Source organism: Rhinoraja longicauda, chromosome 5 (genome assembly GCF_053455715.1).
Source record: "Rhinoraja longicauda isolate Sanriku21f chromosome 5, sRhiLon1.1, whole genome shotgun sequence".
Classification (NCBI taxonomy): Eukaryota; Metazoa; Chordata; class Chondrichthyes; order Rajiformes; family Arhynchobatidae; genus Rhinoraja; species Rhinoraja longicauda.
In genome coordinates, this window is record NC_135957.1 from 21,325,345 (window position 1) to 21,397,433 (window position 72,089).

General features: G+C 45.2%; 3 protein-coding genes across 16 annotated transcripts in view; 1 reads left to right on the forward strand and 2 right to left on the reverse strand.

The window, feature by feature from the left end:
- Positions 1–746, reverse strand: part of bag2 (BCL2 associated athanogene 2) — a 12,555-nt gene extending 11,809 nt beyond the window's left edge. The window contains exon 1 of the mRNA XM_078400015.1: positions 625–746. Within this exon, the coding sequence (XP_078256141.1) occupies positions 625–746 (122 nt within the window). The remainder of the gene's footprint in view (positions 1–624) is intronic.
- A 2,751-nt stretch (positions 747–3,497) lies between these two features.
- znf451 (zinc finger protein 451) lies at positions 3,498–38,791 on the reverse strand. 5 transcript variants are annotated; one of them, XM_078399027.1, is made up of 17 exons: positions 38,570–38,791; positions 36,747–36,830; positions 34,616–34,699; positions 32,462–32,578; positions 27,210–27,321; positions 25,516–25,663; positions 23,249–23,375; positions 22,376–22,535; positions 21,641–21,788; positions 18,182–19,845; positions 16,775–16,945; positions 13,232–13,362; positions 11,822–12,008; positions 10,356–10,442; positions 9,683–9,766; positions 8,044–8,127; positions 3,498–4,191 (listed from the first exon to the last, which is right to left on the reverse strand). In XM_078399027.1, the coding sequence occupies exons 2-17, from the start codon at positions 36,813–36,815 to the stop codon at positions 4,145–4,147; spliced, it is 3,420 nt and encodes a 1,139-aa protein (XP_078255153.1). In that variant the 5' UTR covers positions 36,816–36,830; positions 38,570–38,791; the 3' UTR covers positions 3,498–4,144. The 5 variants fall into 5 exon arrangements, with proteins under 5 accessions (XP_078255153.1, XP_078255151.1, XP_078255154.1 ...); XM_078399025.1 differs by having other exon boundaries at positions 36,738–36,830; XM_078399028.1 differs by having other exon boundaries at positions 38,531–38,791.
- A 19,169-nt stretch (positions 38,792–57,960) lies between these two features.
- Positions 57,961–72,089, forward strand: part of dst (dystonin) — a 471,716-nt gene continuing 457,587 nt past the window's right edge. For 4 of the 10 annotated variants that reach the window (XM_078399035.1, XM_078399034.1, XM_078399037.1 and 1 more), the window contains exons 1-5: positions 58,377–58,459; positions 59,063–59,292; positions 60,250–60,281; positions 65,869–66,057; positions 69,843–70,050. In XM_078399035.1, the coding sequence (XP_078255161.1) occupies positions 59,112–59,292; positions 60,250–60,281; positions 65,869–66,057; positions 69,843–70,050 (610 nt within the window). In that variant the 5' untranslated portion in view covers positions 58,377–58,459; positions 59,063–59,111. Of the gene's footprint in view, positions 57,989–58,375; positions 58,460–59,062; positions 59,293–60,249; positions 60,282–65,868; positions 66,058–69,842; positions 70,051–71,906; positions 72,046–72,089 lie in introns of those variants that run through there. The other 6 variants (XM_078399030.1, XM_078399031.1, XM_078399033.1 and 3 more) reach the window with 4 other exon arrangements.

The following is a 72,089-nucleotide window of genomic DNA, read 5'->3' on the forward strand; positions in this document are numbered from 1 at the left end:
GCTGAGTTACTCCAGCATTTTGTGAATAAATACACTGGATCAGTAAACATTTGCAGCAGAGAAGCCTGTGCTATATATAAATATGCAGCCTCTGTGGCCGGGCGGTGCTGGGGGTCTTTCGGGGGTTGTCTCTGGGTTCCTCCCCGGGACACAGAGAGTGCATGGGCAGCCTGCCAAGTCAAGTCAAGTTTATTTGTCACATACACATACACGATGGGCAGCGAAATGAAAGTGGCAATGCCTGCGGATTGTGCACAAAAAATAATTACAGTTACAGCATATAAATAAAGTTAATAAGTTACTATAGTGTAGACAAAATTTAGTCTCTGGAGTTATAAACTCCAGATGGCCTGTGGGAAGAAACTGATACACACACACACACTCTCACACACACACACACACACACACACACACATATATATATATACACACACACACACACACACATATATATATATACACACTCACACACACATATATATATATACACACATATATATATACACACACACTCTCACACACTCACTCACACACACACTCACACACCAAACTGAATGCAATCCGCACACGAGGGCGAGGGTGGCTCGTTTGCCAGAGACTGTGCAGGGACAGGGATCTCCGTACCTCTGCTCCAGCTCATCCAGCGTCTCCAGCAAGCGGCCCGACCGGTCTGCCATGGACATGGAGCGCTGGAACTTGTTGTCCAAGTCGCCGCTCTTCAGCTGGTTGATCTTGGCTTGGGCCATGGCCGGGGGGACTTGGCTTCGCACTGTCGCCGGCTCGCCCTCCTTCCTAAACCTCCTCCCCCTCCTCCTCTCGGAGGAGACGCCAGCATTTCCAAAAATGGAAAAAACTGCCCCTCGCCGGCACCGAACTTGCAGCTCAGGGGAGAAGGGGGCGGAGCGTCTCTCACACATACACATATACACACACACACACACACACACACACACACACACACATACTCACATATATACACACACACATACACACATACACATATACACACACATACACATACACACACACTCTCACTCACACACTCTCACTCACACACTCACTCTCACACAACTCTCACACACACTCTCTCTACACACACACACACACACAGCTTCAGCACAACTCCCAGCACCAGCCTCTTAAAACTAGAGCCACCGCCAGACTTGGTGCATATGCAGGTTGCAACCGGTCCAGTGCAACCTGCTGCTGGAACTTAGTGCAGGTTTCAGAAAGAGTGGTTGCAACAAATCTTTGACTCCATATTTGACTCATCTCTGGAGACAAGAGACTGCAACTGTTGCTGCAAGCAACTTGAAGCAGCAAACTCACCCAGAGACTCACGGGACTGCAGATGTGGAATCCTGACCACACAGAGTGCATGAGGTGGGCCAGGCAGTATTTCTAGGGCGACGTTTCGGGTTGGGTTCCTTCTTCAGATAATTGCAGACCCCAGTCCAAATGAAGGGTCCCGATGTCGACGGTCCATTCCCTCCGCAGATGCTGCCCGTGTCGCGTTTATTGGAATGCGCACAAGTAGGAAGAGGAGCAGGTGCAATGAAAATCTTGCTTGCAGCAGTATCACAGGTAAACCGACTGCTCTATGCCTTCCCAATAGCCGTGTTTGTCCTGTCCACCTGCGGAGACTTACTCTGGGTGGTGACAGTGCACAGGCAGGAGGTGCTGAACATCGACACCAGATTATAAGGAATAGTAGAATTAGGCCATTCGGCCAATCAAGTCTACTCCGCCATTCAATCATGGCTGATCTATCTCTCCCTCCTAAACCAATTCTCCTGCCTTCTCCCCTTAACCTCTGACACCTGTACTAATCAATAATCTATCTCTGCCTCAAATATATCCACTGACTTGGCCTTTGCAGCCTTCTTTGGCAAAGAAGTCCACAGATTCACCACCTTCTGACTAAAGAAATTTCTCATCTCCTTCCTAAAATAATTCTCCTTTAATTCTGAGGCTATGACCTCTAGTCCTACTCTCCCACTAGTGGAAACATCCTCTGTACATCCACATCCCACAAAGCGTCATGGCATCAAGACAAACATAGGTAAGAAAAGCTGATTGAGGCTTGTGGTAAGTGTTGCTGGACAATTAAAGGAGAAGATTCCAAGAATGCCCCACCTCTGACATTGGCGGGGCCCAGCTCAGAATTGCTCGGCTGAAGATCCCTACCGACGATCTAGAAGTGATGAAGCGATGATCATAGAAACATAGAAAATAGGTGCAGGAGTAGGCCATTCGGCCCTTCGAGCCTGCACTGCCATTCAATATGATCATGGCTGATCATCCAGCTCAGTATCCCGTACCTGCCTTCTCTCGATACCCCGATCCCTTTAGCCACAAGGGCCACATCTAACTCCATCTTAAATATAGCCAATTAACTGTCCTCAACTACCCCGTGGCAGAGAATTCCAGACTCACCACTCTGTGTGAAGAAATGTTTTCTCATCTCGGTCCTAAAAGACTTCCCCCTTATCCTTAAGCTGTGATCCCCTCACCTTCCTCCTGTTCTCTCAATCTCAGAAACTGGTCTTCAGCCTCTGAAACCAGATAGCCTCCCAGCTACAGTACCAAAAGCCCGAGTTCAAAAATTAGCTGCCCCTCTAGCCCAGCTGGTCCAGAAGTTAGTGAGGGCATCGACCAAACAACGCGGAGAATTATCTGTGTATTCGTACTTTCAGGAATCAGTTTTAGAGATACAGCACAGAAACAGGCACTTTGGCCCACCGAATCCGTGCCGCGCAGTGATCTCCGTACACTGGCACGATCTTACACACCAAGGGAAATTTACGATCTTTACAGAAGCCAATTAACCTACAAACCTTTGGAGTGCGGGAGGAAACTGGAGGACTCGGGAGAAACCCACACAGTCATGTGGAGAACGTACAAACTCCATACAGACAGCTTCCGTAGTCAGGATAGAATCTGGGTCTCTGGCGCTGTAAGGCAACAACTCTACTGCTGCGCCATCAGGGGAAATACAATTGGCTGATCATTGCCCAGTCCACTTCCAATTGGCAGCTCTGATGGAAAACAATACCAACAGTGCTGTCATATTTACCAATAACATACTCCTCAGAAACAGACAATGTCGAGGAGAGGGGGGTAGGATCCTCTCCTTGGCATTTAAGTGCACCCACTTAAGATGCCTACTCCCATCTGCTCTGTGCTTCCCAATCATACTCATTCCAATGCAAGTTATTATTCAGTTTCTACTTTATCTGGCTTTCCTCACAACGCAACATCACCTCCTCAACTACCTAACTGACTGGCACTGTCCACGTGACATGGACGCTGTCAGTGGACATCAGCCGCCAAAGTTCACGAGGTTCCACACGCACATTTTGTGCACCAAGGCTGGGTGATTAGACAGGATCTGGTTTTTGATTTGCACCAGACTTTGAATGTGAAATGTGAATGCCATGGCCACAAACCACCAACCGACTCAAAATGGAGAACAAAAACAAATTTTATTTTTCAAGCTATCAACCAGATAACACACTGATAGAGTTTCAATTATGTACAGCAGTGGCAAAATATATATAAAAACACACTTTAAAAAAAACCTACTCTTAACTCCCACAGGAGTATGTTGGGAAATGAAGACAGACAGGCAAAGGGGAACATTGTTGATTTGAAATGTTACCACTGCAATTTTCAGCAGAATGGATCACTCCATTTTTTTTTTCAGACCTGTCCTTTCAATGAGGAAAACAAAATTGGGAAAAAGAATCTCTCTTATCTGTGACGAAGTCAGAAGAGTTTTGCAGTCAGCATCCTGCTGTAAATGAATGGTAAGGGACTGCTCCAACCAGCAGAGTTCCTCAGCTTCCCATCATTAAGAACACATGGTAACCACACACTTTAATCTAATGCATGTTTAACACGCACATTATGGTAGATAATTTTCTAGGTTTCCTGTTTTTTCTTAAATCTTACTTTCATCTGCAGCAAAAAAACTCTGCTTGACAAGCCAAAAAGATCCTTAATTCTTTCCAGCACAGATGATCTAACTTGGAAGGAAGGTGTACTCTTTAATTCCTTCTTGGGTTGGGGTTCGGTTATCTTGTTCAAGTGTTTGGCTATCTGATCTGTCGCGAGTTTTGCTTAACTTTCCATCAGACCAGGGTTATCTTTCTTCCAGGCTTTGCAAAATGGCTTCATCAATTTTGGCATCTAGAGATAAAAGATAGTAATTTTATGCATAATCACAAGCACCCCCACTCCGTCCAAAGGACCGTACAATATAGAAGGAAGTTGCATGGCCCACTGTGTCAGCTTTGACAGGACAAGCTAATTAGTCCCAATTCCACAAGCAGACTCTCCCACTGATGGGATGGAAGCACCAGGAGGGAGGAGGGATTGAAGTTGGTTGGTTTAATCCTTCCCTGCTTACACTGAGTATCTGCATTGTCTTGATGCATGGTCCTATCGTGATTCCCTTAATAATGATTTCTAGTTTGTCATGTTTTAGTTTCCTAATATAATTTCTGCAGCCACCCCCCCCCCCCCCCCCCCCCATCTTTTCTTAAAAATTAATAACCCTCTGAAAAGTTGGCAGTCAGAATTGCTCATTCCCTCTGAAGAGCTAGTTATTAGAGTATGCTGGATTTTGTAGATGCCAGATGACTATGTTTTTTCTGTGGTAATTTACAAATCTGCTACGTTACACCACATGAAAATTTCCTCAATAGTCATAGAATTTTGCCTAGCAAGTCTCTAAACTAAACTACTTATTTTAACTTGTGTATAAAATGATTTGAAGTGCAAGCTAATGCAGCTTGCTACCCTGCCTCTAACTAATGCTCTCAATCAATAACCATTTAACCATATAACAACTACAGCACGGAAACAGGCCCGTTCGGCCCCACCAGTCCACGCCGACCACTCTCTCTGACCTAGTCTCATCTACCTGCTCTCAGACCATAACCCTCTAATCCCCTCTTATCCATATACCTATCCAATTTACTCTTAAATAATAAAATCGAGCCTGCCTCCACCACTTCCACCGGAAGCCCATTCCATACAGCCACCACCCTCCGAGTAAAGAAGTTACCCCTCATGTTACCCCTAAACTTTTGTCCCTCAATTCTAAAGCTATGTCCCCTTGTTGGAATCTTCCCCACTCTCAAAGGGAAAAGCCACGTCAACTCTGTCCGTCCCTCTTAAAATTTTAAAAACCTCTATCAAGTCCCCCCTCAACCTTCTACGCTCCAAAGAATAAAGACCCAACCTGTTCAACCTCTCTCTGTAGCTTAAGTGTTGAAACCCAGGCAACATTCTAGTAAATCTCCTCTGTACCCTCTCCATTTTGTCGACATCCTTCCTATAATTTGGCGACCAGAACTGCACACCATACTCCAGATTCGGCCTCACCAATGCCCTATACAATTTTAACATTACATCCCAACTTCTATACTCGATGCTCTGATTTATAAAGGCAAGCATACCAAACGCCTTCTTCACCACCCTATCCACATGAGATTCCACCTTCAGGGAACAATGCAGTTATTCCCAGATCCCTCTGTTCCACTGCATTCCTCAATTCCCTACCATTTACCCTGTACGTCCTATTTTGATTTGTCCTACCAAAATGCAGCACCTCACACTTATCAGCATTAAACTCCATCTGCCATCTTTCAGCCCACCCTTCCAAAAGGCCCAAATCTCTCTGTAGACTTTGAAACTCTACTTCATTATTAACTACACCACCTATCTTAGTATCATCTGCATATTTACTAATCCAATTTGCCACACCATCATCCAGATCATTAATGTAAATGACAAACAACAGTGGACCCAACACAGATCCTTGGGGTACTCCACTAGACACTGGCCTCCAACCTGACATACAATTGTCAACCATTACCCTCTGGTATCTCCCATTCAGTCATTGTTGAATCCATCTTGCAACCTCACTATTAATACCCAACGATTTAACCTTCTTAATCAACCTTCCATGTGGAACCTTGTCAAATGCCTTACTGAAGTCCATATAGACAACATCCACAGCCTTGCCCTTATCAATTTCCCTGGTAACCTCTTCAAAAAATTCAAGAAGATTAGTCAAACATGACCTTCCAGGCACAAATCCATGTTGACTGTTTCTAATCAGGCCTTGTTTATCCAAATAATTATATATATTGTCCCTAAGTATCTTTTCCATTAATTTTCCCACCACAGACGTCAAACTAACAGGTCTATAATTGCTAGGTTTACTTTTAGAACCTTTTTTAAACAAAGGCACAACATGCACAATGCGCCAATCTTCCGGCACCATCCCCGTTTCTAATGACGTTTGAAATATTTCCGTCATAGCCCCTGCTATTTCTGCACTAACTTCCCTCAATGTCCTAGGGAATATCCTATCAGGACCTGGAGACTTATCCACTTTTATATTTTTCAAAAGTGTCCGTACCTCCTCTTCTTTAATCCTCATAATTTCCATCACTACTCTCCTTGTTTCGCTTACCTCACATAATTCAATATCCTTCTCCTCGGTGAATACCGAAGAAAAGAAATTGTTTAATATCTCCCCCATTTCTTCCGGCTCAGCACATAGCTGTCCACTCTGACTCTCTAATGGACCAATTTTATCCCTCGCTATCCTTTTGCTATTGACATATCTGTAGAACCCCTTGGGGTTTACTTTTACATTACTTGCCAAAGCAGCCTCATATCTTTTTTTCGCTTTTCTAATTTCCTTCTTAAGATTCCTTTTACATTCTTTATATTCCTCAAGAACCTCATTTACTCCCTGCCGCTTATATTTATTGTATATCTCCCTCTTTTTCCGAACCAAGTGTCCAATTTCCCTGGAAAACCACGGCTCTTTCAAATTATTATTCTTTCCTTTCCACCGAACAGGGACATAAAGACTCTGTACTCTCAAAATTTCACCTTTAAATATCCTCCATTTCTCTATTATATCCTTTTCATAAAACAAAAAGTCCCATTTCACTCCTTTTAAATCCTTTCTCATCTCCTCAAAATTAGCCTTTCTCCAATCCAAAATCTCAACCCTTGGTCCAGATTTGACCTTCTCCATAATTATATTGAAACTAATGGCATTGTGATCACTAGACCCAAAGTGCTCCTCAACACATACCTCCGTCACCTGACCCGTCTCATTTCCCAACAGGAGGTCCAACACTGCCCCTTCTCTGGTAGGTACCTCTACGTATTGCTGCAAAAAACTATCCTGCACACATTTTACAAACTCCAAACCATCCAGTCCTTTAACAGAATGTGATTCCCAGTCTATGTACGGAAAATTGAAATCACCCACAATCACTACTCTGTGCTTACTACTAATATCTGCTATCTCCTTACATATTTGCTCTTCCAATTCTCGTTCCCTATTTGGCGGTCTATAATACACCCCTATAAGTGTTGCTAAACCTTTCTCATTTCTGAGTTCCACCCAAACAGCCTCCCTAATCGAGCCTTCTGGTCTGTCCTGCCAAATTTCCTCACACATCCTAAGTTATTGCTGGATACAACCAAATCTTACTCTCTGCATTTCTAGACATCCTTTTTGTTACACATCCTTTCCATCTACAAGTCACTAGAGCATTGCATGTCGTAATTTTCTTTCCACATCAGTACGCCGAGTTTGTAGCTGATCTTGCCCTTTCTAAAATGTCATGTATTGTTTTGTAACCACTTTCCCCTGCACCCTGTATGCAAGTCTCATAGAAACATAGAAAATAGGTGCAGGAGTAGGCCATTTGGCCCTTTGAGCCAGCACCGCCAATCAATATGATCATGGCTGATCATTGAGAATCAGTACCCTGTTCCTGCTTTCTCCCCGTATCCTTTTATTCCATTAGCCCTATGAGCTAAATCTAACTCTCTCTTGAATACATCTCTTTTGAAATAATAAAATAAAATGATCTCCCATCCATTGGAATAAGTATTAATGGTTATCTTAAATCAAATTGAGTTGTGACCACTGTTGGCTAGATAATCGTGACTAAGATATACATTTACTAAACATGTATCATAAATTAAGTGGAGCATGTGTACCTTCTTCGGCAACATCCTGCTTCATCGTGGTCTCCTGCAGGCTCAGTGCCAGTGTTTTCTGAAGAGCTTCATCTTCATCGCTGCCTAGAGTCCAAATAAATGGGAGAAAATGTTTGAAAGTTCTGCTTGCTGAAAACATGTGCATCTGTCACACTAATAAACACGAGTAGGCCACTCCGATCCTCACATCTGCCCCATCATTTAGTAAGATCTGGTTGTAATCCCTCTTTTTTCTAAGATACAAAGTGCTGGAGTAACTCAGTGGGTCAGGCAGCATCTGTGGAGAAAGAGGGTGGGTGACCATTGGGTTCAGGTTGGAACCCATCTTCAGAATGAAAGTAGAGGGGGCAGAACTGGAGGTATGAAACGGCCAGATCAAAATCAGGGCCAGCAACAGACGACCAAGGGAGGCTGGAGCCCACAATGGCCCATTGTTGGCTGGGGAAGAGATAGCTTTATTTTATTTCCTTCCCATTGACATTTGAACAGCTGAAGTTGAGAAGAGGAGCCACAATCCCAGAAGATATTGAGTTGCCTGACTTGGACCTGCTTCGTACAATGACACACCTTGACTTCATGGATTTGGATAACAGGGCAGGCTTCTTCAACCATTTACCCAGACAACCAAGGCACTTTTTTTCTAGGGCTTTCAAGGTCAGTTTTGCATTTGAGAAACTGACCTTGAAAGTCCCAATACACTGAAAATGCTTAGGTTTATCCAGCCCGGGTGCTGATGTTGGCTCTTCATGAAGGCATGCCAACCCTCCTGGTATCCCTTCACATCTATTACCTTCTCTCACCTACAGAATGTAATCTTGAACAAATTTCTCCAAGTACAAACCCTGCAGATGGATTTCATAGCCTCGTAACTCTTAAAATGTTTCTCCAGCCTCCTGTTCGGGATTAATGTTGTGCTAAAAGCACAATGCTGAAGGAACTCAACAGGTCAGGCAGCAGCTGCGGAGGGAAATGCACTATGACGATTTGGGTCGGGACGCTGCTTCAGATTGATGGTCCATTTCAGTGTAGGTTTATTATCATCACCTGTACCAAGGTCGTGAAAAGTTTTGCCTTGCATGCTATCCAAAGAGATCAGATATACAATACAAAAATACAATCAAATCAAACTCCAGCACAATAAATAAAGGGGAAGGTACGGACTGCAGAATATAGTTCTCAACATTGCAACATATCGGTTCCATAGACAAAGTCTAATGACCACAAAGGGGTGGAGGTGAATTGGACAGCCCCCTCGCTTATGGAAGGACAATTCAGAATGCCTGACAACAGAGGGGAAGAATCTGCTCGAGTTTGGTGGCACGAGCTTTTAAGCTTCTGCACCTTCCACTGGATGGGAACTGGGAGGAAGAATGACCAGAAAGGGACAACTCTATATTGGCTGCTTTTTCAAGACAGCATGAAGTGTAGATAGGGTCCATGGTGGGAGAGAGGTCTGGTTTGTGCTAGACTGGGCTATGTCTACAAATCTCTACACTCTCTTGTAGTCTTGGGCAAAGCTGTCCCAAATCATGATGTGTTGCAACCAGACAGAATGCTTTTCATTCGTGAATAACATACTTTTAAAAAAATCACAAAAAAAGGCTCTATTAAAATTTAAAATTAAGTAAAACGTGTGTACCTTCTGCAGTAACATCCTGCTTCATCGTGGTCTCCTGCAGGCTCAGTGCCAGTGTTTCCTGAAGAGCTTCATCTTCATCACTGCCTGGAGTCCAAATAAATGGGAGAAAATGTTTGAAAGTTCTGCTTGCTGAAAACACGTGCATCTGTCACACTAATAAACACGAGAAGGCCACTCCGATCCTCACACCTGCTCCATCATTTAGTAAGATCTGGTTGTAATCCCTCTTTTGTCCTTAGATAGACACAAAGTGCCGGAGTAACTCAGTGGGTCAGGCAGCATCTGCGGAGAAAGGGGATGGGTGACCGTTGGGTTCAGGTTGGAACCCGTCTTCAGACTGAAAGTAGAGGGGGCAGAACTGGAAGTATGAAACAGCCAGATCAAATCAGGGCCAGCAACAGATGACCAAGGGAGGCTGGAGCCCACAATGGCCCATTGTTGGCTGGGGAAGGCAGCATGAAGTGTAGATAGGGTCCATGGTGGGAGGTCTTGTTTGTGCTGGACTGGGCTATGTCTACAACTCTCTACACACTCTTGTAGTCTTGGGCAAAGCTGTCCCAAATCATGATGTGTTGCAACCAGACAGAATGCTTTTCATTCGTGAATAATACTTTTAAAAAAATCACAGAAAAAAGGCTGTATTAAAATTTAAAATTAAGTGAAACGTGTGTACCTTCATCAGTAACATCCTGTTTTATCTTGGTCTCTTGCAGGCTCAGTGCCAGTGTTTTCTGAAGAGCTTCATCTTCATCATCACTGTCTGGAGTCCAAAACAAAAAAGAAACCCAACAGTGAAATTTACTGCAGTGCCTTGGTCAAATGGAAACCAGATCTTACCACAACCTTCCATCTCTGGTCCCGTCTGCTCATAAACACTTGCATTCACACAACCTGTCACTCGTGTGAAAGACATTTAAGCCCAATTGGTCTAATCAGCCATCTCCATACACATCACACTCTAGACAGATAGATAGATGCCACGGTCTTACTTGAGAACAAGTGACAGACAACAGCAGCACTTCACTACACCTCTAAGATGCTGCCCGATCTGCTGAGTTCCTTCTGCACTTTGTGTTTTGCTCAGGATTCCAGCATCTATAGCTGCTTGTGTCTGCGTTACCATGCAGTTGGTTTGATTACCTCTATTTGCATTAACTGAAAGATTCCCAGGTAGATCCTCAGTTTGGCTCTTACCACAGCACAACCACACACCATCCCAACCCCAATGCCCCTACTTCATATGCCTGTTACAATCTGTAGTGCAGCAACTCAAGAAAGATGATGTTGTGCCACTGCTAAAATGCAAACGCGAAAAATGCAACATCGCCATGCTCTCTGAATGAGGCCTTTGTGTGGTGAAGTTTTAAGATTAACAATGCTTCATCTGCTAGCTCCCTTGATCTGAAACTAGGAATTTCAGTTACACGGGAAGATTAGAAAATCTGGACCTATTCTGCTGGAGGTTAAGATCATGGGAATTCTGGACAGGGTTGTTCAACACAACAAAGTGGTTTAACAAGAACAAGCGTGATGTTAAAATGTTCTCATCATTCCTCAGATTTATTGGCAAAAGAAATGGGATGGGAAAGACCTTGATTATTTTTTCAACTTCAAGTTACAGGTTGTACAGATTTTCATACTTAATTCTGCACTTAAATAGTCATCTTGTTTAGATTAATTTAGACACACAGCATGGCAACAGTCCCTGTGGCCCATCATGTCTGCAGCATCCATTGATCACCCACTCTCACTCGTTCAATATTGTCTCACTTTCTCATTCACACCCTAAATACCAGGGGCAATTTACAGAAGCCAATTAACCGCACATCCTGGGATGTGGGTGGAAACCAGAGCACCCGGAGGAAGCCCATGCAGTGACGGGGAGAACGTGCAAACTCCTCACAAAGCATAGCCAAAGTCAGAATCAAACCCGGGTCTCTGGCGCTAAGGCAGCAGCACTACCAGCTGCACCATTATGCCCCAGAACTTAAACCAAATAATTAAAAGTTCAAATACATTCAGAAAGACTTATCATTAGGCATAATCAAGAAAGTACATCCAATGGCAGTGTAAAATCATAGATTTATTCCAGTTAAGCAGTAGCACGGGTTTTAATTCTTCTATCGTTTTTTGCCCCACCTTTTCCAATATCAGATATACTATTCAATAAAGCACACATCAGCTCCCCTTCCATCTGGTGAGGATTCAAAACATGGCCTGGCCGCATAGTCTTCATCAACTGGTTCTTCAATTCCTCGAAGCCCTTGTCTCCAGAGAGAACGGTGAAGGGGATGTGCTTTGGCAACTGCTCGTCCATTCGCCCGGCCTGCAGATGGCGGCAAGAACAAGGCAGATGATGGCATGGTGCAAAAATGAGGGAGTAGAGAATAAAGCAGTAGAGAATAAAGTAAAAAAGCTCACCAGCGATTAAAAATCACACTTTTCAGCAAAGTACTTTAAATGGCACAATTCCAAGGGGGCACTTCAATGACAAAACTATTCCTAGAATGGGCAACACACCTTGGGTAATATCACAACAGCTAAAGGATATTTGGACAGGTACATGGACAGGTTACGTTTAGGGGATATGGGCCAAATGCAGGCAGGTGGAACTAGTATTGAGGGGACATTTTGATCGGCATGGGCAAGTTAGGCCGAAGGGCTTGTGTCCCTGCTGTATGACTCTATGACACTTCAAGGGTAGCAAAATGGACTTCCTGGCATAGGACCCATGATGTGGGATTTCAGCTCGATGGAACAATTGGAGAAGCTGGTTTGCTTGGAACAGAGCAAGTTGGAACATTTAACAAGTTTGAACATTCAAAGTTACAAATGCTTTTGAGAGCACATAGGGAGAAAACTGGCAGAAAGCCGACACACGGGAAATGTTGTGACTTCCAGAAAAGTTTCACTTCCCATTCCTGTGCTCCAGCAACATCCTGTGAAGACTGGGTATAGTCCTCCGAAGGATAGAAAAGTCCCACTGTTCTCATCAAAGAAGAGTGGAGTTCCCAACATCTAAACCTCCCTTTAAGCTGACTCATTATCATTGCTGTACATAGAAGCTTAGTGTGGACAAAACTGGTTGCAATGTTTCATTGCAGTCAGTTATCATTGGCAAGTAGAATTAATGAAAGGTGTCATGCACCAAAGATAGATACAAAGTGCTGGAGTAACTCAGCGGTTCAGGCAGCATCTCTGGAGAAAAAGGATTTGTGACGATTTGGGTCAGGACCCTTCTTCAGTAGAGCGGGGGGGGAACTGGAGGCCAAAACAAAGCATGGCTGGCCACAGATGACCAGGGTGGAGCCCATAATGGCCCACTGTTACCAGGGTGCCATATACCAAATTCCTTTCACTTCCCACAGTTCTGCCATATATTTATATACATACACACACAGCTTCTAAATTGCTTCCTGCGTTTCAATCCGTTATCAATACAAATTGGAAAAATGCTGAAGTCCCATGAATTGTCCGTTTCTCTTAACTCCTAGTTTTTTTAAAATCAGCATTGATACACATTAAAGGAAGAATGTTTAAAATACTAACATGCATGCAGATGGCAAAATCAGCAGCATCCTTCCTCGCACTACACCGCGGATGAAGGAAAAAGCATCCAGTATTGACAAGATAATTGTAGATGGGACAGTTTTCCGGTGCTTTCCAGTTTGTCTTCCCACCTGATTGCAAAACAAATTGAGATAGAAAGACGAATACAAGGATAAGAATAGTATTTGCTCAGAGATTCAGCCCCTCAATCCAATACTCCCAAAGAACACATCTCATTTGCTCATTCTCCATTACATAAACATTATAACTACTCCACACTTAGAGTCATAGAGTGATACAGTGTGGAAACAGGCCTTTCAGCCCAACCTGCCAACATGGCCCAGCTACACTAGTCCCTCCTGCCAGCATTTGGTCCATATCCCTCCAATCATGTCCCAAATTGGTTGGAAGCAATAAACAGAGCTGACGTGTACCTGTCTAACTGCTTCTTAAATGTTGGGATAGTCCCTGCCTCAACTACCTCCTCTGGCTGCTTGTTCCATGTACCCACCATCCTCCGTGTGAAAAGGCTACTCCTCAGATTCCCATTGCCCGTGTCACATTGTAAAATGATTGGTTTAGTTAAACATTCCCTCTCGTATCCCCATCAGTTTACTGTAAGCATTAGGATATTGTATTCGTTTTCTCCTGGGTGTTCCAATTTCCTCCCACAACCCAAAGATGTGCTGGTTGGTAGTTTAACGGTGACAGGACAATGGCATAATTAGCAGAGTTGCTGCATCATAGTTCCAGCAATCCAAGTTCAATCCGGACCTTGGCTGTAGTCTGCCTGGAGTCTGCATGTCCTCCCCGTGACCACCAGGTGCTCTGGCCTCCTCCCAACACGCAAAGTCACGAGGTGAACACTTCAGAAAGTGAAGTGACTTCTCCTGTGGCGGTGAGTGGTGCAATTCGGAGGAAGTTGTCAGGAATGTCAGGTGAACATGGCATTAATGTAAATGGACGTGTGATTGTCGGCACGGACCTGGTGGGACATGGAGATATACAGCGTGGAAACAGGCCGTTTGGCCCAACTTTCCCACGCCGACCAACATGTCCCATCTACAATAGCCCCATCTGCCTGTATTTGGCCCATCTCTTTCAACCTGCCCTATCTGTGTATGTTGAGATAGTAGCTGCAAAGGCCATACAGCCTGTTTAGGTGTTGTATTTGATCATGATTTTTATGATTAATGACAAACAGGATTAAAATTGGTTGGAAGCAATAAACAGGGTGGTTAGAGGTTGAGGTCACCTTCGTCAAGTTGTTTGATAAAGCTACCAAGGACATTGGGCGGCACGGTAGCGCAGCGGTAGAGTTGCTGCTTTACAGCGAATGCAGCGCCGGAGACTCAGGTTCGATCCTGACTACGGGTGCTGCACTGTAAGGAGTTTGTACGTTCTCCCCGTGACCTGCGTGGGTTTTCTCCGAGATCTTCGGTTTCCTTCCACACTCCAAAGACGTACAGGTATGTAGGTTAATTGGATGGGTAAAATGTAAAAATTGTCCCTAGTGGGTGTAGGATAGTGTTAATGTACGGGGATCGCTGGGCGGCACGGACTTGGAGGGCCGAAAAGGCCTGTTTCCGGCTGTATATATATGATATGATATGATATGATAAATGAAGTTAAAAAATGCAAGTGGTGATACTTCCATTGTGCATCATTTCTGGGATCGGCAGGGATGCAATGAGCAAAGATTAGGTTTGTATTCGTTGGAGTTAAGAATAAGAAAGGATCTTATCGAAGCTTAGCGATGTCTGTTAGAACCAGACTCTGGGGTTGAAGGGGGATATCTAGAACAAGGTCATAATCTCAGTATCCAGGGCTAGACGTAGCAAGGATGACCAGATTTCAGATAATCTAAGTTGTACAAGTGCTATCTTTAGACCATTAAACAGGCCTTCTCAGTTAGATGCTATACTATTCATTTTTGATGACAATAGGTGTCCTTCCTTGGCACCAAGGGCATATTTTTTGGAAAGGTATTTGAAAAGAATATATTGCAATATTCTGAGATGAAACAGAGTGCAGAAGTAATTTGGGACATCAGTCAAGACTGACAACGGCACAACAGGCCAAAAGAGCATCTATTTCTTGCCATCCTCTCCATGCCTTCCTCTGGCTTCACAATTCACAACTCTGATCCTTTTGTCTCACACCTTCTGTTTTTTCCTCTCTGGCCTTTGTCAAACCACCTGTCTATCAGCTGCCCCCCCCCCCTCACTTGTGTTCACCTATTACCTGCTGAGCTTTGTCCTGGCTCTCCTCTCTCCCAGCTTTTTCTCCACCATCCATCCCCGACAATCAGACTGCAGAAGTGTCCCAACCCAAAACGTCATCTATCCATACTTCGGCGAGACCAAGCACAGGCTCAGCAATCATTTCGCTGAACACCTCCGCTCAGTCCGCCTAAACCTACCTGATCTCCCGGTTGTTAAAGACTTTAACACCCTCTCCCATTTCCATACTGACCTTTCTGTTCTGGGCCTCCATCATTGTCGGAGTGAGGCCCAGCACAAATAGGAGAAATAGCACCTCATATTTCACTTGGGCAGCTTACACCCCAGCAGCATGAAACATTGGCCTCTTTAACTTCAAGTAACCCTTGCTTTCCCTCCCTCTCCATCCCTCCCCCCTTCCCAGTTCTCCATCCCTCCCCTTTCCCAGTTACTGTCTCCGACTACATTTTATCACTGTTTGCTTTGTTATCTTCTCCTAGCTAACAATGATTCTACATTTTCCTTGATCTCCATTCCCTTTGTCTTATTTTCAGACCTTACACTTCCTTATCTATGTATCTTCCTCTCCCCTGACATCAATCTGAAGAAGGGTCTCGACCCGAAACGTCGCCCATTCCTTCTCTCCAGATATGCTGCCAGTCCCGCTGAGTTACTCCAGCATTTTGTGTCATACTTCTGACCCGTTGAGTTACTCCAGCACTGTCTTTTTACTTATGCCACAAGATGCCATAATTCTCAATGGTTAAAATAATGCAAGGATAGAACAGGATAGGTGGAAGCTTACTAAGCAAGAATGTGCATTCAGAAACAGCTTAGAAACCAGACACAGGAGACCGAAAATGCTGTGCTCAACTACTGCAGGAACACAGCTGGCTAGCAGGCACCGGGTCGGTAAGTGAAGTCGTAAATCTTTCCTAGGGAATGAACAGACAACATTTTGGGTGGAGGGAAAATGAACCAACAGACTGAAGGAAGATCCTGACCCAAAACATCATGTGCTTTTCCCTCCACAGATGCTGCCTGGCCTGCTGAGTTTATACAGCAGTTGGTTTAGAGCACAAAATTAAACCCAGCAGACCTAGAACAGGGAACAGGAGAAACATGTTCAAAGAGTTGTGGCTATGGAATCCATCTGCTGGGTCAGTACTTGGAGAAAATTGTTCAAGATTACATTGGATAGACGAGACAAATTGGTGGGTGAGAAGGAAAACCCAAGGGCACATGAAGAGTTAGTGCCAGCATAGGCTGGATACAATTAATCACTTTTAATATATTTTTCGGTCTCCACTGCAAAACTGACCTTGAAAGCCCCAGAAAAAAGTGCCCTGGTTAAGCTGTCCTGGTAAATGGTTGAAGAAGCCTGCCCAATTATCCAAATCAATGAAGACAAGGTGTGTCATTGTGCGGAGCAGGTCCAAGTCAGGCAAGTCAATATCTTCTTCCTGGTTTGCGGCTTCCTTCTCAACTTCAACTGTTCAAATGTCAATGGAAGAGGAAAAAATAAATATAAGGTTGGTACTGGTGCAGTGACAACTTCACAAAACTACTTCAATCAACAAATGTAGAACAGTCCATCCGTTAATTTAGGAAGACTGCTGGCCCCACCATTCAGATAGATCCCATGTACGCCCACTGCTCTTGCAACACCGCCCACAGCTCCCACTTCCAGCAAGTTGTGGCCTAAAGATACTTGAGCAGGGACAAGCGTGCTCCAAATCAGGAGGAGCAAGGACAAGACAAGTTAACCCCAAAATAGACACAAAGTGCTGGAGCAACTCAGCGGGCCAAGCAGTTTCTCTGGAGACACTCAGCGGGCCAGGCAGAAAAGGAATAGGCGACATTTCTGGGCCGAGACCCTTCTTTAATGTTCGTGGTGCCAGAGGGTTCCAAACCGAAACATCACCCATTTCGTTTTCTCCAGAGATGCTCATGACCCACTTGGTTGGTCCAGCATTTTGTGTCTATCTTTGGTATAAACCAGCATCTGCAGTTCCTACACAAATTAACCTGAGGGTGGTCATATATTCAGTAGGCAGTGTAATGGTCTGCTTTCAACGCACTGGGCTGCTTTAAAGCAGGAAAGCCATGGCACAGCTTGTTCTAGGGCTTTGATGTAAAGAATTTTAGGTTTGGATCATTGGCACTCCTGGTGAAGCCTGCTGTCCACCTGCCTCCAAATCTCTCACAGCTCTGAATACGTGCATCAGCACTGAGCATCAGCAGCTTTATTGAAGAGCCTTCATGGGATGGGTAGTAACACAACCCACCTTCAGGAAACTAATGCATGGATATGGTTTCTCTGCAATCATGACTGCTGAGTGAAGAAATCTACTTGTGCTGAATTTTGTAAAAGCAGTACACGCTATGAACATTGCGAAATAGCAACAGCTGCAATACAAAAAGGCTAATTGATGCATCTCTACCCAAAGAAATATTAATATATCTAACTGAAAATGGAAAGATGGAGGTGGGGGGGGGGAGAGATGTGGAGAAAGATAGAAGAAGAGGGCACATTATGCTATTCTTGTCTATAGAGGTTGTAGAACAGGTTACAACATCGGTACTTATCAGCATGAGCGAGCTCCCCAAGTTCAAGCCTTTGGCTCGCTACCTTTTCTGAACCGTCTGCCTGCACAATAGCTGACTGCCCTGCGTTTCTGAGGAAGAGTTGCCGGCAAGGGCTGGACGAGTGTAAAACGAAGGCTACCTTTGGTCGCTGTGGAAGTGCTCTGACTGGTCGAGGCACCGGCGTCGTAGTCTTGCGTTGTCTGCTTGCCGTCGTGGCACTCGGCCCCCGCTGGGGGAATGCTGGCCTCGTCACTGGCCAAGGAGGAGCTCGGCGGCAGCGGCGGAGGCTGCTGCAGGGTGCAGTGCTTGCTGTGGTAGTGCATCTGGGCAGATTCACAGTGGTTAAAAGACTTGCCGCAGATGCATCTGACGACCGCCCCGGTCTCCGCGCCCCCGTGGACATCTATCAGGTGTGCCTGGATGTCCTCGTGCGACTGGGACGTCACCTGACAGGACGGGCAGCGGAACCACAGCTTCCCCTGGCTCAGCAGGTTTCTCCTGCACCTGCGTCGGTCCTCCTCCCTCTGGGCCCTGGAGCTGGAGTGCAGCCGACACCCGCAGGAGTAGCGGGAGAGCCCCTCCGCTGCCTCCATCTCCACCACCTTGTCGGTAGCAGCGTCCGCCTGCTCCACAAAAACGTAATCCGTGCTGTGGAAGGCTTTGTAGTGGTCCAGAAACTCTCCTTCGGCGTTGAAGTCCATGTCGTTGCAGAGCCCGCAGAAGTACTTGAGGCTGATCTCGCAGTCGTGCTGGTCTCGGCTGTGTCGGTACAGCGTCTCCACCCGGTGGAAGCGCTTCTTACAGAGGCCGCAGCTGTACTTGTGGAACTGGTGGCTGGCTAGGCAGCCGCAGTGCTCTGCCGCACTCTCCTCCGACTCGAACATCTCCTCGCACAACCTGCACTGCCAGGAGCCGCCAACGCGGGCCTCGGCACCCTCCAGCTGGGGGCCATCGGGGGCCGGATCCGGATCCGGATCATCTGCCTCGCCGCCCGTGCCGTCCACGCCAGCCGGGCACCACTCCGAGGACGTGGACGAGGAGGGCTGGCGGGGGGTGGGCAGCTCACCGGCCTCCACCTCCTCCTCGTAGTAGTAGGTGTGTCCGCGGTGGAGCTCGGTGATGTGGGCCATCAAGTCTGCCCTCTGCAGCATCTCGGCCCGGCACAGCTCGCACCAGAACAGGTAGTGGGTGAGGTGGGCGCCGCCGTGGCTGCGGCTCATGTGCAGGCCGATGATGCCGGCGTCCAGGGCCAGCTTGCCGCACACCAGGCACTTGTGGCGGATCCCGTTGGCCGTCATGATGTGCTTCTCCACGGCCTTCTCGCTGTCGAACCACTGACGGCACTCGCAAAACCACAGGCTGTCGTTGCCGTTACCGTTGCCGTTGCCGTTACCGCTGGCGCCACCCTCCTCTTTCTCCTCCTTCACACGCACTTGGCTGCAGTCTCGCCGGCTCCTCTTGGAGGAGCTGGGAGCAGAGAGCTCCTCGGTGCCAGGGCCCGGATCAGCCAGGGCTCTTTTGAAAGGAGATTTCTTCTTCCCTTTGGACTTCTCCAGGGTCATGCGGAGGTCGGAGGGGATCTTGCTCTTCTGGTTGAAGCGGCAGAACTCCATGATGGCCTTCTCCATGGTGTCGATGCAGTGGACGTTGTGCCCGTCCTGCTGGGTGTGCTGACTGATCTGACAGTCTTCCACAAAGAGCCTGCTGCATTGCAGGCAGCGCCCCCTCACTCGGAAAATGCCAGCAACTTGGCCGATATCTTTCGCAGACACAGCGACAGGGCCAGCCCTTCTGCACCGCGTCCTGCAAACAAAACATTCCCGTCAATAGGCCGTAGGTGGAGGTGTCCGTCTCATCGCAAACGCGGCAACCGCTAGTACCAGCAACCGGTAGCAACCTGCAGGTCACGGTCCAACCCCAAAACCAGCTTCCTCAGTACAAACCCACTCCAACACTCAGCTCACGTCATAACAATAGCCAAATTCACTCTTAACCATGGCCCATCAGCTGCCCAAACTCTCAAACCACTTGTCCACGAGTGCTAGCCTCCATAAACCTCATCAAAACATCAATTATCCACGTGCTACTTTTCATTCAGTCTGCCCATTGCCCCCATGCACACACTGCACAACAGCTACTCTCAATGGACCAGGCTTGATCAGAGTGAACACGCAAAACCATGTGCGCAACGTGCAGTCTTAGTCCCAGTTGCCTATTAACTGTGTCACACAAGGAAATCTGAAGCAGGGTCAAGAACAATGGTATGGCTCCTATGTACCACATGACCTGTGTGGGGGATAGGAACATGAAACCATTTGTCTCATACATTGCCATGCTTTCAATAAAGTTAGAACATTCAATAATAATCACAGCTTTCAAATCAATATGTTAAAGATGCTGTGTCCTTAGCTGAAACTAAATACTCCCTAATCATTCTTCTCAAAAGGTACAGTAGTGCATGGAAAATATTCAACGGGTCAGTTTTAGTTCAAGTTAACAACCTTTTGTACAGTCAGAGATGTTATGGATTTTAAGCAGAAACAGGAACTATTCTTAACTTTTTCCTTTTGGTTTTAATTTAGTTTTCCATCATCTTTAGTACTTTGTTTACCCGATTAAAGCTTATTTCTTAATCAAATAATGTGAAAGATATTATCTCAGTGATATAAACTGTTTTTTCAATTTCAAGTAACCTGCCAAAAATCACTTTTCACAAACAGTAACAGAATGCACCAGTTAGCCAATATCTGACATGTATTCAAGCTACCCCTGCCCAACAAAAGTTTAAATGACTCCAGCTTCAATACTTTCACAATGCACAAGTTAATTGTTATAACCCGCCAACTGCAGCTCATTACCAAGTAACGTCTAAAGTGGAGATAACCCTTTGGAGATTATCTACGGCTGCAAGAAAACTAGACTCTTGGGACTTCCCTTCAAAGCTCTGAGATTATACACATTCAGTGAGCATCATAGAGGAGGGATGTTAGGTACCATAGCCGCATGGGCAAGGTCTGGAAAAATCTGGCTTTTTTCACATCCCTGAAGAATGATGCAATAAAACACTTGCCTGCTGAGGTCAGGCAGCGACACAATTAGACCAAACCACATTTATTCCAATCGTCAAAAAGCCAGCAGCGATGAAGTGTTAGATACTCGAGATTCCAGCAGCTATGCCACTGTAAACCAACCAGGGATCATAATAATAATAACAGTTAAAGTCTGGGAATACACAGCAATGAAGTGGAGAGGAAAAGTTAACTCAAGTTAATGCTGTGAATCAAAGCAGATACATAAGGAAAACAGGCCCTTCGGCCTACAGAGTCCACAACGACCATCGATCACCCGGTCACACTAATTCTAGGTTATCCCACATTCTCTCCACTTCCAAAACACAAGCAGCATCTTACAGTGACCAATTAACCTATAAACCCACAGTCAAAGGGAAAACGTGCAAACTCCACACAGATACAAGCTGCTATTCAAGGGTCAATGGGCGGACAGATGTCACGTGAGGTAATTCCAGGTCTTAATACCCGTTGACTGAGTAGGTGGGTGAAGAATACAAGAGACAATTACACAGACAAAACGAACTCACCTGAAATGTACTGTCAATTCTATGTAGGTCCGCAGCATGTGTTGACAAGTTGTGCATTTAACCTGGAACGGAACTTCCTTACATAGAGAGATCAACAAGTTCTTTGCATAGTTAGGAAAAGGAAGAGGACTAGGAGTTCCCTGATCACCTGTTGGAAGGAAAACAGGAAAACAAATATTAGGATTCAGATGATTATAATTCAGAGTTTCACATTAAGTTCAGTTTCAAATGAATTGCAGAAACCTCTGGAGAGGTTGTAACAGCTAAAATCCAAAAGTTTCAGCCAAAATTAATGAAAGGATTCCAGCCAAAACTTTCAACTTCCAACACTGAAAACATCAATGAATGAAGCATTCACCTTCTTTCTCTTTCTCTCTCTCTCTCTCTCTCTCTCTCTCTCTCTCTCTCTAGAGGTGATGTTTCCAGTATTTGCTTTTTCAGACTCATCCCTGTCAGTAGATGCCAGCAGGACACCTTATTTCACATCAAGCAAAACAATCGAGACTGCAGTTCCTTTCTACACATTAATTAAAATACTGATGTCCCACGAGCCAATCTCTTGTAACGTTCTACTTCATTGAATTAACTTAATTTTAATGTACAATTTAATTGTTCAAAGAAAGTCCTGTTCTTGTTAAGAACAGCATCTGTTTCAAGCAGCATTAGTTTAGTTTTACACTTGCAGGTAAAAACATCCATGCACAATCTTTTCATTTGACACACACCAAAACTTACCACTTAGTCTGTACCGCTGAAGAAAGTGGTTTGCTTTGGTCATATGCTGCAAGCATTCGTCCCTCACGTTAAACAGTAAATAGCAGCTTGGGCAAGCAAAGCACTGACATATCTGTGGTTCAAGGCCACTCTGATGGCCCTCAGGGTTGCCAGAATCAACCTGCAAAATAAAATGCGCAATCCTTTCATTAATTTGAGATTATTATAACACATTCCTCCAGTCCATCACAGGTACTGACCTCACGTCCAGGAACAGCGATCTAGAGACTGTCTTGATCGATGGCCGGCACAGACTCGGTGGGCCGAAGGGCCTGTTTCCGCACTGTACCTCTAAAGTCTAGAGTGGTCTAGTCATGTTCCCATACCCCTGCTGCCCTTTTTGAAGGTAGTTTATAGGAATGGCAAGCCATATCAGAGTAACTGGGCAAATTTGCAGATAGTGCACACGTCAGCTAATGAACATCAGGTGGGGATGGAATGAATGTGTATGGCAACTGATGGGGTGCCAATCAAGTGGGCTGCTTCATTTAGGTTGCTGTCAGGAGTCCTGGAAATACAACCTTGTGTGCACTTTTGGATTTAAGACAAGTATTAATTTTATTTTATAAGCTTCAACCTTTGGAAGAAGTACAAGGAACAAAGACTCTCTCAAAAGGTTACAAGGTTAAGAGCACTGACATAGTACGTGGGCATGGAGGTGGGCAAGTGAGGGCAGAGTTTTAATTTAAGAAAAAGAACTGCTTGGAAAACATACAATATTTTATGCAACAATTACACATATATTCAAGCAACAACTGCACGGTTAAAACAAAGGGACTAATGATTGCACATTATTACAATAACGATGATTCATTAATAAGGCATTTATTGTACCTTCAGAGCCAAATGTTCTTCATATTTCTTCAGGTTTACAAATCGTTGACAGCACGCAATACAAATATACGAAGTGGTCGGAGACCCGTGTAGTGTAATAGTTGGATCACAAGGGGAATGGTCAAACCTTTTGTTTAAAAAAAAAAAAGGAAAACATTTAACATTACCATTGAGCCTGACATGCACTTCAAGACTGACTAGAATCAGGGGAGCAGGACACCAAATAAAAACATTAGAACGCGAACACTGCTCTTTCAGTTTGCGTTCCCAGCACATGAAGCATAAAAACTAGAGTCCTCTCAGTGTATCCTGTCATTACAGATGTGCATTTGAACCCATCATGTAGTCTTCGGCCCATCTCAGACAAGTGATGGCATCCCACATGCACCCCTCCAACATCAGTTAGAGGTCATAAGGAATAAGGGTAGAATTAGACCATTGGGCCCAACAAGTCTACTCCGCCATTCAATCATGGCAGATCTATCTCTCCCTCCTAACTCCATTCTCCTGCCTTCCCCCCATAACCTCTGACACCAATACTAATCAAGAATCTGTCTACCTCTGGTCATTCTTTCACTTGGTAGCTATCAGCATGGTGGCGCAGTGGTAAAGCTGTTGCCTTACAGCGCCAGAGAACCGGGTTCAATTCTGACTACAGGTGCTGTCTGTACAAAGTTTGTACGTTCTCTCTGTGACCGCATGGGTTTTCTCCGGGTGCTCCGGTTTCCTCCCACCCTCCAAAGACGTGCAGATTTGTAGGTTAATTTGGCTTTGGCAAAAATTGTAAATTGTCCCTAGTGTGTAGGACAGTGCTAGTGTACGGGGATCACTGGTCGGCGCGGACTTGATGCTGTATGTCTAAAAACTATCACTTAATGGCCTTCATCCCAGCTGAATCCAGATTCTGCACCTTATCTGTATTTCCTCACAAGAGATAAAAATTAAACTCCCGTAATCACATGTTCCCCAAGGACTAGCAGAGGGTGATTCAGCCCTTCATTCTTCAATTAGATTGTGCCTGACCTGCATCTGACCTCCACTGTAAACCCTCAACTTTGGTTAACAAAAATCTATCAAAGTGTTAAAATGTACAATTGACGTCAAGCATTAAAAGCTTTTGGCAGAAGTTGTAAATGTTCAGGTCTGCTGGGCATGACGGTTTTTTCTGACACATCACTTAATACCCTAGCTCAATGTTTAAAGTTAAGAATAAGCCATACACCTTCAAGCCCATCTCCATCATTAAATAAATCATTGGCTCTACAACCAAACTCCTTGCCTGACAGTGTTCCATAGCTCTTCTGTGAATTCCCTCCTTACCCCAATCCAAATCCATTATCAGCTCGATCCTTTAATCTGTTTCTAAGGGAAACAAATCTGGCTTATGCAACTTGCCCTCAAACTTGACAAATTTACACTAGCACTCAAATTTGGTGAACTACTTACTGAGATGCATAGTTAATGCATTTACTCAGGGAGATAGGAAAAACAGGCTGCGCATTGGCATTGCAACATCAAATAGTCAAAACCAATAATCCCAGCAGTGATACATTACATTTAACAAGTCTATAAGTTTTGGGCAGCCCAGTGGTAGAGTTGCTGCCTTACAGCGCCAGAGACCCTAGTTCGATCCTGGCTACGGGTGCCGTCTGTACGGAGTTTGTACGTTCTCCCCGTGAACTGCATGGGTTTTCTCTGAGAACTTTGGTTTCCTCCCACAGTCCAAAGACGTACAAGTTTGTAAAAATTGTCTCTAGAATAGGATATTGATAGTGTGCGGGGATTGCTGGTCGGTGCTGACTCGGTGGGCCGAAGGGCCTGTTTCCACGCTGTATCTCCAACAATAAACTAAACGCACTGGAAATTATTCTCGGTAAATATCCAGTTGGTTCTCACTACTTAGTTTAGTTTAAAGATACAGCACAGAAACAGGCTCTTCGGCCCACCAAATCCACGTCGACCAGCAACCCCTGCATATTAACACTATCCTACACACACGAGGGACAAACAACTTACAATTATACTAAGCAAATTAACCTACAAACCTGTACGTCTTTGGAGTGTGGGAGGAAACCGGAGATCCTGGAGAAAACCCATGCAGATCACAGGGAGAATGTACATACAAGCACCCGTAGTCAGGATCAAACCTGGGTCGCTGTCGTTGCAAGGCAGTAACTCTACTGCAGAGCCACTCTACAATATTTAGGCCATTATATAGCTGTATCCCAATGGTACTTTCACTGCTAAAAAATGTTTTAAAAGCATACCTTTTCAGGTGTCCTAAAAGTAGATGTCTATTATCAAATTTCCTGTTACAGTTCATTATTGGGCAGTCAATGGGATCAGGAGTCACTGATGCATTCGTGCGCCATTTAACTAGAGGTCGGCCAAAGTTGACAACACCAGGCTTCGGTCCTGTGTAACAGATACATTAAGAAGTAATGGTGGAGGAGGACAGAGGGAGAGGGGAGAGGGTGGGAAGGGCAAGGATATAAAGAGCACAAGTTGGGGAAGTTTAAAAAGCAGAAATCAACTATAGATCTGACCAGCGAAGAGAACAAAACTGAATTTTCCATAACAGATTGCTGCAAAATTCAAATGTTCAAATCTTGACATTGTTTTTGTTCTTACGGCACTAATTTACACTTAAATGCAGAAGTTGCATTTATCAAAAGATTGTGATATTGTCAGGTCAGATCCTAGTAGAAGATTACCTTTGCTGTGGCATGTCCCAATCGGCTTCATCCTCTCGCAGTACTGAACACTGGCACCCATGCAACCACACAGCAATGACCATCAATGGCAGGGAATCATATGTTCCCAGCTCCAATCCTCATGCACATCCAGTCAACCTTGTTATAATTAAGACCTGACCCACAGTGTGGCATGAACTTCAAAAATGACTGAAACAATAAAAGCAGTAACTACTTTTGAGGTAGCCCCAATTACTCAGTGAGGATGTTCATTTCTGCAGCTAAATATCCTCAACTACAGATACATTACACAGTGGAATATTTAACTTGTGCATTACATCATATTGATAGAGGTTTACCGCAAACTCTTTCTCAGTGCACATCCCTTAGTGCACTGCAGTTCATTGTTCTAATCCAGAGGGGCTGGTTTGGTTCATGGGCCTCCTGCAGGCAAGCGGAGGGTCTGAGATTAGGTGAGCCGTCAGCTAACCTCTGGAGCATTCAAGATGGTCATAAACTGCGGGGGTGGGTCAGACAATCAGGCCCACTGCGGTCGAGGCCAGATTGCAGAATCTAAGGTGCATCATTGCACAGAGACGTTAGGAGGAGATAGGCTTATTAATATAAATGAAGGAAGGCTTTGTCAAGAAAGTACATTTTATGAAAGGTTAGGGAGGGATTCTCAACAATGCAACTGCAACGTTGACCTCTTTCCCCTCCCCCCCCCCCCAGCCCACTTGGGCTCTAGGGGTCTTTCCACTCACCCAGCCCCTCCTGTTCACCTCATGACCTTTCTAAAGCCAATGCAATTTGGAACAGAGCAAAGAAAGCCTCCCCATTGTGTGTTTACACACTCCAAACACTTCGGGTACTCCATTCCCATCAAATAAGGTCCAATTTGCTATTTGAAAAAGCAATAAAAATAATATATATTTTTTTTTAAATTTTAAAATAAGGTCCAATTGTACCCACCATTGAGTTCAGTCAAATAACAAAAGTCTTGCAGGTGGGTTGGGCTCTCAGACTATCTTCAAGCAGAGAACATGGAAAGCAATTCCATTAGAGTTTGAGATGGATCTCCCATAATAGGTACTCAGTTACTGCACCTCTCTTTTAGCACTCCCACAGCATACAAATTATTCAGGCCGCTCACATTTGCACTTCTGCACATGATCCCAATCTTACACCGATATTCCTTTGACTCGGCCACAAACACCGAGATCAGCTAAAATCGTACATTGAGGAGAGGAAAGCGGGAGAAGGCGTACCTGGCACTCTCAGCCACCCGTCAACACACCTTCTTGCTTCTTCAGTTGCAGCTTGTCCCCGATGGAATTCCAGCTCCTGCATGGCGTGAGCATACTGCGAATGTACCATTTCCTGCGGAGATAGTAACGTACACAGCTGAGACGCAAACTCTTGAAAGGGGCAAACAACTCCAGCATTGGGACAGGTATTTTCAGGAAGAAAACAAAAGGGTAAAGTATTAAAGTGACAGCTCACAAAAGGCTAAAACTCATACACACACACAAGAACATAATACATTCAAGAGAGAGCTAGATAGAGCTCTTAAGGATAGCGGAGTCAGGGGGTAAGGGGAGAAAGCAGGAACGGGGTACTGATTGAGAATGATCAGCCATGATCACATTGAATGGCGGTGCTGGCTCGAAGGGCCGAATGGCCTACTCCTGCACCTATTGTCTACAAGGATTAGAGGAGGCGACCATTCGGCCCCTTTGACATTGAAAAGAGACTCAACAGGTACACGAATAGGAGGATGTGGACCAAGCACAGGTAAGTGGGACTAGCTCAGTTGGGCAACTTGGTTGGCATTGATGCGTTGGGCCAAAGGGCCTGTATTCATGCTGCATAGCGCAATATCTTATGTTTTTGTTCATTCAACTGATGCTCACTACAATAAACACCATCCAGATAAAATGTGCTTACAAAACAGCACAATTAATCATGTGCTGTTGTTAGCAAGAAAATGCACTTCAGTTGCGGAGATACTTGGTTGGACCATGTGGAGTTCTGGCCACTGTATCCTATGTTCACCTTAATAATGTTCACCTTAATAATCATGTTAATAATGTTCACCTCACGATGTTCACCTTAATAATGGTGGAATAAAGGTTACATAATAAAGGTTCAATGAACTGAAACTTCAGAAAAAAAAATAAGGGAAGTTCTTAAAACAATTCATAAATTCAACAGTGAAGTCAGAAACCTACATCAAGAAAAATCTAATAATTCAACCTCAGCATGCCGAGGAATCAGAACACAAAGCAATTTGTCAAAATATAGGCTGAAAACTGATGAATCTGCAAAAGCCTATTTTTCACAAAAAGATTATCGCAGTGCCACAACCAAGGTGATTTGTTTAGTCCACAGTATATCTGCAGTGCGACCATTTTCCACGGATTGAAAGCAACGTCTTAGAGCACAGACAAGCTCAGAGCTCCACCCCAGCATAAGCATTTTTTGGCAAAAACTGATGACTGGACTAATTGGATTAATTGGACTAAGTGATGCATGGCCTCGAGGAATGAACGGGCACAGAGGGGAAATAATCACAAAGGGAGACAAAATTCTGGAGTAACTAAGCGGGTCGGGCAGCATCTCAGGAGAGCAGGAATGGGTGACTTTTCGGGTCGAGACCCTTCTTCAGACTGATGTCAGGGGAGGGGGCGGGACAAAGATAGGATGTAGTAGGAGACAGGAAGACAGTGGGAGAACTGGGAAGGGGAGGGGAAAGAGAGGGACAGTGGAACTATCTGAAGTTAGAGAAGTCAATTTTCAACCGCTGGGGTGTAAGCTGCCCAAGCGATATATGAGATGCTGTTCCTCCAATTTGCGGTGGGCCTCGCTATGACAATGGAGGAGGCCCATGACAGAAAGGTCAGACTGGGAGACGGAGGGGGAGTTGAAGTGCTGAGCCACCGGGAGATCAGGTTGGTTAAGGCGGACTGAGCGAGGGTGTTGAGCGAAACGATCGCCGAGCCTGCGTTTGGTCTCGCCGATGTAGAGAAGTTGACATCTGGAGCAGCAGATACAATAGATGAGGTTGGAGGAGGTGCAGGTGAACCTCTGTCTCACCTGGAAAGACTGTTTGGGTCCGTGGATGGAGTCGAGGAGGGAAGTAAAGGGACAGGTGTTGCATCTCCTGCGGTTGCAGGGGAAAGTACCTGGGGAGGGGGTGGTTTGGGTAGGAAGGGACAAGGGACAAGGGAGTTACGGAGGGAACAACCTCTGCAGAAAGCAGAAAGGGGAGGAGATGGTAAGATGTGGCCAGTAGTGAGGTCCCGTTGGAGGTGATGGAAATGTTGGAGGATAATTTGTTGTATATGACGGCTGATGGGGTGGAAGGTGAGGACAAGGGGGACTCTATCCTTGTTACAAATGGGGGAGAGGAGGAGAAAGAGCAGAGCTGCGGGATGTAGAGGAGACCCTAGTGAGAGCCTCATCTATAATGGAAGAGGGGAACCCCCGTTTCCTAAAGAATGAGGACATCTCTGATGCCCTAGTATGGAACACCTCATCCTGGGCGCAGATGTGGTGTAGACGGAGGAATTGGGAGTAGGGGATAGAGTTTTTACAGGGAACAGGGTGCAAAGAAGTGTAGTCAAGATAGCTATGGGAGTCGGTAGGTTTGTAGTAGATGTCGGTCACTAGTCTATCGTTAATAGGCTATCAGACTTTACTCCTGCCTCCCAAACAAAACTGGACTTCCACTGAGTCTTAAAATGCAGAGTAAATTTGTCTGCATCCGAATAATAAACAACATCACAGGAATTAGGAATCAGATGAATGAACAATAGGAGATTGAGTCAGAGTAAATGTACTGCAGAAAATGGCTTTACATGCATGCTTCCAACAAATTCTCATTTCTGATGGGGGAGGATTTGTTTTAATTATAGCTGCCAAAGTCTTTCATTTTTGTCTATTCATCAGTTTTGCTCAGGGATCCAACTGCCTTCTGACTCTTCCTAATATCCCATCTGATTTTTTAACATAAAATGTTAATTTTCCATTTCTACCCAATCTGCACCCTCAGTGACAGCCACTAAATTTCAACCAGAGAGCTGAATTTGCCATTTTTTATTATTCCTAGATATATTTGAGCACACAATTCCTTACGTTAATAGACCAACCCCTTTAGTTATGAAGCTGATAAATATTTAATTATGTGGGCACGACTTCAGTAGAAAGGGCTGACTATTTAGGTCTGAGAAGGGAATTGTGAATCTTTGGAATTCTCCATCCCGCAGGGCTGCGTATGTTCAGTCAGTGTATATACGAGGGCAAGATTGATAAATATTCGAGCAAAAGGAAAGAATCAAAGCAATTTAGCATTACATGGCAAAGTGAACTGGAAGCACAGGATTAGGTGAATAAGCTCACGGGATCACAAAGCCTCTTCGTACTGCTGAATGTATTTAAGTGGAGTCTGGATAATTACACGAGAGAGCAAGGAACACAATGAAATGCAGAGCCTCTCTCTATCTGTCCCCTACGGTTGGAATGTGTGGATTTCATTCTTATCCCTTCCTATTTTTAAATAGTACCCAAATCTACCTGGTATACTGTTTTGAATCAGTAACCCCATTGTTAGAATTTTTTCAAAAATAATTATGACAATTTTTACATCAAGGTGAAGATTTAGGTTCTTAATTACAAACTAGACCTCTAACACAGATGGGCAATTACAAGGAACAAACTGGCCAAACTAGAGTGTAAAGCACGACTTGAAACTGCTTAAGTGCCAGCAAAGGCAAACTATTTCTCTAACAAATTCAGAATACTGCATAAAACACATGTCACTGAAAAAAACCCACAGACTTGAGGCAAAGAATCAGCCTTGCAGTTATTGAGAGACAATAGTCTAGACGGCATTCAATTTCCATGCGGTATCACGCCACGCTTCCTTATCTCTCTACTTTGGACAAATCACAAAGCAAGTCCATTTTTACAAAGCACTAGGTGGCAGTATATACCACCTGAACAGAGGCACAAGAAAATCCTTCATTCAGTGCCTCCCCGATATCTCAGAGCACTTTATTGTGGTGCTTATAGTACAGGAACAAGCCATTTGTACCAACCACTCCAAGCTGGCATTTATGTCCCACCTTTCTTCGCCTTAACCTATCAACACTTCTTATTCTCTCAGCTTACCTTCAAATGGGATTTCTGATATTCACCTCAACGACTCCAAGTGGTAAAAAGCTCCATGTTGTCATTTAGCTGAGTAAATAAGTTTTACCCAAATGACCTACAAATTAATGAAGAACTTTTAAAGGATGTTCTCTGCTGCCGTATCAGAAATGGAGCACCCGTATGCACAAAGTAAGCACACACAACACAGCTAAGTGATACGATCAGCTATTGACTGTGCGGTAGATATTGCCCAGAATACTGGAGCTAACACTCCTTCAAAAGCATGCACAGACTCTTTGTTTAAAATGTACTAACTTCAGACATAAGCATCAGGTTACTGGCAAAGGCGTCAGCTTTTACATCCAAAGAGCAGAAGGGAACAGATGGTTTGCACCTCATCCGAAAATGGCACTTTGTGGCATTGTTCACCACACATCACTGGAAAGTCAAGCTTGATTTCAAGAGTGAAGCTTAAACCCACAACCTTCTGACACAGAAGATAAGAGCAGCGCCATGAACCATGACTGAAACATGGGTCGTCCAAGATCATCTGGCTCTCGGAAGACAAAAAAAAGACACATCAATCCACTTAGTCCATTTGAAACAAAATCAACTACACAGTATTGCAACATACAACTTTGGTTCCTTGACCAGCCTCTCTAACAAATATGTAGCCTTCAGTGACAACAGTCAGGTTAAAATGTCTTCAACATCCAAAACAGTTCATCTAACTAGCAACTTACCCATTTGAATTGTAATCCATTCCCGCCACCACTCGTGCAGCATGGCTGCAGAGGGTATTATCGAAAAGAAAAGAGTGCAGCTACCTGCCAAGGCTGCAGCCAAAGAATATCATATAAAAATATAAAAGCAGCAGGCCGAGAACAATAAGATCATAAGACACGCGAGTACAGGTGAAGTGTAGTCCAGATAGCTGTGGAATTCCATAGGATTGTTCATGTGGCAGGAGCAGAATTAGGCCATTCAACCCATCAAGTCTACTCCACCATTCAATCATGGCTGACCTAGCTCTCCCTCCTAACCCCATTCTCCTGCTTTCTCCCCATAACTCCTGACACCCGTACTAATCAAACCCGTACTAATAACATGATCCTAAGCAAACTTTTGTCAAGCAACATCGCAATTTAGAAATGCATTTCTGTTCCTTTCTCATTGCAAGGTGAAAATCAGAAATCTCTAACCGAAAGCTCTGCACTACACATAGGTTCAAGAAGCAACATCACCACCGAGGGGAAATTTGGTTCATTAAGGATTGAACCTTTCAGATGTATTTTATATGTGATTTATTTCTTGAGGAAAACCCACTACTTCCAAAATCTTGATAAGTTTAAGATTTGGAATTTACTTGAAAAGCTTTGTTTTTCTCTTCTTTCAGCTGTTTCTCAACTTCGACATGACGTGCCAAACGATCCAATGTTGACGAAACTCTTGCCTTTTGCCAATCAATGTGATCCTTTGGTTTCTTAAAAAAGACAATGAATAACAGCAACTGTGACATTTTTTACAACAGACGTGAAACAAAAATATATAGACCAGTAGCTCATCTTAGATTACAATTTTATTTTAAATTCATTCTTGGGGATGTTACTGCCACAAAATGTATTGCCCATCCCTTAGATTCGTATTAGCTTACGGTCGTATACATCAGGGTGCAAATGAATTCCTTGCTCGTATGACGCTCAGAGTAAACAGAATACATGGCCCAAGGTGTTAATGGTACTGTTTGAAAAGCAGGATTTCAGTCAGATACAGCACGAGGCAGCCATTTTACCAATGTTCATAGTTTCTAGGTCAGTTTATTGTCACATGTACCAATTAAGGTACAGTGAAATTCGAATTACCATACAGCCATACTAAAAAAAAGCAACAAGACACATGACTACATAGAAGTTAACATAAACATCCACCACAGCGGATTCCCCAAGTTCCTCACTGTGGTGGAAGGCAATAAGGTCCAATCTCCTTCCTCTTTATTTTTTTTTTAAGTTTGAAAAACTATCTGACTACACCTAGATTCTTGATTAGTACCAGGTGTCAGAGGTTATGGGGAGAAGGCAGGAGAATGGGGTTAGGAGAGAGCGATAGATCAGCCAAGATTGAATGGCAGGGTAGACTTGATGGGCTGAATGGCCTAATTCTACTTCTATCACTTATGACCCATCATCTCTATTTCCCAAGGAGATTCGGTAAGTCACCAAATACTCTATTGAACCTCCAAATATATATATATATATATATATATATATGCCAGAGAGAAAACTGACTAGTTGCATCACAGCCTGGCTTGGTAACTCAAACGTCCACAGGCAAAGATGGCTACAGAGAGTGGAGATACTTCCCAATCCATTGCAGGTGCTGACCAACCCACCAAAGGCATCTATAACAGGCACTCCTTCAAAAGGACCAACGCTATTTTCCTACCTCCCCTCACCATTATCCAAGGCAGTGCTTTCCAGGCACCCACCAGCTTCAAAATAGCTGTCCCGCACATCATCTTTAAACTTTGCCCCTCTTACCTCAAAGCTCTGCTCTCTAGTCTTCGACATCTCCTCCCTGGGAAAATGGTTTTGACCGTCTTAACTTCTCATACTTCTATCAGGTGGCCCCTCAGCCTCTGAAGTTCCAGGGAAAACAATCCAAGCCTGAACAACCTCTCCATGTAGCTAATATCCTCTGACACAGGCATCATGTGGAGGACAAGCAGACAACCCAAGGGGCACATACAAGAGGAAGAAAATAACTTGGGAGACCCAGAATGACACAAGGCACAGCTAAAGAAACAAACCATTCACCAATCCACACTGCTGACTCAGCTCCACATAACGCCCTCCCATTGCTTTGTCAAAATCCAGCAGCCACACTGTCCTCTTCAGTGCCCTATCCAACTTCCTTTCAAATGTGGCTATCGAAACGTATAAGATTATTAAGGGGTTGGACACGTTAGAGGCAGGAAACATGTTCCCAATGTTGGGGGAGTCCAGAACAAGGGGCCACAGTTTAAGAATAAGGGGTAGGCCATTTAGAACTGAGATGAGGAAAAACTTTTTCAGTCAGAGAGTTGTGAATCTGTGGATAGCGGAGTCAGGGGGTATGGGGAGAAGGCAGGAACGGGGTACTGATTGAGAATGATCAGCCATGATCACATTGAATGGCGGTGCTGGCTCGAAGGGCCGAATGGCCTCCTCCTGCACCTATTGTCTATTGACACATTCACCTCAACTTGTGGTAGCACCTTGTACATTCTAAATACTTCTAGATGAAAAATGTTTATCATGAATTTCCTATTGGATAGATCTTGGATTAACTTGGCTGAAGAAGGGTCTCAACCCAAAACGTCACCTATTCTTTTTCTGCAGAGATGCTGCCTGTCCTGCCGAGTAACTCCAGCATTTTGTTCTACCTTCTACTTATCAACTCTGGTTTGGTTTTTACATTGCTCAAACAGAAGTATCTTTTCTAGATTTCTCCTCAATCAAAGCATTCAATTGAAAGTACTCACCCTGCTATGCCGTGCGGTGTTTCCTTCATTGTCTTCATCACTTGATAGATCAATACATTCCAAAACAGGCCTTAATGGCTGCTCCTTTAAATCACAAAAAGAAAACGTTGTTACTCCACAGGCTTGTTTTAACACAAAGTTGTAGCACCACACCTCACAATAACTCCAGAAGCATTGATCAAAGCAAAAGATACGTTGCATAGCCTCTTGGCCAAAAGAGTTGGTTAAGTGGTTCCATGGAGATGCCAGGCCAACTCGGATCACCTCAGTTACATCACTAACAGGAAGCATCTGGATCAACTCCACGTGACTCCAGACTCTGAGGCTTCAGCCTCCCCCACCCACCTGCAGCTCAAACATTTCTTTCCTGGTTCTGCCAAAAGGTCTTCAACCTGAAACATTATCTGTTTGTCCCCCCACAGATTTGCCCCGACCTGTTGAGTGTTTCCAGCATTTTTTATTTTAGATTGCCAGCACCTGCCGTTTTTCTTGATTTTCATTTATCCACTATCTGCCACCCAATGTCACAAAATGTAAAGTGAAATTACTCAAACAGAAGAATTATAGAATACTAATCATGCCTTGGACATTCCTGTCCAAATCATTGATATAAACCACAAACAGCATTGGGGCCAGCACCAATCCTTGAGGCACACCACTCGTCACACACCTCCAGTCCAAAAAACAACCTTCCACCGTCGCCCTCTGTTTCCTTCTATGAAGCCAATTTTCTATCCAGACAACTACCTCTCCTATGCGATCTAACCTTCCAGAGCAACCTACCATGCAGAATCTTGTCAGATGCCTTGTTGAAATCCAGATAGACAATGGTTACAGCTTTGCCCTCATCAACATTTTTGGTCACATCACCAAAAAACTCAGATTTGTGAGGCACGATCAGCCAGCAATCAGACTAAACCAGCAACCAGTGTTTAAATTTCAGAAATAAAATCACTTATACGAGTTAACTTCCATCTGCCATTCTTTGGCCCACTTTCCAGGTTGAAATCTCAGATACTCTTCTTCACTGTTCACTCCAATTCTGGTGTCATCCACAAATCTGCGCTCCATACCATCTACTTTCTCGTCCAATTTATTAGTACAGATAACAGTGTACCCAGCATGAATCCATGCAGCAACACCAGTTAAACACACTTATCACTGGGCATTGCTTCCCATCTCACAAAATGTGTCATCTGCTTGCAAACAAGATAGTTCTCCAAAGTACACAACCCCAAAAGATGTTTAAGAGTTGCTGCCAACAACACATCTTCTAACACACCTCAAAGACCCCATGATAGTAATGGACATATTGAAGTGTGGCCCATGCAACCTGCCTGGTGCAGAGGCAGACCTTGCTTTGTTTATGCCTACTCATATACCAGCACTTAAAGGCAAGAGGAATTCCAAATAAAATACCCAGCACGTAAGCAGTGGCAGTGTTGTGGGCCCTCAACTGGTGAAAACCAGAGAGGATAAAATAAAAGATAGAGTTAAGCATAAAACATTAAAGTATGCTCCCGAATAAATGCAACAAAGAATAATATGCCAGAAACATGTTCAGCTTAGAGAAACATTTTTCAACACTGCACACCCAAGACATTAAAGTACCACGTCAAGTTGAGTTTATTATTGTACACACAAGTATGGTGAATTAAAGGCACAGCAAAAATCTTGCTAGCAACAGCATCACAGGTACATGAGTTCTATCTATCTTTTATTTTATCCGCTCTGGTTTTCACCAGTTGAGGGCCCATAACACTGCCACTGCTTACGTGCTGGTGCTGGGTATTTTATTTGGAATTCCTCTTGCCTTTCAGTGCTGGAATATGAGCAGGCATAAACAAAGCAAGGTCTGCCTCTGCACCAGCCAGGTTGTCTCCAGGCACACGACCTCTGTCTCCAGGTACACTGTACCTTAAGCACCATGTCTCAATCTGGTCCATAGAAACCAGAGGATGTTTAGCTCCCCAAGAATGACTTGGAAAATAATTATCTTTAGAACAACAGGAAATCACTTCTGATGAGTGCCATTTTGAGTTGAATGGCATAATTTATACAGCTGGACAGCAGAGTAAAGACATCTCCCAAAAAAAAGAGAATCGAGAATGTATAGGCTTACAATACATACGCTCACAAATATCACTTCCTCTTCATTTTCAGATTTTCCTGGTGATATCAAAGCATCACTGGACGACATGACAGAAATTGGGGCCTAAACAGAAAGAGACCAGTAAAAATTGCTAATAGCTTCAAACTTTTGCAGACATGTCTATAAAATCTATTGGTAGACTGCCCTTTTTAAAGCAAGGCCGAAAAGTGAAGTAGCCATTTGAAAAATGCCAGTCAGCAATGTCATTTCTTACACATTTGTTACAATGTACTGAGCTCAAAAGCAAGCAAAAATCTAAACAGCACCCACTGAATGTAACAGTTCCCCAGAACCTCTGTGGCTGGAGCTTCTTAACTAAAGGTTTTCCTTGGTACCATGATCGTAGGAACAAGAGCGTAGATTTGTAGGTTAATTGGCCTGGTAAAATTGCAAATTTTCCCTAGTGTATGTAGGATAGTGTTTGTGTCCAGGTATCGCTGGTTGGTGCAGAGTCAGTGGGCTGAAGAGCCTGTTTCCAAGCTCAATCTCCAAGTTAAAGGAGTGAGACATTCAACCCCCTTAACCCCATCAATTAGTTCATGACAGACCTGCACCGCGACTCCATCAACCCACTTTATAAGCTTTCTTTGAGTATCAGTCAAAAGATAACAACATTTTCCCATGTGCACATAGAGTTAAAAATGTTTAATTTGTCTGCTGTCCTGGCAAATCATACTGCGCATATCGGATAATGTGACAGAAGAAATAAACATAATAAATTAGAGTAAAGCCAAGTGCTCGAGTAACTCAGCGGGTCAGGTAGTATCTTTATTTAAAGTATTTTAGTTTAGAGATATAAGCGTGCAAACAGGCCCTTCAGCCCACCGACCACAATCACCCATACACTATTTCTATCCTACACACTAGGGACAATTTACAGAAGTCAAATAACCTACAAACCTGCACATCAACGGAACATGGGAGGAAATCAGAGCACCCAGAGAAAACCCACATGGTCACAGGGAGAACGTAAACTGTACAGCCAGGATGGAACCCGGGTCTCTGATGCTGTAAGGCAGCAACTCTACCACTGCACCACTGTGCACTGTCTCTGAAGACATGTAGGTGCTGTTTTGGGTCAAGGTGCTTCTTGAAACTAATCCATCAGACTGAATCTGAAGAAGGGTCCTGATCCAAAACATCACCTATTCATGTCCCCCAGAGATGCTGACTGGCCCACTGAGTTACTCCAACGCTTTTATTGTTGTAATCCGTCATCTGTAGATCCTTGTCGCTAACAAAAGTGTTAACTATCATACTCAACACCCTTGTCAAACAATCTTAGATTTTACACAATTAGCATCCCCATACAACCTTGTTATTAACATAAAGCAGCTCTATTTTCCACTGTTCCCCATTGCAAGTTCTTATCTCGCTGCATTCCTAAATAGTCTGCTATCAGTTTCACAATCAGAGCTCCTTGTTCTGGACTATTTTCCCTCCATATCAATCACATAAATATCTTTAACCATTTTGAAGCACTTCAACCCATCCTCATTGTTTGACTCTTTCAACCCTATCATCTGGAGAAAGGGGGCTGAACTCACAATCCCAACAAGTTGGTCTACAGGGGAATGGAAGGGGCAAGAGTTAGATGACATAGACATAGCATTTCAATAAAGTTACGCCTACAGAACTAATACGTAGGAATACATTAGTTGCACAACTGCATTGAAATAAGATGACTTTTCAAACAAAAACATAGAAACTGAACCTCCCTGCCCCTTCCAGCCTGTCTTCTTGGATTGCTGCACTGCTCGGACCTGCTCTGATGTGTGCAAAGCACAAACTGCTCCCTTCACCTCCTCCCCGAAGTCACGGGTGAAGAGAAGCTCCGGTCCCTCCCGCGGATGCTACTGCCGGCGTGATCTCGGCGGAACCAGCCTTCTGCATGGAGGCCGCCCCCGTGGCTCAGCAAGGGCAAGGGCAAGGCCAGCGTTAAAGCTGCAGCGCGGTGGGAGCACGGCTCCGGGCCGCTGTCACGCTGCCGCCCTCAGCATCAGAACCTTCCCCGGAGCACGCGCCCGCTCCTCCAACCCACGATCAACCCCGCCATCCGCGTTCACTGCGCCTGCGCCGCGCCGACTCTCCCACTGCCGCCAATCCCAGCCCGCCAGCCAGTCCCTGCTCCCCCAGTCACTGTGCCTGTGCCTGTGCGGCTGCCCGGCGCTGCCAGCCAGCCAGCCCACAGCTGGTGTCTGCCTCACAATGCGGACGGTGCGTGTGTTTGCCTGCATCAGCAGTGCTGCCCAACTTGGTCCCTGGCTGCACAGGTAGAGATGGTTTAGGAAAATTACATGCCAGCATTTTAAACTAAAATAACAATAACAATATCACCAGTAAATGCACAATGAGAAAGAGCGATTAATCTCCCCAGTCTGAAGAAGGGTCTCGACCCGAAACGTCGCCCATTCCTTCTCTCCTGAGATGCTGCCTGACCTGCTGAGTTACTCCAGCATTTTGTGAATAAATACCTTCGATTTGTACCACCATCTGCAGTTATTTTCTTAATTGCCCAGTAAATGGCCATATTTTCACTTTAATTACAGCAAGACTTGGTGTTTTTGCATCAATGTCTTTTTCTACAGTTTTCATCATTTTATTGCAGAATTTATGTGTAATTTACATATATAGTTTGTTTTTGTGTTTGTGTCAAAATGTCTGTGATGCAGCTGCAACAAGCAAGATTTTCATGATTTCATGCAAGGATTTGAACAAGTAATTGTCCAAATTATGATAGCTTTTGGTGCAATATTAAAATACATCCTTGGCTGGATGCAAAGAATAATGTGTCACTCATTTTCAGACAAAAACTTTCATCCCTGTAATTTATTTGGTGCATGTCTCTTAAAATAAAGTGTTTTAAAGTACTGCCCTGCAGATTATGAAACGCCGGAGCCAATTTCACATAAGTTCCAACATATAAGAACATACATTTTACATGCAACAATATAAAAATGACCAGCCAATTATTAATAATTTGGCTGTAAGATAATTATTGCATCAGGGAGACTCTCCTGTCTTCAGTGTAGTTTCATGGATTTTTTTTGCATTTATCTGGCAGAGTTGGTGGGAACTTACTTATACACCTGATCCAAAGGAGAGCAAGCATGACAATGCAACATTCTGTTGGTACTAAATTGCTTGCTGTATTTCCTACACAACAACGATGACAATAGAATTGGTACATGCATGCTTTTGACCACCCTCTGCCACAGCTCCTATTCATTCCATCTCAACCATCCTTCCATGAGTTCCACTTGTAGGGGTTTTGTTCCCTTTGCTCCACTTCGGGCCCAACTGCCCGAGTGATTCTCTCCCTTGTCGGTGGGTCAAACGGCCACCCCGGCCACCACTCCACTCGAGCGGTTCCCAAGAGAGAATACAAAAGGGAGAGTGGCCGTTTCGAGGCACCCGGATTCCCCTGGGTTCTAGACCTCGGAATTATGGTGGGATATGATAAAAGGTTGACTTGACCAGAGCGTGCTGATGAGAGAAAACAGAAACCCAGACGGACTCAAAGCGAGTCTAAAATGTACAGGCTTTATTAAACAAATGGAAAATCAAATCTCACCAATACTACATAACACGTGACAAAACTTATGCTTTAAACTAAGACTATGGAAAGAAAATCATCGGGCATGTCGTAAAAACTTACTTTATACAATTTAATTACAAATACACACCCCCCCTCTCCTCTCAACCTCTATCCTATTTCGGGAACTTCACCAGGTCGTCTGGGGTACTTAGATTGATGCAGGGTCAGGAGCCGTCCAACAGAGCAGCCAAAAACCAAGAAGGGGCCTCTTCTCTTGCTTGCTTGCCTGCTCCCCTTTTTCTACCCGAGAGTTTCTCCCTTGAAAACTCCCAGGTGATCCTCTGGACAAAAGGGTCTTTTGATGATTGCCAGTTTCGATCTGGCATGAACAATAGGCTTCCGATGATAATGGGTTTGCTGATGTCACGATGCATCGGCCTAATCGTTATTCCATCACCTGGATGGGCTCCCATTGTCCCGATGGATGGACCATTTACAATGGTGATTGTCTTGCTGCTGGGCTATTCACCCCCGTCTGCTGGGCTCCGTTCCTTCCTTTGTCTTTCCAAGGTAATCTCGTTATCTCTGTCCCGGCCTTTCCTGTTCTCACCACTCGCATAGTCATGTGGCGGCTCAGGCCCACAGACAGGCTTTGAACTTGTTCTTTCTTTGTGATCCCTTGGGGGGCTGTTTGTGTTTTTGCAGCCAGCATGTCTGTTTTAAAAAATGTCCAGGTCCTTATTCCCGAGTTCTTCCATCATTTTGGAGGATTTGCCCCAATAACTTACACACTCACTAAACCACAGTCAGAGTTTCAATGTAACACTCTGCTCTTTTGTTTCAGCCATCAAACCTTATAATTTTTTTCTAAAACATTTTTATGTTTTGCACGTAAAAAGGCTATTGCTAACTCTCGACTCGATAACAACTATACCAATTTTTCCACTGCCCTTACTCTAACCTATCATCTTCTGAACGCAGTGTTCCATTCACCAAACAGTAACCCCAGCATTAACATCAAAGCTGTTGACAAAGGTGGAGTTGCTGGGGTATCAGTTCATTGACATCTCATAAGTCCCTCTGGACCATGACGCCACCCTTGAATATCAGCCAAACAGACACTGACCTAATTTGTAGAAACAAGGAACTACAGATGCTGGTTTACGAAAAAGACCAAAAGTGCTGGAGTAACTCGATGCCTCAGACAGAATTTCTGAGGAACATTGATAGGTGACATTTCGGGTCGGGACCCTTCTTCAGACTGACTTTGGAGATTTAGACTTTGGAAATACAGCATAGATAAAGGCCCTTCAACCCACCGAGTCCACACTGACCAGCGATCACCCCGAACACTAACACTATCCTACACACTAGAGACAATTTACAATTTTTACCAAAGCCAATTAACCTACAAACCTGTACGTCTTTGAAGTGTGGGAGGAAACCAGAGCACCCAGAGGAAACCCACGCAGCCACAGGGAGAAAGTACAAATTCCGTACAGACCGCACCCGTAGTCAAGATCAAAGCCGGGTCTCTGGCTCTGTAATGCAGCAGCTCTACCGCTGCATCACCATGCCGCCCTTATTGTTGGGGGAAGCGAGGGGAAAAGCTGGGAGGAGGGGCAGGATAAAGCCTCGCAGCTAATAGCTTGATACAGGTGAGCGTTTTTCTTTGGTTGGCAGATGGTTGAATAAAGGCCAGAGGTAAAAAGACAGAAGGTGTCTTTTGTCCTCCGCCCATCCCATCTCTCCCTTCCCTCTGGCTTTACATTTCTCTCCTTATTTGACTCCAGTTCATCTCAAGCATCTGTCACTTTCTCCACCCATCTGCCAGTGAAAAGCTTTTTGTTGTGTGCTATACCAGTCAATGGAAAAATCAGACAAGATCACAATCAAGTATAGTGTATACTACAGTGTATAGATGCAGGCTAAAGGGTATAACATTTAGTGCAAGATAAAATCCAACAAAGGTCTCCAATGAGGTAGATGGGAGGTCCCTGAATCTGGAGCTGTATGCTTTCAAGCTTCTGTACCTCTTGCCTGATGGGAGAGGGGAGGAGGGAGGGGAGGAGGTTGAGACTGCTCCTTGATTATGCTGGTAGCCTTGCCGAAGCAGTATGCAGCGTAAATGGAGTCCATGGAAGGGTGGTTGTTTCCGTGATAGTCTGGGCTGTGTCAACTCTCTGCAATTTCTTGTAATCTACAGGCCCCCAAACAGTAACCTGGACATAGGGTGCAAGTTGAATCAAGAGATTAAATTGGCATGTCGCAAAGGTATTGCTACAGTGGTTATGGGAGATTCCAACAATGCAGGTAGACTGGGAAAATCAGGTTGGTACTGGACCCCAAGAAAGGGAGTTTGTGCAGTGCCTCCGAGATGGATTCTTAGAGCAGCTTGTACTGGAGCCTACCAGGGAGAAGGTAACTCTGGATGTAGTGTTGTGTAATGAACCGGATTTGATAAGGGAACTCAAGGTAAAAGAGCCATTAGGAGGTAGTGATCATAATATAATACGTTTTCATCTACAATTTGAGCGAGAGAAGGGAACATCGGAAGTGTCAGCACTACAGTTGAGCAAAGGAGACTATGGAGGCATGAGGGAGGAGCTGGCCAGAGTTGACTGGAAAGAGACCCTAGCAGGGAAGACGGTGGAACAACAATGGCAGGTATTTCTGGGAATAATAAAGAAGGTGCAGGATCAGTTCATTCCAAAAAGGAAGAAAGATTTTAAGGGGAGTAAGAGGCGACCGTGGCTGACAAGGGAAGTCAAGGACAGTATAAAAATAAAAGAGAAGAAGTATAACATAGCAAAGATGAGCGGAAAGCCAGAGGATTGGGACTCTTTTAAAGAGCATCAGAAGATAACTAAAAAGGCAATTCGGGGAGAAAGGATGAGGTACGAAGGTAAGCTAGCCAAGAATATAAAGGAGGTTAGTAAAAGCTTCTTTCGGTAAGTGAAGAGGAAAAAATTGTTAGGACAAATGTGGGTCCCTTGAAGACAGAAGCAGGTGAATTTATTATGGGGAACAAGGAAATGGCAGACAAGTTGAACAGGTACTTTGGATCTGTCTTCACTAAGGAAGACACAAACAATCTCCCAGATGTTCTAGAGGCCAGAGATCCCAGGGAGACGGAGGAACTGAAGGAAATTCACATTAGAGAGGAAAAGGTGTTGGGTAGACTGATGGGACTGAAGGTTTAGAAATCCCTGGGGCCTGATGGTCTGCATCCCAGGGTACTTAAGGAAGTGGCTCTAGAAATCGTGGACGCATTGGTGATCATTTTCCAATGTTCTATAGATTCAGGATCAGTTCCTGTGGATTGGAGGGTAGCTAATGTTATCCCACTTTTTAAGAAAGGAGGGAGAGAGAAGACAGGAAATTATAGACCAGTTAGTCTGACATCAGTGGTGGGGAAGATGCTGGAGTCAATTATAAAAGATGAAATAGCGGCACATTTGGATAGCAGAAACAGGATCATTCCGAGTCAGCATGGATTTACGAAAGGGAAATCATGCTTGAATAATCTTTTGGATTTTTTTGAGGATGTAACTAGGAAAATGGACAAGGGAGAGCCAGTGGATGGAGTATACCTGGACTTTCAGAACGTCTTCGATAAGGTCCCACATAGGAGATTAGTGGGCAAAATTAGAGCACATGGTATTGGGGATAGGGTACTGACGGTTAGAAAATTGGTTGACAGACAGGGAACAAAGTGTAGGGATTAACAGGTCCCTTTCAGAATGGCAGGCAGTGACTAGTGGGGTACCGCTAGGCTCAGTGCTGCGATTGCAGCTATTTACAATATACATTAAGGACTTAGATGAAGGGATTAAAAGTAACATTAGCAAATTTGCAGATGACACAACGCTGGGTGGCAGTGTGAACTGTGAGGAGGATGCTATGAGGATGCAGGGTGACTTGGACAGGTTGTGTGAGTGGGCAGATGCAGTTTAATGTGGATAAATGTGAGGTTATCCAGTTTGGTGGTAAGAACAGGAAGGCAGATTATTATCTGAATGGTGTCAAGTTAGGAAAAGGGGAAGTACAACAAGATCTGGGTGTCCTAGTTCATCAGTCACTGAAATTAAGCATGCAGATACAGCAGGTAGTGAAGAAAGCTAATGGAATGATGGCCTTCATAACAAGAGGAGTTGAGTATAGGAGTAAAGAGGTCCTTCTGCAGGTGTACAGGGCCCTAGTGAGACCGCACCTGGAATATGTGTGCGGTTTTGGTCTCCAAATTTGAGGAAGGATATTCTTACTATTGAGGGAGTGCAGCATAGGTTCACAAGGTTAATTCCCGGAATGGCGGGACTGTCGTACGTTGAATGACTGGAGCGACTGGGCTTGTATACTCTGAATTTAGAAGGATGAGGAGATCTTATTGAAACATATAAGATTATTAAGGGATTGGACACGCTAGAGGCAGGAAACACGTTCCCGATGTTGGGGGAGTCCTGAACCAGGGACCACAGTTTAAGAATAAGGGGTAGGCCATTTAGACCAGAGATGAGGAAAAACCTTTTCACTCAGAGAGTTGTGAAGCTGTGGAATTCTCTGCCTCAGAGGGGAGGCCAATTCCCTGAATGCTTTCAAGAGAGAGTTAGATAGAGTTCTTAATGATAGCGGAGTCAGGGGATATGGGGAGAAGGCAGGAACGGGGTACTGATTGTGGAGGATCAGCCATGATCACGGTGAACGATGGTGCTGGCTCGAAAGGCCGAATGGCCTACTCCTGCACCTATTGTCTATTGTCTATCTTGGATGGAGCTGTTCTCATGACCATGCTGTAATGTATCCAGATTAAATGCTTTCTAAGGCACATCTATAGAAATTGGTTGGGGTTATTGGAGACCTTCTAAGGAAGTAGATGCAAAAAGCTGGAATAACTCAGCGGGATAGGCAGCATCTCTGGAGAGAAGGAATGGGTGACTTTTTGGGTCGAAATCTTTCTTCTGAAGAAGGGTCTTGACCCAAAACGTCACCCATTCCGTCTCTCCAGAGATGCTGCCTGTCCCGCTGAGTTACTCCAGCTTTTTGTGTCTATGGTTTAAACCAGCATCTATAGTTCCTTCCAACACAAGAAAGTAGATGCTTTGGTGTGCTTTCTTGACACCATGCCTTTCTGCTTCGATGTGCTGGTCTCGGACATATTGCTGGTGATATTTATTCCTAAGAACTTGAAGCTTTCGAACATCTCTGCTTTGGTGCCATCATTGCAGGACACATAGGACAACTCCTGAAAATGTAAACATTGTGTAAGCTTGTTTCCCATAACTTTTTGCACCGACATGAGCAGTGGTTGCACAGACATGTCATTCGTAACAGTGCAAATACTGTACACCTTGTATAAATTTTATGCATTCAGTTTAGTTAAGTTTAGACGTACCGCATTTGGACATGCAAATTATTCCCCTTTCATCTGCCTGTGTATTGTCAGCTCAAGATGTTCACTCTCCTACAGGTTAAAGGGCTCCACCTACAGGTCCAGAGCTGCACGACAGGGTGGACCAGATAAATCACTGATTTTTAAATTCTCTCAAGACAACACAATTTAATTTGTGCCCCGCAAAGAATGTTTTTTTAATTTTTATTTCCCCAGGAACATATACATTCCAACATAAACTGTCATATACCAAGCAGCCATCTTGGTCAGCATAGTTGAGTTTGGTCGGAGGGTCTGTTTTTGTGCTGCATAACTTAAGAATAAGGGGTAGGCCATTTGGAACTGAGACGAGGAAAAACTTTTTCAGTCAGAGAGTTGTGAATCTGTGGAATTCTCTGCCTCAGAAGGCAGTGAAGGCCAATTCTCTGAATGCATTCAAGAGAGAGCTAGATAGAGCAGGGCCGTTTTTACAGCATTATGGGCCCCCGGGCAAAGCAGTGTACTGGGGCCCCTACCGTTACTCTCCCCCACCCCCCTTTCCCTACCAACCCCCCCCCCCTGTCGTGCCGGCGAAAAGCACTTACCGAAAAGCACTTAGCGATGGACTTAGGGTGCTACATTGTTGTGAAAAGCACTTACAGATCGCTGTGAGAAGCACTTAGGGACCGCAAAAGGTTGCGAAAAAAGCACTTATTGAACCTACATTTTTAAAGTAGTATTTATTTATTGCAAGTCACTTAACATACACAGATCAGCATGGGGCCCCTATGCTCGTGGGCCCCCGGGCAAGTGCCCATCAGGCCCATGCGTTAAGACGGCCCTGAGATAGAGCTCTTAAGGATAGCGGAGTCAGGGGGTATGGGGAGAAGGCAGGAACGGGGTACTGATTGAGAATGATCAGCCATGATCACATTGAATGGCGGTGCTGGCTCAAAGGGCCGAATGACCTCCTCCTGCACCTATTGTCTATTGTCTATTGACTCGATGACACTGTACCAAGCAACCATTCCAAAGGCACATGCATCACTCTACACAGTCCAGGAGGTATAAAGATTAAATGGAATAGTGCAAGGGGCTTTGGTTATTCAGAGAGAATGAAAAAAAAACACAATTTAAAGAAACAGGCAAAAAAACAAGAGGCAAAATGGGAAGATTTTACTGTACAGCCCTCCACATCATCGAAAGCATCAACATGAAGCATTGGGTCAAGAGGGCGGCATCTGTCATCAAGGATCCCTGCCATCCAGGCCATGCCCTCTTCTCACTGCTAGCATTGGCCAGGAGGTACAGAAGCCTGACGTCCCATACCACCAGGTTCAGGAACAGCTACTTTCCTACAACTATCAGGTTCTTGATCTGCCCTGCACAACCCTAATGTTACCTCGACAACGGAAAACAGCGGCTGTCTTTTGAAAAACAGTGGACTTGTTTTCCAAATTGTGTTTTACACTAATATCTTGTTTCCCGACAATCTGGTTTATTTTCACTGTATAATTTATGTATTTGTGTATTGTCTATGTGCCCGTGATGCTGCTGCCAGCAGGATATTCATTGTACCTGTACCACACCATACCTGTGCATATCACAGTAAACTCAACTTGGCCTGGTTCAAAAAGAGGCCATTTGGCAACTAAATAAATCTGTCTTGAAAGAAAGGAGTTCTTTATTTCATCATTTCATGGGATGTGGACATCAGAGTAAAGCTGGTATTCATTAGTCAACTCAAATGCCTTTGAAATGAGAATATGTTAAAGTCATGTTTGAATCAACCACACTATTGTGGGTCTGGAGTCATATTTCACCCCTTTAAGGTAACAACAGCAGATTTCTCACCATAAAGGAAATTAAAGAACAAATTGTCTTGGTTTCAAAGCAGAAATCCAATCGTTCCATCATCACCATTAGAGTTAGTAGCATTTTTTTCCAAATTAATTTCAATATTTTAAATGCCTCAGCTTGTTGTGGGTCCTGGTTTCATAAGTCCAAGGTGACAGCACAGCTCTTTGAATTTAAACACATATGCCCTCACATGCTCACATACAAAGAGAGAAAGTATATCACAAAGAGGTGCTAAACAGAAACTCAATGTGAAAAAGAAAAATGTCTTGAATTGACAGACCACTGGCAAGAGCTCCCAATATTTGAATATTCAGTCGTCTTTTACGTAATCGGGTTGGTATAAATCCATCGTGAATTTTATCCTGAGGATTAATAGGAATCCCATCTGCTTCATTGACAGCAATGCCAAACAGTACATGGGTTTAACTCCTAAAATCCTGACATCTATTTATTGGTTAAATTGTTCAGTCGCATTCGTGCTGATTCTTTGCATTCAGTCACAGCTGGGATTAATTGCACTGAAATTTGAAATTGGTCATTAAGTCCCTAGAATGGATCAAGGTTGAGCCATTGGATCTCTGTGAGTTTTCACCAATCTCGTGGCTGTTGCTTATGAGTAAGTGGTAGCAATAAGAAACGATGCAGTATTTCACTGGGCTTTATCCCATTCTCATCTGGTGATGACACATGCCGTCATTTAACCGAGAAACAGAAACTCGAGCTGATTTCATTCTCTTTCCAGGCAGTTGGGATTAGAAAGCACAGTCCGTGCTGTCAGTTCTGCAAATCCTTCCAGTTCTGTGTCGTTCACAGATCCTCTCAGTCTGGACCGACAGAAGCAGCTGGATTTGAAGGTAAATTCTTGGCCTTTTTTAAAAGGGAAATACATGTAAGTAAATAAATAGGGTTTTATAAATTGCCTTTGGTAGGTAGGGAGTGGATTGAAAGTGGGTTAGCATAGAACTAGTGTGAATGGGTGACCCATTGTTGGTATGGACTCAGTCATAGAGTCATATAGTGATACAGTGTGGAAACAGGCCCTTCGGCCCAACTCGCCCACACCGGCCAACAATGTTCCAGCTACACTTGACCCACTTGCCTGCACTTGGTCCATATCCCTCCAAACCTGTCCTATCCACGTACCTGTGTGACTGTTTCTTAAATGATGGGATAGTCCCAGCCTCAACTACCTCTTCTGGCAGCTTATTCCATACACCCACCACCCTTTGTGTGAAAAATGTACCCCTCAGATTCCTATAAAATCTTTTCCCCCTTCACCTTTAACCTATGTCCTGTGGTCCTCGATTCCCCTACTCTGGGCACAAGACTCCATGCATCTACCCGATCTATTCCTCTCATGATTTTGTACACCACTATAAGATCATCCCTCATCCTCCTGTACTCCATGGAATAGAGACCCAGCCTACTCAACCTCTCCCTAAAGCTCACACCCTTTAGTCCTGGCAACATCCTTGTAAATCTTTTCTGAACCCTTTCAAGCTTGACAATATCTTTCCTATAATATGGTGCCCAGAACTGAACACAATATTCTAAATACGGTCTCACCAATGTCTTATACAACTGCAACATGACCTCTCAACTTCTATAGTCAATACTCTGACTGATGAAGGCCAAAGTACTAAAAGCCTTTTTGACCACCTTATCTACCTGCGACTCGACCTTCAAGGAACCTTGCACCTGTACTCCTAGATCCCTCTGCTCTACAACACGACCCAGAGGCCTACCATTTACTGTGTAGGTCCTGCCCTTATTCAACATCCCAAAATGCAACTCACACTTTTCTGTATTAAATTCCATCAACCATTCCTCCGCCCACCTGGCCAATCGATCCAGATCCTGCTGCAATCTTTCACAACCATCTTCACTATCTGCAAAACCACTAACTTTTGTATCATCAGCAAACTTGCTAATCTTGCCTCATGTTCTCATCCAAATCATTTGATGTAGATGACAAACAGTAATAGGCCCATTACCAAACCATGAGGCACACCACTAGTCACAGGCCACCAGTCCGAGAAGCAACCTTCCACCATCACCCTCTGCTTCCTTTCATGGAGCCAATATGTTATCCATTCAGCTATCTCTCCTTGGATCCCATGCGATCTAATTTTCCAGAGCAGCCTACCTTGCGGAACCTCGTCGAATGCCTTACTGAAGTCTATGTACACAACATCTACAGCTCAGCCCTCATCAACCTTTTTGCTCACGTCTTCAAAAAAATCAATCAGATTTGTGAGTCACGACCTCCCACGTACAAAACCATGCTGACTATCCCTAATCAGCCATTGCCCATCCAAATACCTGTATAACCTATCCCTCAGAATACTCTCTAGTAACTTTCCAACTACAAATGTTAAGGTCACTGGCCTATAGTTCCCAGCATTTTTCCTGCAGCCCTTCTTGAATAGAGGCACAACATTTGCCACCCTCCTGTCTTCTGGCACCTCTCCTGTATTTAAGGACGACTCGTAAATTTCAACCAGGGCTCCCGCAATTTCCTCTCTAGTTTCCCACAATGTCCTCAGATATATCAGATCAGGCCCTGGAGATTTGTCTACCTTCAAACGCGACCGTACCTTCAGTACTTCTTCGACGGTAACCCTGACTCCTCTCAAGTCACTTCCAGTGACTGCTCCAATTTTCTCCGTCCTACTGTCTTTCTCCTCGGTAAATACAGAGGAGAAATACTCATTTAGTACCTTGCCCATCTCTCAGGGCCGTCTTAACGCATGGGCCTGATGGGCACTTGCCCGGGGGCCCCATGCTGATCTGTGTATGTTAAGTGACTTGCAATAAATAAATACTACTTTAAGAATGTAGGTTCAATAAGTGCTTTTTTCGCAACATTTTCAGTGCTTCTCACAGCGATCTGTAAGTGCTTTTCGCAACAATGTAGCACCCTAAGTCCATCGCTAAGTGCTTTTCGGTAAGTGCTTTTCGCCGGCACGACAGGGGGGGGCTGGTAGGGAAAGGGGGTGGGGGAGAGTAACGGTGGGGGCCCCAGTACACTGCTTTGCCCGGGGGCCCATAATGCTGTAAAAACGGCCCTGCCATCTCTGTGGCTCCACACAGAGGTGACCGTTTTGATTTCTGAGAGATCCCACTCTCTCTCTAGTTTCCCTTTTCCCCGAATAGCCGAAGGGCCTATTTCCATGCTGTATCTTCCAAACTATATACAGAAGCAGGTGCAGACCATTCAGCCCTTGCTGTCCACCATTCATTAATATCACTGCTGGTTATTTAATTCAATGCCATTTTCCAGAATCAACCCTACATCTTTTGGCACAAAGTGCTGGAGCAACTCAGCACGCAGCATCTCTAGAGGACACGGATAGGTGATGTTTCGGGTCGGGACCCTTCTTCAGGCTTCATGTTTTTGACTGCCATCCGGAGCAATTATTATAATTGAAAAGGGACGTGCTGAGATGGCTCACCAGATTAATTCCTCGAATGAGTGGTTTGCCCTTCAGTGAGAGATAAAGTCACAAGAGTTTGGAAGAACAAGAGTACCATTTGCTTTTCAGCCATCGCTTCTAGATCTTGATAAAGACCCAAAGACTCTTTACAAAACCCATTTCATGCCAAGAAAGATTCGATACCCGAGTCTTCTCAGACCATGTACCCTTTTGAATTGCTCCTCTCGTACTTGGATCTTGGACCATGGGGTTTCCAAATGATACCAGTGCTTCTTGCTTCAGTCTGAAGAAGGGTCTCGACCCGAAATGTCACCCATTCCTTCTCTCCCGAGACGCTGCCTGATCTGCTGAGTTACTCCAGCATTTTGTGAATAAATACCTTCTTGGGTTTTGACTGAAATGATAGAAATAAAACAAAAGGATAATGCCAAACTAATTCAGTTTGCAAAACTCCAGAGGCGTAACTCAAGCTGCACCTTCTGCACTCACTTTGGACCCCAGCTCATATTCAACCCTAATTTAACCAGTAGCCAATCTATCGGTTGGCTGCCGAAAAATCAGATGCTGGAGTAGTTGAGTTTTACTGCTCATGGAGACAGCATTGTTCTCCTTGAGAACCCTAAGAGGATGGTTCAAAATTAAATGTTCTTGTCAGAGTTATTAAGGAGTTGTATAACATCTCCACGTGGTGCCAGCAAGTGATTGCTGTGAACATCAAAGTGTTGGTTCATTAATATGGCTGAGCACCTAACACCTAAACTATAGATGTTACTCTTATAAACTCCAGTTATTGTTGCACGATAAGCATACCACATATCTCCCTCCTCTGAAAAGAATATACCAGCGCGACATGTGAAAATACAATATGGAGACGAACTGTTTACAGAGGCAGGAGGGTCAGTAATGAGGACATGATCAAGATAATTGGCAAAATAATGAGGATAGATACATTTTGCAGGTAAATTTTGATCTGAGATTTGAATATCCATTAGGCTATTAAACACTACAACCTCCGACTAAGCTCCAAACTACATGGACTTGGGAGCATTGTTTTTGTCTTTGTACAATTATTGTTCGTTTTTTTATATACTGAACTAATTTGTTGTTTATTATAATCTTTACAGAGTACTATTTTTACATATCTGTTGTACTGCTGCAAGAAAGAGTTTCATTGTTCCGTTGACAATAAAACACATTTGATTCTTGACTCCCTTGGGAGCAGATTTAATATCAAGCAAAAGAAGGTAATTCAATCAACATAAACGGGGAATAATCGGCTGAGCGATAGGGAAGAGCAGGATGAGGGTAACTGGAAGTAGACACAAAATGTTGGAGTAACTCAGCGGGACAGGCAGCAACTCTGGAGAGAAGGAATGGGTGACATTTCGGGTTGAGAAAGGTCTTCCAAAGGGCCCACACTGGCTCAATGGGCTGAATGACCTCAAGTTGCACTCAAAGATATTGTCATACTACATAAGAAAATAACTGCAGATGCTGGTACAAATCGAAGGTATTTATTTCACAAAATGCTGGTGTAACTCACCAGGTCAGGCAGCATCTCAGGAGAGAAAGAAGGGGTGACGTTTCGGGTCGAGACCCTTCTTCAGACTGAATAATATTGCCATACTATGTATCTTTTGGGAACTTGGGCATCAGGGTCACGCCTAGAATGTAATGTGTTTCTGTGTTGAGACATAACAGAAGCATGGTGAAGTTGTGTAGTGGTGAATGAAATGTCAATCAAATAGGCTGCTTTACAGGTGGTATTACAAGTGTTTTCAATATTTAAAGTGTCATAGCACTTCCTGAAGTAATATTTGTTTCATCGTGCAAACATTGCACTCTGCAATTACCAAAGTCCTACATGCCAGCAGGTAAATATACCTAAGATTCTTAGGAATGCTTGATCCATGACTATTCAAAGTGGAGAAGGAGCATTTGGGATGCTATCAAAAACTGCAGATCCATGCATCGGGGACACACAGAGGCCCTGCAGAAAGCATGTGTGACCAGACAAGCTCCCCACTTGCCCACTCGTGCCCTTTCTGTGGAAGAACACATGGACCGACATGGTCCTCATCATCCAACTGGGAACCAGGTGGGAAGGATGTGAAACCTTTGGAAAGGGTGCAGAGAAGGTTTACCAGAATGATGCCTGGTTTAGAGGGTATTAGCTACAAAGAATGATTGGACAGACTTGGAATGTTTTCCCTAGAACACCAGAGGTTGAGGGGACACCTGATCGAATTAGATAAAATTATGAGAGGCATAGATGTGGTCGACAGTCAAAACCTTTCTCCCAGGATGGAAATATCAATTCATATCAATATAATATCAATTACTAGAGAGCATAACTTTGAGATGAGAGGGGCAGAATTTAAAGGAGAATTTAAAGGAATTTAAAGGAGCAAGCTTTTTACACAGAGGGTGGTGGGACCCTGGAATGCACCGCCGGGTGTGTTGGTGGAGGCAGGTATGATAGTGGCATTTAAGGAGTTTTTAGATTGGCACATGGATACGCAGGGGGTGGAGGAATATGGATTAGATGCAAGCTGATAAGAATTTGCTACAGACATTGTGGGCTGAAGGGCCTGTTCTTGAGCTGTACTGCTCTATGTTCTATGTAACCCACAAAACCATACTGGAATCAACTCATCCTCGACTCCAAGGGACTGTCCGAGAAGAAAAACCCGATATGGAACAGGAGGGGGCAATTTATCCTCTCAAAACTGTCCTGCCTTTCAAATAGGCCACAGTTTAAGAATAAGGGGTAGGCCATTTAGAACTGAGAAGAGGAAAAACTTTTTCAGTCAGAGAGTTGTGAATCTGTGGAATTCTCTGCCTCAGAAGGCAGTGGAGGCCAATTCTCTGAATGCATTCAAGAGAGAGCTGGATAGAGCTCTTAAGGATAGCGGAGTCAGAGGGTATGGGGAGAAGGCAGGAACGGGGTACTGATTGAGAATGATCAGCCATGATCACATTGAATGGCGGTGCTGGCTCGAAGGGCCGAATGGCCTCCTCCTGCACCTATTGTCTATTGTCTATTGTCTAGACGTCTATTGGCGGCACGGTAGCGCAGCGGTAGAGTTGCTGCTTTACAACGAATGCAGCGCCGGAGACTCAGATTCGATCCTGACTACGGGTGCTGCACTGTAAGGAGTTTGTACGTTCTCCCCGTGACCTGCGTGGGTTTTCTCCGAGATCTTCGGTTTCCTCCCACACTCCAAAGACGTACAGGTATGTAGGTTAATTGGCTGGGTAAATGTAAAAATTGTCCCTAGTGGGTGTAGGATAGTGTTAATGTACGGGGATCACTGGGCGGCTCGGACTTGGTGGGCCGAAAAGGCCTGTTTCCGGCTGTATATATATGATATGATATGATATGATAGACCGGGGCTGATCTTAATCTTCCCAAGCCCCTCCTTGCATTCTTAATCCTTAATACTTCTGAAATGTTTCATTGATTTGTTTTTTGCCCTTAACAGTTTCTTTGTGTGAAGAAGTGCTTACTGACGTTATCCCGGGAAGATCTGTCTCCAGAGGGAAGGATCTGATCCCTTGTTCTGGATGCACTCACTGGTGGAAATAGTTCTTTTCGCTTTACATAAAATAGAGAAAAATCTTGAAAAATAGCAAAAAACTTCAAAATTCAAATCATCTTTTTTTTCTGACACTGAAATCGCCTTGTCTAAAATAAGGATATGACAATCATTTTTAAATTACATGGTTTGTAATTTAAAAATCATAGTCATATTCTTATTTTGGACAAGGATGTTATACCATGATAACACACTCAAATTAATTAGCTTTCAACTCCACCATTCAAATGTTTACTTAAGAAGTATTTTTATCTCAAAAGCCTGGGACTGGAGATATTTAGTATTTTTGCTCAGAGACTGAATTTGGATTTTGCATTCTTTGGATTTTGGTTGGTCTTTAAGCCCAGCAATTCTCTCCCTAAACCTTTCCAACTCTCTATCTCATCTCTCCTCCTGAAATCACCCACCCGACAAGCTTTCGAACCTGAAGTCATTTCACCGCGTTGTCAGTAGAAAATCACCATGTTGTAGATATGGGTGGTTACCGATCGATATGGGTTGGTTGAAAGGGTTATGACAATTGGTTTTTTTTTCTCCAATTTAAGATTTTGGTTAGCTTGAAAGAAATGTGAAAACACAGAAATTATAGCAGAAAAGGTTTGTAGGTTGATTGGTTTGATCAAATTGTAAATTTTCCCTAGTGTGTGTAGGCAGGCTAGTGTTAGAGTGTGGGGATTTGCAGGAAGGAACTGCAGATGCTGGTTTAAATGAAAGATTGACACAAAAAAGCTGGAGTAAATCAACAGGACTGGCAGCATCTCTGGAGAGAAGGAATGGGTGACTTTTTAGTTTGTGCCCCTTCTTCAGCCTGGTTGGCTGGATCGCTGATTGGCATGAACTCGGTGGGCCGAAGGGCCGGGTCCATGCTGTATATCAAAACTAAACTAAACTAAAGAAGGGCTCAAGTCATAGCTCTTTGACACAGTGCTGGCTTTTCATGCTGTGATCAAAGCTGAGTATTTTTCTCTATGACCTGAACGTTATACCTTCCTCTCTTTCAAATATTTATACATCTTATGCATTAGGAAGTGTAATGATCTCTACTTCAACATCTACCATCAGAAAGAACTCCATCTTACAATAATTCTAACACAGTCAAATTGCTTCTACCCTGTCCTTCCCCATTCTGAGGTGAACATTTAATAACCCTGCTTCAGTGTTCAGTAAGACCTTTTATGGCCAGTTTTCTGTCTGATCGCCATTATCCTTGATTCCTGTACTGTCGAGAATCAATTAGTGACTCTGTCTCTTTGAATGCCTAACTACCCAACATAATTTAGAGATCTTTACTCTTATGTAAATATATCATGGTTTAAATTTTTTTTTACCTCCATCACGTTTTCTTATGCTCTCTTCAAAAGGTATTGAAATACATTTGCTGGCTCAAAGCTGGCAATGCTTCCAATGAAATGACCAAGTCAAATCTAAGCCCTTTGCATACTCCTGTAGATAGTTAGAAGCACATATTTTCAAAACTAGTAATGTGGCTTGGGGTTAAAATAACCACACTGGTGGAATGTCTGACACATCACATGTCTACCTTCTATGGCGCAAAGCACTTCATGAAATCATAAGGTCATAAGTGATAGGAGCAGAATTAGGTCATTCGGCCTATCAAGTCTACTCAGCCATTCAGTCATGGCTGACCTATCTCTCGCTCATAACCCCATTCTCCTGCCTTCTCCCCATAACCTCCGAAACCTGTACTAATCAAGAATCTATCTATCTCTGCCTTACAAATATCTACTGATTTGGCATCCTTCTGTGGCAAATAATTCCACAGATTTGCCACCCTCTGAATAAAGAAATTCCTCCTCATCTCCTTCCTAAAAGAACGTCCTTTAACTCTGAGGCTATAACCTCGAGTCCTAGACTCTCCCACTAGTTGAAACATCCTCTCCGCATCCACTCTATCCAAGCACTTCTCCATACAAAGGCCAGCACCATTTTATAATTCACTCCCCAGACAAGATCTTGAGCAAGGGGTTAATTGGAAGTATATAAAACATGATTACAATTTGACAGGTTATTAAAGGTTAGTTTGGATGGTGGAAATATGAAGATCAATCATGATCTAATTGAATAGTGGACAGACTTGTCACTGGAGGGGATTGATTGTGTCCATGGGTCCTTATTGCCAACATTCTTGGGCCTTGAGCTGTAAGTGTCCACAATGACACACTTTGATTTGTTTCATTTAATATCAGGATAGAAGGCGCTGGGCCCACCTTTTCTAAATAGAATATTCAAAGTTCAATTGACTCAGCTTTCCGGTTCTTGAAATTCATTGACACTATCAGATAACACAAGGTGCATGCACTGAGGTCTATGAATGGGAAACGAAAAGAAAGGGGTTCCTGACAGGATATGATGAGGAAAGAGACTGGGAGACGGTCGAATTATTGACACACCGGTGTGCTAGTAAATAGGATTAGCATAGGGACCAAGAAAACAACTAAAACTGCAAATGTATGGGAAGGAACTGCAGATGCTGGTTTACACCGAAGATAGACACAAAGTGCTGGAGTAACTCCGCGAGTCAGCTAGCATCTCCAGAGAAAAGGAATAGGTGACCTTTCGGGTCGAAACCCTTCAACCTGAAACATCACCTGTTTCTTTTCTCCAGGGATGCTGCCTGACCCGCTGAGTTAAAACTGCAGATGTATGCACCATGAATGCTTTACTGCCTGAGTTCTTGCAGCACTTTCTGTTTAGTCTTGGTAGTGCAGCTTCATAGGACTATGGTTAGGCAACATTTTGAGTGTTGAGTGCAATTCCTGTCTCCCCTTTACAGGAAGGATGTGGAGGCTTTGGAGAGGGTGCATAAGAGATGTACCAGAATGCTGCCTGGATTAGTTGTAAGGAGAGGTTGGACAAACTTGGGATTGTTTTCTCTGGAAGATGGGAGGGACATAAATCAGGTAGACAGTCAGGACCGTTTTTTTCCCAGGGTGGAAATGTCACAGACGAGAGGGAATAGCTTTAACGTGAGAGGGGCAAAGTTCAAAGGAGATGTGTGGGGAAGGTTTTTTTTCCAGGAAGAATGGTGGCCGCCGCCAGGGGTGATGGTGGAGACAGATGCAATAGTGGCATCTTAGTCTTTTATATAGACATAAATACAGATGCAGGGAATGGAGGGGCATGGATCATGTGCAGGATGTTTGGCATCATGTCCCACACGGACAGTGTGGGCCGAATGGCCTGTTCCTTTGCTGTACAGATCTATGTTCGATGCGTGATGGCCGGCACAGTCACGGTGGGCCGAAGGGCCGGATTCAATGCTGTCTGACCCTGTGACTCGAATGGCTTGCTTCTTCTCTGCGGTAAATCCGCGTCTCCAGAAAATGATTGCTCATCTATTTGGGCTGGAATCATCAACTGAGCGTGCTGGGTGCTGGGGAGCTGGGAGCTGGGAGCAGGTCTTTTGATTTTCTATTTTTATACAGCATAAAACATAACTTCAAATGTTCGTGGTCAGCATGCGGATTAACTCTGAAGGTTTTGCAGCCCACCTGACCGCAATGTTTTATGTCACGTAACGTTGGTGTCTCTGTGCTCAACGCAAGGCTCTGCTGGGTAAATGAGATCGCTTTTCCCTTGCAGGGGGGGTATTGTTGTTGTTGTCCAAAGATGTATATTGTATTGTGTAGGGGATATTGGCGGGGGGAGGGGGAGGGGGGGAGAGAATGTGTCGAGATTACCCTCTTTCACTGCGGCAAGGGTTAAGTGGGAGATGCAATGCGTCTCTTGCAAATGCACCCTCTCCCGGTGTCACACCGGCTCCTGCGGGCGATGCGAGGAATGCTGTGCCTGATGTAAGGAGGCAAAGGGAAAGCGTGAGACACAATTCCTCCAAGTTGGGCTGCGAGACGTCACAGCCTGTGAGAACCGTAAGGAATCTGCCATGTTCCGGAATGGGACTGATTTACCATTAGGATTCAAACCCATCATCTCCACTGTGGCATCATCCTAACGTGAGGGCTCTGGATGTCTGGGGGAGTCCCTCTCTCTCTCTCCCCCACCCCACCCCCCCTCCCTCTCTCCCCCCCCCCCCCCCTCCCTCTCTCCTCTCTCTCTCTGTCCGTGGGTGGTACTTTCTCATTATGACCTGGGCATTTAAAGAATATATATAATAATGGCTGGGAAATCCGTCTGCAGTGTGCTGGATGGTGAAACAGCTGCTGTGCATCTTTGCTGACTCATGGGCTGGGAGTCCTGCACTTTTCTGTTGCCTCTCTCATCCCCCGCTCCCCGCTCTCCCCCCTCTTGCTTCGCACAGGTCCCAGGGTGGGGGGGGGGGGGCTGCAATGCGGGTATTAGGGGGGCTGCTAAAATGTCCACGCCCCTTCCTCTGTGAGTCCTTGGGAGATATGATATTAATTTTAGAGGGGGGGGGGGGGGAATAATAGTGCTTGATGAGGTCCGGTCAGTGACTGACATACGGACCCCCCCCCCCTCCCCTCCCCTCCCCTCCCCTTGATCTTCACATCCAGTCCAGTTGAAGTTGCTGCGGCGGGGAGTCGCGGCACTCGGCCACGCACCATGATAGCGGCGGCGTTCCTCGTCCTCCTCAAGCCCTACAGTGTCCAGTGCGTCCTGCTGCTGCTGCTGCTGGTCCTCGCCACCATCGCTACCATCTTGTTCTTCTGCTGCTGGCACCGCAAACTCCGCAAGGCTCGGCACCCCGTGAAGTCGGTGGGCTCGGGCCGATCCAAGAGCCGGGGTAAGCCGCCCTCCCATCCCATCTCCAACCAGCCCATCTCCTCTCCCACCGCCTCGTCCTCTTCCCCACATCAGCAACCCCCCTGCTGTTCCCACCACCGTTCACCATTTCCCTCTCCCTCTTCACCAAATCCCACGTCCTTCCTCCCACTTCTCCCCACCACCTTCCTTCTTCTCCCAGTCTGACCCATTCCCTCCCACCCCTCAATCTCTTTCATCTCCACCAGTTCCCTCTTCACCTCTTCTGACCTCCCAGCCCCGTGTCCAAATCCACTCCTCTTCCCCTTCCTCTCATTCCTTCATCTCAACCTCCAACGCCGTTCCCAGCCCCCTCTCATTCCTCCCCATCCAAGCCCTCCCCATCTCCCAATTCCATCATCCCCCAACCTATCCTCCCCATCACCCTCCCTTCCACCCCATTCCCTCAACTACCTCCCTAATCTTCCCTCATTCCTTCCCCGTCCAACCTCCTTCAGTCCCATCAGCGATCCCCACCGCTATCTCCCCCCCCCCACCCCCCCCCCACCCCCTCAGCAACTCGGCCCCCTTCCAGTCTCACCTCCAAGGTCCTCTGAAAAGTATTTTCTCTGTTAGAATTTAAAGTCAAATCCGGCGCATACAGATATATTGCCAACCTTCTCAGTGCTTTAGGTGCTGGCAAATTCCGGACTGCGGCAACAACACACGCCCTGATTTAAGAAGCTCCCAGTCGCTGGACTGTGTAAAGTTATATATTTTTAGAAACTTTTATCAAGCCCACCATTTATATATAGATTTTCTGCGTGAGGCATATTGAAGACGAGGACACGATTGCTGTAAAATTGCAGCAATACATTTTGACCTATAATTAAACCACGAAACGCGCAATTATATGATGCATGTGGAAACTGTGTTGTCGCTCCGCTCTGTGCAATCAACCTGATTTATTCCTTGCAACTTTTTTGTTTCTGTCTCCCAGATGCAGGGATGAGATCGCACTTCCGTTCTGAGGTAAAGCAATCTATCGTCGCCTTCTGAACACAAGGTCGAGTACATTTACTTACAGACCCTTTAGTCAGACAGAACACAGATTCAAAGCGGTTCGGCGATTACAATCTTCCTCTATGAAGACGGGGATGGGAAGAAGGGTGGGCCGACGCGAGTGTTAGTGTGTTTTTATTTAAAACCACGCAATGTAAGGTCACCCCAATCAAAATAGATCAAAAACTTCATTCAGAGTAACTAAAGATACAATTATTTTCATGGTAGGGGGAGTTTTCTAATAGTGGATACGCGCAGGCTGGGGTCTAGTCGGCAGTCTGGTAGATCTGTTGTCTCTGGTGGCTGTCGTTCTCCATAGTCAACGGAACTTCGGAATCAATCCAGGTTTCACTGAACGAGAGTGATGTGTGTCACTAACGCTGGAAAGAGTCCCCTGAAACCCTTTAAACCGGGGAGATTAAATGAACCATGGCTAAAACACGACGGAGCCAATCGCTCTCAACATAACCGAGAGAGCGGCTTTGCGGGTTGTTGTATTTTCGGATGAAGGTTTTGGCTCTGCCTGATAGAAAATTACCTATTCTTTTTAACTCCCTCCATGGCCTTGCTCCACCTTATTCTTTAACCTTTTGTAGTTTACCAACCCATGGATTGGTGGAAACAAGGAGAACTGCAGATGCTGGTTTACAAGACATAAAGTGCTGGAGTAACTCAGTTGGCCAGATAGCATCCCAGGAGAATATGGATGGGTGGATTGATATTGGCTTTGTTCTGAACCATCCCATACTTCTAGTTTTCCCCTCCCTGACTCTCAGTCTGATGCAGCATTTTGACCCGAAACTCACCTACTCTTTTTCTCCAGAGATGCTGTGTATAACATGGATAGATGATGTTTCGGGTCAGGACCCTTCTTCAATCCCTCTGTGTGAAGAAGGGTCCTGACCCGAAACGTCACCTATCCATGTTCTCCATGGATGCTGCCTAACCCACTGAGTTACTCCTGTACTTTGTGTCATTGTTTTCCAACCCCATGGATTGGTATTGATATTGGGGTTTTCTTTTCCACGGGTGCTTAGATACTGAGAAAAACATTGTTTTGTATGGCATCCAGGCAAATTATACCAAGCTTGAGCACAATCAAACCATACCCACCAGTGCAGTGCAAAAATAACAAGATATCAATAATAACAAAAATAACAAGAGCAAATATTAAAAAGCTCCTATATTACCAATAGAATTTTCATACTTAATACAGAAAACATCCATTTTACTTTATTTTTGAAATGCTTGCCACTCTGTACAAAATAATGAATATCTTTCCTTCTTTACTGCCCAGCGATCGGTAAGTGTTGCATCTGGAGAATAGAATGATACTTGTCTCCAGCAGTTGCTGCCTTTTCTGTTGGCCGGTGATGTACAATAGAAAAAGGTTATAATCTGCTTTTCTGAAGAGCAGTGAATTAAATTCTGACCCAGTTATCCGTAGATTAAGTGCCAAAGATGCGCAAGGGAATGGCCGTAAATGTCCATTTGTAATTACATGTAATTGACAGAGGCCCAGTCACTTGATCGCATTTACATCAATCCCCTTTAACAGATCTCCCAGAACCCAGACATAAACATATATGCTTATTTTTCCAGATTCTCAGAAACAACACTGACCAATATAGACTCCCTGTTCGGCATATAATCACTGTAAAATTAATTTAACCTACTCTTCGAGAGATACAAATGATGCAACATTTATACACCGATCAGCCAAAACATTATGACCACTGACAGGCAAAGTGAATAACATTGATTATCTTGTTACAATGGCACCTGTCAAGGGGTGGGATATATTAGGCAGCAAGTGAACAGTCAGTTCTTGAAGTTGATGTGTTGGATGCAGGAGAAATGGGCAGGAGTAAAGACCTGAGCGACTTTGACAAGGGCCAAATTGTTATGGCCAGATGATTGGGTCAGAGCATCTCTGAAATGGCAAGGCTTGTGGGGTGCTCCCGGTCAGCAGTGGTGAGTACCTACCGACAGTGGTCCGAGGAGGGACAAACCACAAACCGGCGACAGGGTATTGGCCGCCCAAGGCTCATCGATGCGCGAGGGCAGCAAAGGCTATCCCATCTGGTCCGAACCGACAGAAGGTCTACTGTGGCACGACACAGAAAATGTTAATGGTGGGCACGGGAGGAATGTGTTACAATACACAGTGCATCGCACCCTGCTGCATATGGGGCTGCACAAGGAGGATCAACAGTACATTAGGCAGGTGGTGATAATGTTTTGGCTCATCAGGTCATAATGTTTTGGCTGATCGGTGTATGTCCAGGAAGGTCAAAACGAGCAGCATCTATCCTCTGCCTCCAATTCACTCTCCACAAGTTCAACCACCTCTCCCGCCAATTAACCAGATGATTTGCTCCACCTTTAGGAATTAAGCACAAAGTCTAGGTAGAAGAATCCAAAGCAATAGACAGGGAGCACTGGTCTGCTGCAGGTGTCATCCTCTCGGTCAGATATTAAACAAGCCTTTTACACTCTCTCCGATGGATATAAATGATTCTCTGGGATTTTTGTTCCTGAACAGCGTCTGAAACTGTTTTTAGGCAGTAGCCAGGGGACAGAGGAAGGATTGCTTCTACTCTAGTTCTGCTGCTTCTGATGAGGCCAATGTGGTATTTTGCCTATAATTCCCTCAATTTTCTCTATTCCAATACTTAAACAAAAACATTGGCTGCTCTCCAGCCCTGCGGGACCTTGCCCGTGACAAGAGAAGATGCAAAGGTCTTTGCCAAGACTCCTGCAATCTCCTCTCTGGCCTCTCCTAATAACCTGGGATGGGTCCCATTAGGCCCTAGGGGTTTATCCACCCTTTTTACTCTTCAAGAGCCCCAATACCAACTCCTTGTTAATTTTGAACTGCCCTTGCATCTTAATATTTTCCACACTGCTCTCGCTGCCCTCCACGTCCTTTTCCTTGGTGAATATAGTTGCAAAGTAAAAATAATAATAATAATGCATTTTATTTATATTGCGCTTTTCATATACTCAAAGACGCTTTACAGAGATTTTGAGAACATAGGGAAATGAATAAATAGATAAATAAGTAAATAAATAGATGAACAGAGAAAGGAGACAGAAGGTGAGGTGACCTTCAGTGGTTGAAGGCAGTACTGAACAGGTGAGACTTCAGCGATGTTTTGAATGTGGTGAGTGTGGAGGAGTCTCTAACGGTTTGGGGTAGTGAGTTCCATAGGGTGGGAGCAGCGATGGAGAAAGCCCTGTCCCCCCAGGATCTGAGTTTGGTCCGGATGTGGGGGGATAGGAGATTGGCAGCGGCAGAGCGGAGGGTGCAGGTGGGAGTGTGCCTGTGGAGGAGGTCGGTCAGGTAGGATGGGGCCAGGTTATGGAGGGCTTTGTAGGTTATGAGGAGGATTTTGTACTGGATTCTCTGGGGGATACTCTTAGTATCTCCTTAATCCTACATCCTTGACTCATCAAAGCTATTTCAGGGCCTCTTGCACTTCTCTGCATCCCCCGGTGGCCAAGTTTAGAAACATAATTCTGCAATGGAAGCCAATATTTAGGAGTGGCTGCCTCAAATAAACTATAGAAGAAGAAGTAATTTGGACCACAGATACTGAGAAGATATATGAAGTGGTTCTACAATATATTACTCACAATAGCTCTTTGCCACCAACCTTCTGAAACAGGTTGTTAAGGGAGGTTGCAAAGAGTTTGGTCAGATAGATAGGCATTGAGTAGGAGGAGCAAGTAGAACGGCCTAGGGTGGAAGAATGAGCTTTAGACCCAGAAGAGATAGTTGGTTATATTATGCATAGATGCGCACGCACACACACACACACACACACACACACACACTCATATATTATATTATATATATATATTATAAAATCAGAAGTCAGAATTGGGAATAGCACCAATATCTTCAGAGGCCATAGGACTAGAAAAGATAGAAAAGTTAGCAGTGGTAGGATGCAGCAGTGATGAAGAATGTTAAAGAGATGTTGTTTCCTTCTTCACTGCCTGCGGTACCTGCATGCTTACTTTCAGTGACTGATGAACTAGCACACCCAGATCTCGTTGCACTTCCCCTTTTTCTAATTTGACACCATTCAGATAATAATCTGCCTTCCTGTTCTTACCACCAAACTGGATAACCTCACATTTATCCACATTAAACTGCATCTGCCATGCACCTGCCCACTCATACAACCTGTCAACCAATTTTCTATCCATGTCAGTACCCTACCCCCAATACCCTGTGCTCTAATTTTGCCCACTAATCTCCTATGTGGGACCTTATGGAAGGCTTTCTGAAAATCCAGGTACACTACATCCACTGGCCCCTTTTCCATTTTCCTAGTTACATCCTCAAAAAAATCCAGAAGATTAGTCAAGCATGATTTCCCCTTCATAAATCCATGCCGACTCAGAACGATCCTGTTACTGCTATCCAAATGTTCCGCAATTTTTTCTTTTATAATTGACTCCAGCATCTTCCCCACCACTGATGTCAGGCTAATTGGCCTATAATTTCCTTTCTATCTCCCTCCTTTCTTAAAAAATGTGATAACATTAGCTATCCTCCAGTCCACATGAAGTGATCCTGAATCTATAGAACATTGGGAAATGATCACCAATGCGTCCACGATTTCTAGAGCCACTTCCTTAAGTACCCCGGGATGCAGACCATCAGGCCCCAGGAATTTATCAACCTTCAGTCCCATCAGTCTACCCAACACCTTTTCCTGCCTAACATGAATTTCCTTCAGTTCCTCCGTCACCCTCGGACCTCTGGCCACTAGAACATCTGGGAGATTGTTTGTGTCTTCCTTAGTGAAGACAGATCCAAAGTACCTGTTCAACTCGTCTGCCATTTCCTTGTTCCCCATAATAAATTCACCTGCTTCTGCCTTCAAGGGACCCACAATGCAGCTTTTTAGCTGAGCAAAGTGTGGCAACATTGTATTACGACCAGCGTCAGCGGAAAGCTGCGTTTAGGAGGGTGGTCAAGGTGCTCGGATCAGCTCTGGCCAGGTGTTGGAGTACTCTGACCGTGGACGCAAGCCCCAACAGCAAGGAGGATCGGCCTCTGGGCCCTATTCAGAGAGGGATGCACTGGTCGGGGTACAGTCCTTCGCAGTAAAGGCTTAGCACCCTTTTCTGTCGGGAATCTCCGTAGAAACCACTTCCGTAGTGAACCCAGAGCCACCATACCCAAGCAATGAGCAACATCATGTTTCCCACACTCTGCTCTCTTCAATCCATTCGCTTACTTCGTCATTCGATTTGTTGTCAATAAACAGTTAGAAAGTGTAGGATTTCGCCACAAGTGTGTAAAGCGATTATCTCACGTCCCGGTATCTTTATGTTCTGTAATTGTTTTGCTATAAAAGTGTTGCATGGAAACCAAACAGAACTCGCATCCGGTCCTTTATCTGTTAGTCATTGCAATTGCTGGAAGCAAGGCCGCAAAGTCATATTTTGAACTTGGGGTGGGGATAGGGGAGGGGAAGGGAGGGGGTAAATAATTTATGAATAATACCCACAGCCGTGTTGTTGCGTCCTGTTAAAGGGATTCAGGCACAGTCCACGACATGGTAGGAGGAGCAGTAGGATGCGAGTGTCCGATGACGCCAAGCCTCTGCTGGAGATACCCGAGAGTGACCAGGAACATCTGGTGAGGAGGCGGAAGATTAAGAGGAGCAGCCGGGTGCAAGCGGAGTTTTATCACTCCGTGCAGGGAACTCCAACACGTAGAGCTGTGAGTATGACTGATGACGCGCATACATTCATTGCCATTCACAAATCAAGTCAGGTGCTGGAATCCTGGTGCAGACGTGGGAGGAGAAGTATGTAACAGGCGATATTTTATCAATAGATACATTGGTGATTCGCACATAGACGCACCATCGTCCCCCACATCAAATATTCTTCAACAGTAAAAACGCTACCCTGGAACTCACTATTTCTGAGATCTCAAGGTGTGCTCTATATTTGTTTGAGCCGCAACAGTGTATTAGACACTGGTATTACGCGCATTTTATTATTTCCCCCTATTTATTGAAAACATGGGTTTTTAATTTAAAGCTATGATTTCAATCATCTGAAGCTTTAAACGAATCCCAGTGGGGGAAAAAAAGCAGACAATGAGCATTTCAATTATTACGAATTGAATTGTGTATGAAATTGCTCTATAAGGAAAAACTGTTGGGCTATTGAGAAATCTGAAAGGGAATGGGATTCATTTGATTGTACTTTCAACCGCGCTTCTTTGCCGTTTGGTCCTATTTTCTCTACTATGAGAAAGAAGATTACGGAACCTCGCACATAACTCCCCGTGATTTCACCCGCAGTGGTACCATTCTGGATTGGACAGCGAACCAGAGTTAACGATTCAGGTTAACGAGAAAGAGAACATGTGTGGAACATACACACTCCATGGGGCAATTGGTTTTCCCCCCCAGAAATTGTTTGATAGAGACTTCTGAGTAACCGAACGGGAGTCAAAACGATTTTGACATTTGAACCTGAAACCGTTTTGAAGTACAAATTGAACGAGTAATCTGTTGTGTGACAAATCAGAAGGGTCTCGGCCCGAAACGACACCTATTCCTTTTCTCCAGACATGCTGCCTGATTCGCTGAGTTACTCCAGTTTTTTTGTGTCTATCCAACAACTGGTATTGTTGACTGCAAGCGTGCTTTACCGCATAGCATTTCCACGAATAACGATTTTAATCACATATTGCATGTTATCGTGCAAATGTAGATGGTGGAATTTGTCGTCCCCCGGGCGCAGATTTATAAATGGACACTTGGCGACAGTTTCGGCGAACACTTGCGATCAGCCCGCCAAGGCCTGCCGGATCTCCAGGGTGGGAACCATTTTAACTCTCCTTCCTATTCCCATATTGACTTTTCTGTCATGGACCTCCTCCATTGTCAGAGCGAGGTCACATGCAAACTGGAGGAACAACACCTCATATTGCACTTGGATAGTGTAGAACCCAACGGTATGAACATTGAACTCTCCCACTAGCTCCCACTATCCCCGCACATTAACACTATCCTACACCCACTAGGGACAATTTTTACATTTTTACCCAGTCAATTAACCTACATACCTGTACGTCTTTGGAGTGTGGGAGGAAACCGAAGATCTCGGAGAAAACCCACGCAGGTCACGGGAAGAACGTACAAACTCCGTACAGACGGCGCCCGTAGCAGGGATCGAACCTAAGTCTCCAGCGCTGCATTCGCTGTAAGGCAGCAACTCTACCGCTGCTCCACTTTCCCCATTCTTCCCGCTTCAGACGGAAATACAAATAAATACAAACGCACAGGCTCTGCTGGAATAGAAACAGAAATTGCCCGAATACTCAGCGGGTCAGGCAGCTGCTGTGAAGGGAGAAAGACGTTGACGATTCGTGTCGACGAGCGAGGGGACGTTTGTGGAACCGACAGGGACATTTGCAGGGCTGTGAAAGTGAAAAGGAATGGGACGGAAGTGTTTTCCTTGTGATTCGGTGATTGATAAGATTTTTTTTTTGAACACAAGTTGCTGGAGTATCTCAGCGGTTCAGGCAGCGTCTGTGGAGGGTTTGGATAGGCGACGTTTCGTCGGACTCATTGTCATGTTGGGTGGAGGGGGTGGATGAGGGGCTCCATAAGTGCTGCCCCCCCTGACCGGCTAAATTCCTCCAGTACTTTGCGTTTTTGCTCAATCGTCCAACACTGCCGTTCCATGTGTCTATCGATAAGATTAAACCTTGCCCGATAATTCCGGGATTTTCCTATGCCTTTTTTTTTCACGAGGGAAGCAAAATGTCACCATGGTACAACTCAAGATAAGCCACTCGGGCCATCGCGCGATGCCAGCCCATTGCCCCAAAAACAATCCCGGTGTTCCCGCTGAGTTACTCCAGCATTTTTGTGTCCCACTCCCGGGCTCGGTTTTATCCAGAACAAGGGGCCACAGTTTAAGAATAAGGGGTAGGCCATTTAGAACTGAGATGAGGAAAAACCTTTTCAGTCAGAGAGTTGTGAATCTGTGGAATTCTCTGCCTTAGAAGGCAGTGGAGGCCAATTCTCTGAATGCATTCAAGAGAGAGCTGGATAGAGCTCTTAAGGATAGTGGAGTCAGGGGGTATGGGGAGAAGGCAGGAACGGGGTACTGATTGAGAATGATCAGCCATGATCACATTGAATGGCGGTGCTGGCTCGAAGGGCCGAATGGCCTCCTCCTGCACCTATAGTCTATTGTCCTCAGTATTTTCCTCAGAATATGACCAGTCGCCATCCTCTTGCTCCGGGAGAGGGAGTTCTCAATCTCTATAAAGATAGAGCCACAAATGCTGGAGTAACTCAGCAGGACAGGCAGCATCTCTCCAGAGATCCATCTCCCGTGTGAACCAGCTTCTGCAGTCGTCCCCTCTCTCTCTCTCTCGCTCTCTCTCTGTGTTTACACCCCTCCTTTGTGCATTGCGCGCCGCGGCAACAGTCTGGGTTGTGGTCATTGACTGACCGTGACAAGGCGTTGCCTTCGTCGGCGAGACCAGACCTCCACCCACATTCAGCCAATACGCGGGAGCTCGGCACCAACGCTGGGCGGGGAGCCGAGGGGTGGGAAAGAAAGGCACAAGTTGGTGTATTGGATGAGATGGGGAGTGGACGTGAATGGATTTGCACAATATTTCAAAAGGCCCGGGGACATCCTCATGGACAATAATGTAGACGATGTGTGAATGAATCCTAGAATAAACAAGAGACATTGTTTGACTTGGGAAGGGGGGAGGGAGTGAGTCACCGTGGGATGCACCGAGCCCGGCGGGTTTGTAACCGGAACTGCGGGCTCTGTGCACTGACGGCTGACTCCTGTTGATGCCAACGCATCGCTGAGGTGCAGCGTCTGATTTTGAATCGCTCAGCTCCTCAGCGTTGCATACGCCAGGGAGAGATTGCAAGCTGGCGCTTGGCAGAAGCACCAGGGAGAGCCACAGCCCCGCCGCCTGGGGGTAGCATGTCCACTCATTGCTTTGGCAATAGAAACAATCTCATTCTTGCAAAAAGAAAAGCACAAAACTAGAAGGAATAATACATTGTCTGTGGTCGGATATCTTGCAGTGCTGCATGGTAAGTCTACCTTAGTCCTGATGGGGGAGACAAATGCAGTTTTATGGCAAGCAGAAACGCAATCACTCCCCCTCCCCTCCCCTCCCCTTCCTTCTCCGTTTATGGCTTTCATGTATCTGTTGGTGATAAGAAAGCGGTTATCATGTATTTTGGAAACACATCGTATTAAAAGTGTAAGTCGTTAGATTAAAAGGAAGAGAGAGGTGAGGGATTATTCACAGATTTTTGTTTTCAACGTGTGTTTGTTCAAAGCCGGTCCTACTAACTAACGCCTGCCAGCCAATGGGTGTGAGTGTTTCATTTGATCTTTTGTCTGCCTGCCTCCACCCCCCACCCACCCACCCCCCTGCTCCTCTTCTTCCCCACCCTCCATCCCACGCCCACCCCCTCTCCCCGCTCCCCTGCCTCCGTGTAGAGCATCGGCAGCAGCACTCGCCCCAGTTCCATGTCTTCAGCCGACTATTCAGACGAAGAGGATGATTATGGGCAAAGATCAGGGACGGTGTCGCCGGTTCCCGGGGACACTCTGCCGTGGAACCTGCCGAGACACGAGAGGTCCAAGAGAAGGATCCAAGGGGGGTCGGTGCTGGACCCGGCTGAACGAGCAGTCCTCAGGATCGCCGGTGAGTGCTTTTCCATAATCGTTATTGCAGAAAAACAAACATGAACTGCGCTGCGAGGACCTTTATAATTGCACAGCAGAGATTTATTCTGTCATCTAGATGGCTTCGTTTTCATTTCCTTCCTTTTGGCCTGGAACCACGGTTTGTTGCATTGAATTGGGGTTCAAAGCGACCGCTGTGTGAATCAAGGGAACAGTGCACCATGTTTTTAGTTTCATTTATTCACATTGTGATCACATTTCCCTTCTCCTTAACTTGATCTGGTTGATATTGAATGGTCCGCACATTTGGCATGCTGGTTAGCAGTTCCTTGTCGTTTTCATTGATACATACACACCACGCCAGATGTATTCAATACCATATACCATGAAACAGTGTAAGACAATGGGATAAGAAAATAACTGCAGATGCTGGTACAAATCGATTTATTCACAAAATGCTGGAGTAACTCAGCAGGTCAGGCAGCATCTCGGGAGAGAAGGAATGGGTGACGTTTCGGGTCGAGACCCTTCTTCAGACTGACAATGGAATGCAGTTTACTGTATATTACTGGACCAGTCAGTGCCAGAAGATGTCGAGTCATAAATATCCTGTCACGAGGTGCGACATATTATAATATACATTGAAAGCAGGGCAGGGCTGACGGCGTGGAGAAATGACCTCCCATTTTTCGGTCACCCTTCTCCCACCGCGAGTAACTCAGGTGGGCAGTCCGACAGTTACACACCCAGACTCGCCCCTTTCCCATTCCAGAAGGTCACCATTAATGCTGGGGGATTTTTGAACGGTGCCCACCCGGGTTTCTATGTCAATGTTTTCCAATGGAAATCTGAGTGAGATTTCCAATGGAAATCTGCAAGTGGAGCGATTTCCTCCCGTATTATAACGAGAGCCTGTGGGTTACAACGACCCCACGCCATCTCCTGTAGTCTTTGTATTAAACATAAAAAGAGGGGGGATTCATTGTCTTTGAAGTATTTGCAGTGAGTGGCGGTTCCTCTCCTTCGGTCCGGGGACTGGACGGGACAGACTGTCAGCAGCTTGTTGTTAAGGGGAGGGGAGGGGAGGGGAGGGAACGGAACGGTGGCCGGAGCCGGGGGGAAGGGGATGGGCAGCGGCTCCTTTCTCTGATTCGGCCGGCTGGGAGGGGAGCGGAGGAGAGGAGAGGAGAGGAGAGGATGAGAGGAGAGGGGAGGGGGGGAGGGGAGAGGAGAGGAGAGGGGAGGGGAGGGGAATGGGAGAGGAGGGGAGGAGGAGGAGAGGGGGAGGGGAGGGGAGGGGAGGGGAGGGGAGGGGAGGGGAGAGGGGAAGAGGAGAGGGGAGGGGAGGGGAGGAGAGGAGAAGAGGGGAGGAGAGGAGAGAGGAGGAGAGGGGAGGTGAGGAGAGAGGAGGGGAGAGGTGGGGAGGGGAGGGGAGGGGAGGGGAGGGGAGGGGAGGGGAGGGGAGGAGAGGATGAGAGGAGAGGAGAGGAGAGGGGAGGGGAGGGGAGGGGAGGAGAGGGGAGGAGAGAAGAGGGGAGGGGATGAGGAGAGGGGAGGATGGGAGGGGAGGAGATGGGAGGGGAGGAGAGGAGAGGAGGAGATGGGAGGGGAGGAGAGGGGAGGGGAGGGGAGGGGAGGGGATGGGAGGAGAGGGGAGGAGAGGGGAGGGGAGGAGAGGGGAGGGGAGGAGAGGGGAGGGGAGGGGAGGAGAGGAGATGGGAGGAGAGGAGATGGGAGGGGAGGGGAGGAGAGGAGAGGCAGGGCCGGCTCTCACCATTGGTGCTGCGTGTTGGAGGGCGGTGCTTGTCGAGGCTGCCTCCCGGCGGCTGCCTGCTCTCAGCTGGAGCTTCTACCCGAGTTCCAGTGGAGTGAGACGGTCTCAGCAGCCCGGCCCCTGCCGCCCCTCCAGCACCCATGGCCGGCTCCAGCCCGAGGTTCACCCCTGCTGCTTACTACGTGGTCGATGAACTGGAGTATCTCCAGGCTTACGAGAACGTGTTGGAGCGCTACAGAGGTAAATCCGCTTTAACAGGCTTAAGCTAACGGTTTAGTTCGCCG

Coding starts and splice junctions, on each gene's coding strand:
- znf451 (XM_078399025.1), bottom strand. CDS start 36,815: ATGTCGTCCAGTGATGCTTTGATATCACCAGGAAAATCTGAAAATGAA. Junction 27,322..32,461: donor AGAAAAACAAAGCTTTTCAA/GTAAATTCCAAA, acceptor CTATCTCCGCAG/GAAATGGTACATTCGCAGTA. Junction 10,443..11,821: donor TATATCTGATATTGGAAAAG/GTGGGGCAAAAA, acceptor TTTGGACTCCAG/ACAGTGATGATGAAGATGAA.